The following is a 72,089-nucleotide window of genomic DNA, read 5'->3' on the forward strand; positions in this document are numbered from 1 at the left end:
ACTAGAGATCTGCCTCTGTTTGATTCCGAGCCGATCCCGTCCCAACTGCTTAAGGATGATGTTGCAAGAAGTAAATTAACGCTATAATCTTAATTTTACCTAGAGAAACCATTTTCTTTCCATGAGTTAATGTTTTCTACTGTTGCCTTCTCTCCAGGTTTTGTGGATTTAACGCTTTTAATAACTGATGAACCATTAGGCCCGTCTAAATGAGTGGTTTCATCACTACTGACTGAGCTTAGCTGAGGAGCTTCTTGTTGAATTAATTGTTCTTCGGATGTAGATAAGGAATCATGGGCTGATGACATAACGGCTTGATCAGAATTTAACTGGGTCTCTAAAACCATGGCATTTTCACCTTGGCCAGGATTTTCAGAACTGTTCTTAGCTTTAGAGAGATCAGATACAGGAAATCGTACAATCCTACAAAAAAACATAGCTAGTAAGCATATAGATGAACTTTCCGATGCCAAATAAGGTAACACCAAAGGTAAGTATACCTGCTGCAAATCTCATTACTGAAATTAAAGATCCTTACGATTTCCAGTGAATATGGTGTGGGTCCAAAATATGTATTGCACACATAACCAGAACCTGTTAAAAGTAAACCAAATTTCTTTTATTAACGGAAGTTTCTATCCACTTCCATCAGAAATCAAAAGAAAAATGTAAAACGAGAAAATAATACCTCCTAATCGTTCTGCCACAGAACCAGTAAGAAGACCTCCAACCATATCCACCACAAGGACATCAGAGTATGCCCTAACATTAGCAAGAGAAAGAAGAAGAGATAGAGTGTCCATCCTCAGGAACCTGATAGCAATTGGTTAGTTAAAAAGTTGTTACAGAACATAAGAACTTTATAAAGGTACACCTGTAAGAGGTGAGATCCTAATATAAGAACCAGTAAAATGATTATAAAGGAATTCAATAAGAAATAAAAGTTAAAAGCCTTACCCAATTCTTGCTGGATATTTTTTGAAGTATGCCTCTGAGATACTGCAAAACAGAAGGAAAGAAAAAGAAGAAGAATAAGAATAAGAATAAGAATAAGAGAGCGAGAAGAATTGTACTTCTCCTCAGAAGTAAAACATGACAAATTACATACTCTGCATGAAAATAGCTGAAGGCTAAAGATCACCTTCGAGCAAAAGGGCGTCTCAGAAGTACCCTAGGAGCATATTTCTTTTGTTTCTTGAGCTTATATTTCTCCTGCAGATATGCTGAACATTAGGAGATTTTTAAATAAAATAATCCTTCTACAATTTGAAACACCATGTGAACCAGCTCACTTGTGAAAACGCAGTTTTTGTCCCAAATGTCGAGCTATTGGCAATAAGAGCTTCAATTATTTGATCACCGGTTGCACCCTCTCTGCATAAAAGTAAGCGCTAATCATAAGCTTCCGAGCAACTTCTCTTTGGGAAAGATGTTTTAGGACTATTTAAGCCCATCTATGTCTAAATGCATGGACCCTAGCGGCTTTAAACTTTCGAGCATTATATAGTAGGGAATAGGGATGTCTGGTTACTAACCTCCGCATTACTTCTATATCTTTGCCAGAGAGATTTTGAGCAGTGTTATCATCAACTAATGCTCGATTGTCTTTGGTTTCATCTTTTTGATTAGAAACACTTTTCTCATGAGGTTGATCACCTACGCCAAAAACAAGAAAAATTCGTCGTATGCTTACGAAAAGAATCTAATATTGTGGCAGCAGATTTGCTAATAAAGAGTACTTAAACGTAATCAATCAATTTTGATCTCCATGATTCAGTTTTCATTATCCGGGTATACTTCTATAGCGATTTTTCTCTGCAGAACGTTTTAGACTATCTTCCTAAAAACGTAGTTTTATGATGCATACAGAATAGATACACCAAGGTGGTGCTTGTTTTTTCCTCAATGACTGAAACTCCGAATATTATTCGTTTGACTCATCTGACTCGTATGGACCAAAAATCATACCAAATCAGCCATTCAGACATAACAAGTCAGGCAAAAACAAATTGGAAATCTAACTCCAGTAAATTTGGATCCCGGGTCAGATTTCTAATTTGGCTTGTGAAAAAACAAATGTTACCTTACTCTCAGATTTTCGTTCTTTGGGAAACAAAGAATGTTTAGATACCCTAAACTTTTATCTAATAACATTGTTCTGCCTCCTACATGTTTACAAATATGTCCACAAGAAGGGATAGTTACTATTTACTAGTTACTACCCTCAATTGAAATTGAGCAAATGGGTATGTATATAAAAATATAGAGAAGAATGAATGAAAGTAATTAAAAAAAAGGTGATGAAAACCTGTGATAGAAGAAGCAAGAATGCGAGACAAATATGGTCCTTTGGTTCCAACCTCCACTTGAAACGAAGAACCAAATGGGCACCCAATCAAAGGTTGTAACGAGCATTTTTTATCCCCAATTTTCAGATTCCTTCAAGTCATAATTTTAACAAGTTACAGTCTGAAGTGAAGATTATTGAATGCAAACAAAAAGACATAAAAAGTAGGAACTTTTTTTATTGTGTTAGAAGAATTAATAAAGGAGGACTTACGAGGCAGCAGAGAGACGAGCAAATACAAGACGATCTCCATCGTTGATGTCAAGTAAGACGCTGCAACCTTCCCAGGTAACTCTATCGTTCGGACTTGAATCCACTTTATCCATGATTTTGAATTATGTTCACTGTATATAGATATAAAAAAAGATGTTAAAAGAAAGGTAAAAAGGGTTTTGCTGAGAATAGGTTTCTCTGTGACTGGAGAAGGAGTTCATTTGGAACTATGACTGTGTTCGAGTTAGGAATAAATGGCGGCATCTCTAGTTTAGGTTGTAATTTCAATTTTCAATCTTTATGGAAAGTAAAGCGGTCATGGGTTACCGTTGGACTAGCAAATTCATATCGCTTCGCAATGACAGCCATAGGTCTGGTTATGTGGGTTTCAAATATCGAATATAAAAGCAAAACAAAACTATTACCTCTTCGAGATCATCTAGACCTACCCATTTTTCGTCATTGATGCTTTCTTGAGCTATATTTGTACCCACGTTATCACTTTGATAAGAATTTTTATCTATGTTTGAGGGTTTCAAAGTCGTACAACCAAAATTATGTTCAACTAAATACACAGCTATGAACCTTGGGATATTTTATAAAGTTTATAACTTATGAACCTTGCCTTTCTCTGTCATGTGCATCAATGCATCATCACGCATGTCCAATCAATTGGATTAAACCTATTGAGCTTATATTTAAGATATACCATTATCTTCGTTTAAATATATAACATGGATCTATATATTCATAAGTGCACCACGAGCAAGGGCGGAGCTAGGATTTGTACACAAACCTGGCTAGCCTAAAATTACTATGCAATGTATATGTAATCACAAAATTGTAATTTAAACATCATAATGTATAACAAATAGACTTAATTATGCTAAATTGAAATTGAAAAAAGGGTTCACACATAAACATCAAAATCACCGAATTAATCAACCAGTTAAAGCAAGATTAGAGCCAAAAAGAAAACGAAAGGGGGGCCAATGAACACCATGAGTTTATTCTCTTCAAACCTACGACATTAAGTTTTGAAACTAATTTCAACCCAAACCAGTTTTAAGAAAGTTCAAACCCCCACAACCATAACCATATATGCTGGGAAGTTTTCCAAGCATAATAAATCCTAAGAAAAAAAAAAGGATTTTAGAAGTATTTGGACTTTTAATAAATAAATAAAAAAAAAGAAATCCTAAGATCAAAGTCAATAACCTAATTACTCAAAAAAATTGATATTGAAATATTAGAAGCTTTAGAAAGAATAAAAAAACAAGAGGGAAAACATATCACTTACCTAGATGGTAGATAACAAAGCTTTGTATTCCTTGATTAGTTGATTTTGTTTTTGTTTATTAGTGAGAAGATGAAGAACCCTAAATTTCACTTTGAATTTTAACTTTAAACCCTAGTGATTTTTAGAGAAGGTGATAAAGTAAGAGGGAAGAACGAGATGATAGAGAATTAGAGATTAGAGAGAGATGATGAACAGGCTTCGTCTTCGATCACGGCTCCTTCTCTCTCGGATAAACGAATTCCTCTCTCAAGGTCACCACCGCTCCTTCTCTCTCTCTCGTCTATTTTTCTTCCAAAGCTTTTTCCCTTTCAGTAAAAAAAAAATTGAACCCTTGGCTGAAAATACGAAATTAACCCTACCCTCTTGAAAATATAACGGAACTAACCCTGGCTATAGCCAGGGATAGTCTACTTGTAGTTCCGCCCTGGTCCACGAGTACAAACATAAAAAGCAAGACATTTCAAATTTGTACAGATGATCATAACAAAAAGGGATGCTCTCAACAAAATTTGAACAAATGAGCATTAGTAGTCTAGTACAAACATAGATTCTCTCTATCTATGTTCTATTAGGCGTGAGACGATGTGAGAGCGGAGCGCCTCACAAAAAGGCAGCAGCAGCATTGTATTTTAAAATCCTCTCCTTAGGTACTAGTGTTAGGTGCTGTTTGTTTTTCTATATTTTCAGATCTGAAATCTGAATTGGATCCCAATTCAGATTTCAGATGTTTGTTTTTTGGATTTAAGAAATTCTGAAATTCTGGCTGAATTTGGCCAAGGTCTGAATTGGCTGAATAAAGGCCCTTACATTTCAGACTTTAAACAAGTCTGAAAAGTGAACCAAGAATCTGAAAAATTACAAAAGACAGTATATACCCTTGAAAAACTTTAAATTACAGAATCATATACATCTTCTTCCCTTCTTCAGAAACACAACACCACCACCACCAGGAACAGACCACCGCCACCACTACCACCACACATTCACCACATACCACCACACATTCACCACATACCACCACACAACAGAACCACCACCACCATCAGATCAGAACACCTTACCAAACAGCAAATAACCACCACACAACAGAACCACCACCACCAGATCAGAACACCCTACCAAACAGCAAATAACCACCACACCATTTTTGTTGGAAGGAAAAGTGGGGAAATAAAGTGAATTAGAGATGAATTTCCATCCTCTGTAACTAGGGTTTGAGAAGAAGGTTGAGGAGGGATGGTTTTAGGGCCTTTATTGCTACCTTTTCTGGTATAAACTTTACTCTCATTCCATCTATTTTTCTCCCGAGATCCATCTTCACCTTCACCAACCGAAGGCCCAGAAGCCATACATAAAATTCAAGAACCCCTAAATCTCGATCTACTTCACGAACAAAACAAAAAAAGTGAACGAAACCCTAGAATTTTGCCAGTAGGGAAACTAATTGGTTTCAGACTAGGGTTTTTGCTGAAACCCTAAAAGAAAATCAGGAAGAATCGCTCGAATTCTGTAGTTTGAAGTGGTCGGCTGCAAGAATAATCAAAGTTTAACCCTAGAGAACATATCATGAAGTGAAAATGAGAAACACTGAAAATATCAACAAGGAAACACGATAAGTAAAGGGTATCACTAAGTTTCTTACCACTAGAGAAATTTAGTGAATAAATTTAGGGTATCAACAAGGAAATAAAGTGAGAAAGAGATGAAAGAAGGATCTGGGGTTAGAGGGTGACTGTTGAAAGAGAAAGAGATGAGGTAAGGATTTAGGGTTTTTTTATTTATTCAGATGAGAAAATAGAAATTAGGTTTTCTTTCTATTTTTGGTCAAAAATACCAACGAAGGGTATAAATGTCATTATCCTAATTCAGACCTCATGATTCAGATTCAAAAATCAAACATCAAACTTGTATTCAGATTCAGCTAAATTCAGATTCAGCAAATTCAGTTAAGCCAATTCAGATTCAGCAAATTCAGATTCAGACATTTATAAAAAAACAAACAGCACCTTAGTTAACTTAACTACCCTAATTTCACAAGTATTAGTTAACTTAAATATCCAATATAATCAATATTTATCAAAAGTCAATATTTCGCAATCAACCAACAAAAACAAGCAAGCAATGCAATATATATAAACAAGTACACATGTTCAAAATGTGTACTTTATAGTTTATAATTCATAAGTGCAAACCAATTCATATTTCATAAACAAAAAAATAAGTGGAAAGCCAACTCATAAACAAGAAGAATAAAAAAAATTTAAGAATTAAGAAGGGAGGCAAGAAGAAGAAAAATAGTGAGGTGCTCACTGTTCAGTTGAATTTACTCTTAAAGAAGGAAGAAAAAGAGTGAAGAAGTAAGAAGAAAAAAACATACTTGATGGAAGAAAACACAGACTAGACGAGAAGAAGTGAAGAAAAAGAAAGTGAAGATGAAGAAGAAAAAACTGAAAACGGGTTGAAGAAGAAGATTACTTGATGTATGATGATGAAAGAAGAAGAAGATAACCGTTGATTTGAAGAAGAAGAAGTGTTCTTCGGTTCCTCTCCGTCTACTGTTTTGATCGATTAGGGCTGAGGGAAGAGAGAGGGAAACTGATTTCATCCAACTCAAGTCGAGTGGCCATGCTTTCAAAACAGAAAAAAGTCCAGTGGGCTTGGATAGTTGGACACATAAATTCTTCTAGGTACCCTCCTGGCTTATGTATGGCATCTCACTTCTTCGCCTTGGCACTCCCAATTAGGGGTGGAATTCGGTCGGACTCGGGCTTAATAATGACGGATTCGGACGGATCGGACACCGAAATTTCGACCCACTACAAATAGCGGGGCGGATCGGGCCAGACAAATGTCCCTTATGGACTGCCCGTGCTCGCCAGCCCGAGTGGACTCCGGCGGTCACGGGTTGGAAGGGCTCGGGTTATTTCATTTTAAAAAACAAACAAACAAATAATTAATAAACCATTTCATATATTATTATACTTTTAACAAAAGTACACAATTACCAAAAGGTCCAAAACTAATAACAAAAAGTTACATCTCTCTCTTTCATTAATCAATTGATTCAACTTGAGATTGCTAGGAATCGTTTCAGGAATTCCCACTACAAAAATACGGAATTTTTGTGACGGGCAGAAGCTGTAAAAAAGAAAACGATAACCGTCACAAAGAGGTTATTGTGAGGGCTAGAGGCGTCACAATAAGAAATAAAACCGTCACAATAGCAATTGTCGCTAAAATAGTTTTTGAGGGCTATGGCCGTCATAAGTATCTGTTTATGATGGTCGGGATCCGTCATAAAGAAGATATGGTGGCGCAAGTATAGGTCTTGTTGTGACGACTTGTTTGGAATTAGTCCGTCACAGTTCTTTAGCGCCAATTAGTTGTGACGGCTTATTTGGTATTTGGCGTCACAATTTATTTTGTTTTTTTTAAATGGAGAAACGGAAATACCCAGCTGCAATTTGCAGCTTTTATTACTACATTTTTAGCTGTTGTTGTTCCTGCAAGTCATCCATTCATCAAAAACCATTACGAGAAATCACATACGATTATGGAATGAATTCATATAAACAATAAAATTCGTTGATAGACAACATAAGTTCATACAACATGTATTTCAGTTCTCATAACATGCATTAATATGAGTCCGGATCAATCAAAATCTTCGACCCTTGTCCTCAATAGCTTAGCACACTTTCCTTTATCGTCTGCAAAATATGAGAACATCTAGATATATTAAGTGAGAAGTCATAGTCTATCAATATACATACATATATATATATATATATATATATATATATATATATATGTATATATATATGTATATACTTTATATGTTATAATAGACAACGCCCTAACTTATGTCTTATTCCAATCTTAAGCTAAAGCAAGCGGGCAAACCGATAGAACAAAGCAAATTGTTAAAAAAAAAGTTTGGGTGGCTGCTGCTAGTTCTAATCTTAACACACCAAAAAGTACATGTCATAGTTTCGGGGCTGCATAAATCAAATTGAATAAACTTACCATCCATATGTCAAAAGAAGGTTTCTTTTTAATTCACCATTGCATAAAGAAGTTTTTATTACCGCCAGATCATCTTAGAGATCAAAACTGATGAGTTTTGCCGTGGAGATTATTTTAAAAAGAAAAACTTAAATACAATATGTGGTTCGAAAAGTTTCTTAGATTGATTGTTGCCTCAATATGTCCTGAATATATAGTAAAAACCCTTATCTTTTTTCACAATTTTTCAAAATCCATCACACAAACAATTCAATTATTCAAAGAATCAATAAGACCATACTCAAAATGGTCTCATTACTTCATCATCTTCTCCATCTATCTTCACCAAATATCTTTCTTGTTCTTGTTGTTATCTCTCTGTCATTAAATCAACAAACAAATCTTATTCATTTCGCCAACGCGTACAATTCCCATATGGAAGTACTCTGCAGTTATACAGAACAACCAGTTATTTGTTATGATTGTTTAAGATCAAACCCTGATAGCAAAACTGTACATGATAAAATATTCACTCTTATTGCTAATAATTGTACACAAGTTGATGCTGACAAACTACTGGTTGAAGCTCAAAACTACAGGCACGACGGGGGCGATAAGGAACTTATGAAGACTATAGCCGAGGGTTGTGTCCATAATTTTGAGAATATTAATTATAGTTTGGCAAATGTGGTTCAACCTTTTCTAGAAAATGAACGTTATGATTCTGCTTGGCAATTTATGACGTTTAATATGAAAGATACCTTGAACAAATGTATTGATTCTTTTAATCAAGTTCCAGATGCTCCATTACCACAAGGGATTTTGGCTGGAACTAATGCTTTATCGGATCTACTCGACGTGACTATGGGTATACTGTATTATCTTATCAGGCGCGCCTAGTTAGTTTTATGGGATATTTTATGATTAATTATGAATATGATCATATATTGGTACTGGTGTCTTTAGTACTTTTAATAAAATGATTGATTGGCTATATTTTATGTGTGTTCTGTCTATATCAAAAAAATTAGTTAATCGTTTTTTATTAGAGTTAATTCCTATTTGGCACCCTACTTTGTGACCAGCTTCAAATATGGCCCCCAAATTTCTGTAAATCCAAATATGGCTCCTTATTTTTAAGTTAATTCCCTAACTACCCTTCCTTTAAATCCTTTTTCAAAATTAAAAATAAAAATAAAATCTTAATTCCACCTCATTTCCCTCTCCACCACACATCTCTCTCCATGTCAACTCCTCTCTCTCTCTCCACATCACCTCTCTTTCCAACTCACCTCTCTCTCTCTCCAACTCACTCCTCTCTCTCTCCAATTCACCTTCATCTTCTCCGATTAAAGTCGCCGGACGGAAAATTTTCCGGCCGGCGACCTTCAAAAAAAAAAAACTTTTTTTCTCTCGTCTCTCGTCTCTCTAAAAACTCCGGCGAAGGGAATTCGCCGAAGTTTTTAGAGAGAGAGAGATGAGAGAAATTTTTTTTTTTTGAGGTCGCCGGCCGGAAGATTTAATCGGAGAAGATGAAGGTGAGTTGGAGAGAGAGAGGAGTGAGTTGGAGAGAGAGGTGAGTTGGAAAGAGAGGTGATGTGGAAAGAGAGAGTTGACATGGAGAGAGATGTGTGGTGGAGAGGGAAATGAGGTGGAATTAAGATTTTATTTGTAATTTTGAAAAAGGATTTAAAGGAAGGGTAGTTAGGACAATTACATCAAAAAAGGGGGTCATATTTGAATTTACAGAAATTTGGGGCCATATTTGAAGCTGGTCACAAAGTAGGGGGCCAAATAGGAATTAACTCTTTTTATTATAAATTGCAAGCTCACATTGCAAAACCATCTATAAATTAGATAATATAAATGATGAAAAATTCTTCACGAACAAATATCAATCCACTACAAAAGTGCAGATTTTGGGACGGATTAGTTTTAATGACATACATGAACGTTGTCGAAAAAAACACTATTACCGACGAAATTCTCACATTTCGTTGAAAATAGTATGCAAGGCTTCCTCCTTCACCATCGAGAAAAGTACATGGCTCCCTTAATTAAGTGTTTGCAGGGAATATACATCCCCCACGACATTGAAATCTGTCGGAGAAGTTTTATTTCTAACGACATATGTAGATAAACTGAAAATATAGTCTTTTTTGTCAGAAAGTATTTGTCGGAAAAAGTATTTCCTACCCCACTTTGTTTTGACAAATTTTCGACGGTTTTGTTGTCGGGAACACGTTTTAAACGAATTTTCCTATTTTCGACGGTTTTGTACTGTAAAAAGTAGTCATCATTTTTAAGTGACCTTTACAAATTTTTCTTATTAGATAAATATGAACATATCAATTATTTCTTTATCATATGGGTCGCAGTTGTTTTTCCTCATTAAATAATAAAGTCATCCCAAATGGAATCCATGGCCCTAAATAGAGTCGAAAACCTACTGTGAAACTAGTCATATGATGAAGTTTCGTTGCCAAATTTGAAGTAAAAAAAACAGCCGAAAATTGGGCCGAAGACCCAAATTAGACCCTCTTAACTAAAAAAGACAAGTCATATATTTTTTTTTGTTAAAAATCCAAAATTTCTTATTTTTTAGATAAAAACCCAAAATTTGTTTTTTTTTGTTAAAAATCCAAATATTTGTATTTTGTTTGGTTAAAAACTCGATATTTTTTGGGAAGTTGTTGCAAGATATTGCAAAGTTGTCGCAAAGTTTTGCAAAATAAAACGACTGAAGACTAAAAAATTTGAATTATTTCCGTGCATATATCCATAAAAAAATATCAGAGGTTTGGTTCGTAGAAATGAGATAAACAATAAAAATTGCCCAAACTATACTGACAGCCCCACCTTCACCCAGGGGCCATTTCTATTATCCAACGGTCAACAAATATCCAATAAATTTTTATACTATTACTCTATTAAACTCACCCAACAGATCTGACCACTCTCTTCGCAAAAGAAAAAAAGTTGTTGTTGTACTTTGTATAGGTGGGAAATGGTGGGACCCGTGAGCATAGAAAGGCAAGTGGGACTTTAATGCTCTCCTCTTTCCAAAATTCAAACGGTATCATTACTTTATTAAAAAAAAAAATGATACTATTGGTTAGACTTTGAGTAGGGAATTACAAGCCTATTAACTAGGCTTTTTAATTTTTTTTTAAGTTTGTTTCTCTAACTCTTTATCTCTCTGATCGGAATTAACATTATAAATAGTAATATATATTAATTTCTATTTCAGTCTCACACTTATTCTTCTTTTTACTTTCTTTCTAAATTATTATTTTTTCTCTCTTCTATGATACTACCCACTCACAATCTATATCAAATTTAAATTTACATAGTTCACTATAAAGAGAAACTAGAGGAAGCCAACACCATCTCCGAGATTTTCAACCTCTTTGTAATATTTTCTATTCATTTTGTTCTCCAATTTTATTAACAAAATTTCTTCTAAGTTCATGTTATTTATTATTCACTTATTTAAAATTATCTCAACTTCTTTTCACACAATAAACAACATATAATATGTTTTGTTGACAAACGAGTCCTAATTTAGTATATTTTATATATACAGTTAAGTCAAGATGGTACCAAAGAAACAAAAGTCAGGGTATTCCAAACGTCAAGCAAAAGCAAAAGATCAACAAATGATATAGTCACAAAGAGGAGCTCTTGATAGATTTGTTGTTAAAGGACAACCAAATTTAGTTGAAGAGTTAGTTACTGAACAAAATAATGAAGAACTACGTGAAGATTGTGCACAAAATGAAAATGATAGCAATGGTGATGAACACTTAAATGATGAAATTTTAGTTGATGGTGTTCCTGATGAATCTCATGAAAAAGAAAATGATCCAATATCTGAAAATATATATGATCCAAGACTTTGGGATACTTTAGATGCAAAACAAAGAGGCATGGTAATTGAAAAAGGTCCGTAAGAGATCTATCAATAACTGATGGTCCCAATGATGATACAAAAAGACACTTTTCTTCAGAATTCTACACTAGACACTTATCAAATAGAGAAAATCATGATCGAAATTGGCTTGTGTACTCAAAATATGCAGATAAAGTTTTTTGTTTTTGTTGTAAATTGTTTAAGAAAGGGCCTTTGAGAAATAAATTAGCAAATGAAGGATAGGGAGATTGGAGACATCTTAGAGTGAAGCTTAAAGAACATGAAATTAGCATTGAACACATTGCTAATATGGCTCTTTGCATTGAGACACAAATTCGAATAAAAACAAGCCAGAGAATAAACAAAGCTGTGCAAGATGCAATTAAAAAAGAGAAAGAACATTGGAGATTATTATTGCGAAGGTGAATTTCAATAATAAAATATCTTGCCAAGTATACTCTAGCATTTCATGGAAGAACGCTAAAAATTGGTGAAAAAGCAACGAAATTTTTATGGGTCTTGTTGAGATAATTGCAGAACATGACCCAATTATGGAGGAACATCTTCGTCGGATTAAGACTAATGAAATTCGATCTCATTATCTCAGTAATGTAATTCAAAATGAGTTAATACGAATGTTATCGTCTGAAGTCAGAAACACAATTCTTAAAAAGGTAAGAGCAGTTAAATACTTTTCAATTATTCTCGATTGTACTCCTGATAGTAATCATCAAGAGCAGATGACTTTGGTCATAAGAAGTGTGGATATGAGTGGTACTCCAGTAAAGGTACAAGAATATTTCTTAGAATTTTTTAATGTGAATGATACATCTGGAGTCAGATAATTTGAAGAGCTACAAACAGCCTTAAAGGCTTTTGATCTTGAGATAGATGATGTGAGAGGGCAGGGATATGATAATGGATCAAATATGAAAGGGTGCAAGCAAGGGGTACAAAAAAGACTCCTAGATATTAACCCTAGAGCATTTTATACTCCTTATGGTTATCATAGTCTCAACTTAACTCTTTCTGAAATTGTTATAGTAAAGCTAAGGATTTCTTCGGAGTTATTCAACGAATTTACGCGTTGTTTGCAAATTCTACAAAGCGTTGGTAAATTTTAAAGGATAATCTAGGAGTTACTCTAAATCATTGTCAACAACACGTTGGGAAAGTCGTGTTGAAAGTGTCAAAGCAATTATAACACAACCTCAACAAATCAAAAAAGCTTTATTCGAATTAGGAAGAAGTGACAATGAAGCTAAAACTTAAAGTGAAGCAAATTCTATTGCAATACATGAGCTCAGTAATTTTGAGTTTTTATGGGCACCACTATTTGGTACAGGATATTGGTTACAGTAAGTAAGGTCAGCAAAAGTTTGCAATCAGAAGATATACATATTAATGTTGTCATTGAAATGTTAAGAGGTTTAATTGCTACTAAGCAATACGGAGAAACTGGGTTTGAAGAGGCCATGGTCGATGCTAAGAAACTTGCAACTGAAATGGAAGTTGATGTTGTATTTCCCAAGAGGCGTGACATTCGTCGAAAAAGACATTTTGGCGAGATTGGTAATGGATCATCAGAACTAGTTTCACAATCAAGTGAGGAATATTTCAGAGTTCATTATTTTATTTACTTAGTAGATCAAGCTATTGTTTAATTAGAGAGAAGGTTCGACCAATACCAAAAATATGAGAAGATCTTCGGGGTTTTGTTGAGACCAGAAAAATTGAGTGGATATTGTGATGGTGAATTACATTTTGCGATAATCTTGCAAATGATTTGAGAAATGAGGAACATTCTGATGTTAAAGGAGATGAATTATTTATAGAGCTAAGACTCTTGCAAAATATTTTGCCTAGTGAAGTTAAGAAAGCTAGTTGCATATTGAATTTCTTGAACAAAATGAATTGTTTTAGTATTGTTTATAGGATTTTATTGACGATGCCGGTCGCAATTGCATCGGCAGAAAGGACTTTCTCAAAGTTAAAAATTTTGAAGTCATACTTGAGATCAACTATGTCACAGGATAGACTAAATGGATTTATAGCGCATGATGCTTCAAGACATAATGAGCGCATTGATGGAAAAAAATCACTACTTCTACTTAAAAGTTCATGACACATTTTGTTGCAGTTTCTTTTTGCTAAGATTTGTTTTGAATTTAATATTCGAATTTAAGTAAACCCTGCATTTATGTTGGTAAAGTCTTGTTTTTAATTATATTAGTCAAATTTGAAACAAAAATCGAAATGGGATGATACGGCTTTATGTTTTAGGACATAATTAGCGAAATCGTTGAAAAATATCACTTCTTTTGATTAAACGCTCATGACACATTTTGTTGCAGCTTCATTTTTATGAAATTTGGTTTTCAATTTTAGTAGTCAAATTTGAAGTAAAACCTCACAGGAATTATGTGGCATGATGCTTAAGACAAAATGAGTGCATTGAGAGGAAAAAATCACAACTTTTACTAAAAAGTTTATGGCAAAATTTGGTTTAAGATTTCTGTCGTTTCATTTTCAATTTTTAGTTGTCACCTTTGAAATAATAAATGAAACAGAAGACACGACTCTACATTTTAGGACATAAAATCACTTCTTTTGTGCCAAATTTTGTAACACATTTTGCTATAGTTTCTTTTTATTGAAGTTTTGTTTTCAATTTTAGTACTCGAATTTGAAGCAAGACCTCAAACGAATTACATAACATGATGTTTTAGGACATAATTATTGCATTGGTGAAAAATATCATAATTTTTACAAAACTAATTGTGACAAATTTTGGCGTGTCGATTCCAATTGCTAAAGTTTCATTTTAAATAGTCGAATTTGGAGTAATAAACAGATGATGTACCTTGATGTTTTAAGAAATAATGAAAGCATTTGTGAAAAAACTCACAACTGTTGCATACGTTCTGGACATATCTTGGTCCAGTTTCTTATTGCTGGAAATTCATTTTCATATTTTATCGTTACATTTGAAGTAAAAAAACAACACGAGTGATATGAATTGATGTTCTCTAAGACAATGAGTGCAATGGGTGAAAAAAATCACATCTTAGACAAAAAAGTTTTGGTGCAGCTTCCTATTTCTGAAACATTTTTTAGCTTTATTGTCAAATTTGAAGTTAAAAACGAAATGAATAATATGGGTTGGTGTTTAGGACATAAGGAGTGAAAAATATCACAACTTTGGCAAACACGTTCTTGACACATTTTGGTGCAGACTCTTATTGTTGAAGTTTCGTAATCAAATTTGAAGTAAAAAACCAACCGAAAATTGGGCCGAAGACCCCAATTAAACCCTTTTAAGTAAAAAAAAGACAAGTTTACATTTTTTCGGGTAAAAATCCAAAAATTTCTTATTTTTTGGTTAAAAACCCAAAATTTGTATTTTTTTTTTGTTAAAAATCTAAATATTTGTATTTTTTTGGTTAAAAACTCGATATTTTTTGGAAAGTTGTTGCAATGTTGTCGCAAGGTGTGGCAAAGCTGTCGCAAGGTTTTGCAAATTAAAAAGACTGAAGACTAAAAAAATTGAATTATTTCTGTGAAAATAATCCATAAATTTTTTTTCAAAGGTTTAGTCCGTAGAAATGAGATAGACAATAAAAATCACCCAAACTAAAGTGACAAAGGGTTACTCGAAGGATAACAACAATTTTTATGTATTTTGTTGCAAAGTTTTCGCAAGGTTTTGCAAATTAAAAAGACTAAAAAACTTGAACTATTTTCGTGAATATAATCCATTAAAAAATATCGAAGGTTTGGTCCGTAGAAATGAGATAGACAATAAAAATTGCCCAAACTATACTGACATGGTTATTTCAAGGCATAACACCAATTTTTATGTATTTAAAACAGGTCTTACAAAGGAGAACTTTCGTCAATGATCAAATCAAGTGAAGATCCGAGTATATCGGATGGAAGGGTAGCGCTAAAGGCGCCCTTCAATATTGCTATTGACGCCCCAACACAGGAAAACCGACTAAAAACATTTAGAAATAGGGTGCCACCCCTTCCCAAATGGAATTCATGGCCCTAAATAGAGTCCAAAACTAAGTGAAACTAGTCATATGATGATGTGGCATTTAGTATTAGGGTATATAAGAAGGGAAAAACTGATTTTTCCCCATCTCTCCCATTCGGAGGAATTTTTTTACCTCCATTAGTGTATGGAGAAGAAATAGTTCGGCGCAATGGTCGTCGAGCTCGCTCGTTTCCTCTTTCTAACCGAGAATCCAGTATTCCTTCTAAACTCTAAATCTTAATAATCCTAGATTATAATGGATTCTTATTATTAATGCTTACTTTATTAATCTTCTAATTGTTTTCTTCTAACAGATTTATCTTTGTATAGGATTCTATTCTTGATTGAATGCCTATTAACTGTCTAGATTATTTTTTCTACATGAGTACTTTGATTTTGATTGTTCGGCGATGGCTTCTATAACTGATGATTTAGTGAAATACTATCGGAGGTTAAACCTCTTCTTCGGCATCTTGGAACAAGCCTTCGAACGACTCCGTTGTTGAAATTGTTCCAGCAATGTGTGATGTATCTTGGCCAAGGCTTCACCAAAAATCTTTTATTTCAGCCAAGGCTTCGCCAAGATCTTCTTCCAATTCTCTAAAAGATATCTCTGATGATAACGGACCATGTTCATTTTTATATAGATCAGCTATTAGGTATAATTTTGTATACTTTTGTATAAATCAGAATTATGTCATTTTTAGGCTTGAAATTTGTGCACTCAACATTAATTTTTGTGCTCATAATCTGACAGTCTGATGATTTGTAATAACCATCTCTTCATTTTAAATAGAGCGATCTCGTGATAGCCAAAAGTTTTACTATTTTGGACTTCAATGGTTTGAAGAAGCTACAAAAACCAGATCTATCAAAAATCAAAACGAAAACATAACTAAAATCAAAATGAACCGGCTCCGGTTTTTTAGAAAAAATATACATAATGATAATCAATTAACTTAATTTTATGTATGAACATTAGTTTAAGCCATAAAATACAATAAATTTCATCCATGATTTCAAATTTCAATTTCAACCCATTCAAACCCAAACAAGAAGATTTCATAAATAAAAAGATGGAATCAAAATAACACAACCATTATTTCATAAAGAAGATAGAATAAAACCCAAAAGATCAACTTTTTAGTTCAGCAAAAAAAAAAAAAAAAAAGATCAACTTTTCTATGTTTACATTTGAGATTCAAATCGGAAATCTCTAGCAAAATCAAATTCTAAAACTAGTAATGTTCTTGGAATCTTCTTGATCTGGCAACGAGGAAGAATCCTTGCCTCTGGAATTTCTGTTTCAATGTTTCTAACTTAAACCCTAAATTTTCATCAGGAGGAAGCTTACCTCTGAAATTTCGACTCTCAATTAAAACAAAGATCAAAACTTTATCACGTAAGATCTAGGTTTCATCAAAAAGACAAGATGCAACTTCGCAACAGATTGATATCTTTCGATAGAGATTGGGAACAGAACAAGAACATAAAGAGGAGATGGGTTGATGAAGTGGGTGGAACGGAGATTCAGTGGAATTTAGGGTTAGGGTTAGAAAAGATGAGGAAAGGTGAAGGATGAAGAGGGGATGTGCCAGGAATTATCCCTTACGCAACTAAGTAAGCGGATGCAGTATGCGTTCCGGGAGTGTCCAATTCCCTTGAATCGTACTACCGGTTGTCCCACCGGGTGGGAGGTTCCGTATCGCCACATGTCCAATCTCATACGTAGTATCTGGATTTGTAATACCGAACCCAAAATATTAGCACGATGGCTCATGGGCTCATTGGAAGCGAACTCATTGTAAGCTAGAGGGTCGGGAAGGAGGGAGCGGGAATCAGAAAGATTCCTTGTAGTTTTAGCTTTTTATAGGTGAGGATCTCCCTTCGACCCCTTGAGCGAAATGCGGCAAAAGGAAGGAAAATCCATGGACCGACCCCCACTTACTCCATAGGGCCCCATCCCTTAAGAACTACGAGATCACCCCGAGAAAACTCCGTAACCATGGGTCACAGACCGACCGTTCCAAGTGTCACCGCTAGTTGAACAACGTCCAGTAGACTCCCTCTTCCGCTCATCCCCTTCGTCAGTAGTTTGATCGGGATACTATCACCTAAGTTCCTACGAGAAAGCCGACTTCACTCATAACGAGCAAGATCAAACTGGACGGGTAAGACGAATCCACAGGGTCCCGGGGCCATGACGAATCAATTGATTTAAATGTAGGCACCGCCATTTCCTTTGTCCTTCCCCCCAATTTCCTCTCAGCCGGTTTCAACTGGTCAAAAGTTCCATCAATCAATATTAAACGAAGCGTATCTACCAGCCAATCACGTACTGGCCTAAGGAGCGCCTCTCTCACACTCTTGGACATCGCAAACGGATCGACATGAGGGTCCAACTACATTGCATTAATAGAATCCATGTTTTATATTTGAAACAGGTTGACCTCCTTGCTGTTCAAACAACTATTCGGAGCTCCTAGAGCTCGTTGCAAGGCTTGTTGGAAAACCCAATGTCGGACTTGAGGGTTAATGAAGTTGCCTTGATCTTCTTTGATTTTCTGTAGAATAAATACTCTCTTTCATATACACCGTAACCTTAGAAACCTTAAATCTTATGGGAGAAAAAGCAGCTCAGTCGTTGGATTCTATAACCCTAAATCTAGCAGTCTAAAGGTGCGGGCTTATCGAGCGGGCTCAGCGAGCCGGACGTCTGGCAAAAGGCCCTGCCCGTGTCCCGACCACTAGAGGCCATCTAAACGGGCCGGGCAAGCCCGAAGCGGGCTTATTTCGGTCACCGAGTCCCAACGGTCCGGGCCGGATCTCGAGTTTCCGGACCGTTTTCCCAGCTTTAGACACAACTTAGAATCTAACTTAGGAAACATAGAGAGGACTATCTTTTTTTTTGTTGAAAGAGAGGACTCTATCTTGGGAAATTATACAATTAGAAAAGAATTAGACTGCTAATATATATGATTAGTATCAAGTTAACAACTAGTACACAGCTAACAAAGCCAATCGGAAGTTCATTGCTACCTTGGGCAACAGTGATCTATGTTGTACTAAATCAGTTCGGTGACTTCAAAGGAAGAGCGCAAGGGATATATTGAACAGAGTAAATAAAATCTGGGGCAAACATATATTACAGAAAATCCAAATTTGAATCTCCAGTTGTTCCTTATGAAGTATTTGGACTTCAATACCTAAACCTGAAAGAAAACCGTTGAATTAAATATTGTATACAAAACACAGATTGATAAACTACAATAGGATTACCTTTTGATGTCAAGATGCTATACTTGAGAAAATGATCTTGCAGTTTTGGTTCATGCAAATAGTCTAATACCAACAGAAATCAAAAGAAGTTGCAGCTTAAGGCCTAAGACTTAAATCACACTAGCAAATCGAATTCTCGAGCACAAGTGTCTCCTGCATTAAATAAAGACATGTAAGAACGGAACTCTAGTAAGACAATCTATTTGTTTATCAATACTCAAAAACTTCGGTACATTTCAGTGTCATACACAGATTAAAAAAGTGACCAGATGTTTTCTCAGTATCAAGACGATGTAGAAAACCAAAAATTGTAGCCTTAAACTCAAAATTCGATTCCTACAAAAAAGATATACAGTACTTCGATTCTGTTCCGCAAAATTACGATTTACAACCCCATGATAGCAAAAGAGAATGATCAACCTCAATGCCTTACACTCAAAATTTGATTCCTATAAAAAAGATATACACTACTTCGATTCTGTTCCGCAAAATTACGATTTACAACCCCACGATTGCAAAAGAGAATGATCAACCTCAATGCCATTCCGATTTGTTTTCCTCTTTCTTCATCTAAAAAGCTAGTGAATCTTAAAAGAAGTCAGGCTCCATCCAATTTGGTAATGTGGCGAGATGAAAAAATCTATCTCTAATCACTGTTTTTTTTTTTAACTTTAAACGAATCTTTATTGAAAAAGAATAAACGAAACAAGACTAGGAGACTATGTTATAGTATCATAGCTTTCCAACGGTTTAAAGTATCATTGTACGATTTAGATTTGGCCCATCCCGTTTTTCTATTCCAGTGAAATAATAAGCCTTTAATGTCTTCTGCCCCTAGGATACTATAGGGATTTGTGCCATATAATATTTATACATTTCTCTCCTTCCATAAGCACCAAATTACAGCCAGAAGGATTATGTTCTAGATCTTCTTCTTGCCCTTGGGGATTTTCAAACCACCCCATTGATGGATGGTTTGGTCTACTGACTCCGGTATACACCATTGAGATTTAGCCGTTTGGATGAAAGTCCCAGAGGGTAGTGGCTATTTTGCAGTGTAGAAACAGATGGTTTACTGATTCTTTCTTTTCTTTGCACACAACACATCTACTTGCCATGTGAAACCCCAGAGGGTAGCCGATTTGGTAATGTGGCTAGAGGCACGTTCCCATACCATGAAGCTCACCCTTGTAGGAATCTATCTTTAAGACTTATGTGTGTGTGTGGTACCATTTTTCGTGTCAGACTTAAATGGATCTTCCATCTCCAAGCCTTTATTTTGTTAATCTATTGAAGCGTTACATTCTGTTTTGGACCCCTCGTCACAACCCGCATCAATAAGGCCTGGACTAGCGGCTTGGATTGCCATATTATAATTGACTGGTCTCCACTGCTTAGGTTTGTCTGTAAGTTGCTGAAGAAATTAAGCGCCGCATTCTTAATGTCTGGTTCCTCAAACAGGGATGTTGTTCCGTTCTCCATAATCATGCTCACCCGGTTAGATCTCGCTCTACATCTGATGATGTGATGAAAATATATGAAGTTCCTGTCTCCAGCCTCGAGCCATTGCACCCTTGACTTCTGGCACAGGCTCATCTCTTCCAGGTTCAGCATCTTATGCAACTCTATTATCTTTTCTTTTCTAGACACAAAATCCTCCTGAGTTAGAGTACTTGTTTCTTCTTCCTTGTCCAAAGGTATGATTTTGTCTTGTAGTTTCCTCAGTTTATTGTTAAAAGCCGAAATTTCTGTCTCGACCACGGTTTCAGTTTGTCTTTCAAACACTGGGTCGAGCATCCACACCTCCTTCATTCTGAAGGAAGGGAGTTCGGGTTCTTCAATGTTGGTTTCAGTAAGGCGAGTGATCCAAAGTCACTTTGGGCAAAGAGATCAGCTCCACTTCAAGAAAGTAGTCTTTCCATTCTTTGTTCACCAGGTACCTCTCTAAAAGGCACATCACTGGATTTTCCTGGTATATTGGACCAAGAGAAGGCCATGCCATGCTTTGGGAGGTCTAGCAGACCGTTCCTAGTAATCCAGTCTTCGAACCCTCTCATACTCGACGTCAATTTCCTCCCATTCCTTTTCTCATGAAGCGAAATCTCCTCCCAACCACCAAAGGAGGTTCCACTTATAGGCTATTTCCTCCAGTTCCTTCCAAAACTGTACCCTTTTTCTTTGATACAAACAAGGAATGAACTTCCCGAACGTTTCTTAATTTATATTACGTGCACGAAATCACACTTACAACTATTTCCTGCATAGTTTCCACCAGCATGATGGAAATTTTGCCCGAAATTGTTGGAAATTTCGAGATTTCCACCAACATGATGGAAATTTCAACTGACATAAAGGAAATCTAGCAAAAAATCCGGAGAAACTAAAACTAAAAACATATTTATTCTTTCACCTTTTCCATCTTCATTTTCTTCTTCATTTCTCGTAGATATCTCTTGATTTTTATGTTATGCTCTGAATGTTTTTTAAAACTATTTGAATGATTTACCCCCTACTTAACTGCCCAAATCGATTTTAGCTTTGTAACACACCCCTGATATAATTGTGTAATAGATGATACCTTCTTAAGCTTACAAAGCTTGTTAACTATTATCAGTAAAAATGTTATCTTTTGAGTGATATTTTCAAGAAGTTACTCAATTTACTCTTGGACGTAACTGTGTAATTCTTAATACCCCTCAAACTAATAGATTTTGTTAATCCGTTATATATATCATTTTTATGCTTCATTATGGTTTGATAATATTGTTATATACAATTGCATCGTATTTCTATCATTTCCATGGATTTGTAAGATTTCCACACTAACCGAAATATTTCTAAGACACGTTTCTCGGGACTGACCGAAATTTCCACCAAAATTGAAATTTTATTCCTTGGATACAAGGGCCATAAATTCCTATGAAGAGTCAGGTAAAGTTGTCTGCCTTTTTCCTTCACTATCGAACATATAGAATATACACCGGTAAAAACGATTTACTAAAAAAATGAGTTCCAAACACATAGAATACCCTAAATGCCCCCATCGGGGGCAGCTTCCCAACCAATTTTGTATCTTAATTTTTCGTGAACACAAAAAAGAGATGCAAAAGTCCATTCGGAGGCTTCAACTCTTTGTAGAACTTGAGATTTCTTTTCTATTTAACCACCGACGCTAATGCCTCTGTTCCTTTTGTAGTGTTATTGTTAATCCTATCTTCTTCGGTTCCTCTTAATCGCTCTTCTGACCTTTTTCTTCCTCTTTTTTGCTTTGGTTGTTTAGTTTGCTTCTTTGGGCGAGGCAAGATCATTGCTAGGGGTTCCACCATATTCGGCTCCTCTTCCACCTTTTCCTGCTATGTTGCTTGCTTCCGATTGATACCATCCACTACCATAAGGTCAAGCACTTTTTCCTTTCCTTAGCCTTTAGTGAAGCCCAGTTCCTCTCCAGAATCTAAAACTCTTCCTCTCTTGCTTTAGGCTTCTCTTGTCGGGCTATCTCTGGGACCGTCCTAGTCTCTTTCGGCCCCTCGCTATCTGGGTTTAGAACTAATTCTTTTTCCAACGCCCATACAACTCTTGGGTCTGATGTCCTCTTCTTGACTAGCCTTCTTCTATGATATGTTTTTTGCTTGGTCCATTTGTTAATGTTATTGACCAGATTTGTAAATGCTTCCAGCAGATCTTCACTTATCTCAATCTCTGACATTTGAGGCTCTAATGCTAACTTTTCTCTGACCTCAATCTTTCCACAAGCTGAGGTTGATCTTGCACGCTTTTTTCTTTTATCGGATTGCGGGTCAATATCTGGAGAGTTCCTCACCTGTCTTCTCGACTACTATGGGTTAAGGGCATCTTGTCTTGCTACTTTTTTCTGCACTGGGTTGTTGAGACTGCTCTGGTAGCTTCTCTTGTATCAAACTATCCTTTCTTGGTTTCCGAGCTTGAATGTCATCTCCTTCTTCAAATTGAACTTCTGCTTCTTCCATATATTTTTCGAACATTCAGCTTGTTTCTCCACGTCCTGTATGTTTCCTACAATCCTATCGGCATCCTAGCCTTCACATGTTCCGGTGCATCTCCGATGGCCGGCAGTGGTGTCACTTCTGCGATACTACTTCCGTCTCCCCCATTGTTCTTGTTGATTCTTGAAGATGAGGTGCTTGATCTCATTGTTGTTATATTTAAAAGGCAGACCTGGTTTGAGAAATCCATATTTATTAGACCCGACCCTTGGGAAAAAACTAGACTTGAGGAAAATCTTCACCATGCATTGGTGGGGTCGCCGGGTGGCGGTTGAGTGTTCAAACTTCTTTCTGAACGATTATGATCCTTCTTCCAAGCAGTGGGTTGCTGCGTGTTTATCCCAGCCTATTGATTGTGTTGATTTCCAACACCTCCACCGGGCCAAGGTCTTCATGCATCCGCTGTTGGTACGTCCCGGCTACTAGATTGTCGACGATAGAACTCATTCGGGTCCAACCTTCCAACTTCCCGCTGGCAACCATACTGATTTCTTTCTGCTGTTTCCTACCTTGTGAACCGCATCCATGTTCTCCCCGGTCATTAACCACCTTTCCCATAGCCAACGGCTCGAACCTTCCCTTAATCTGCTCATCTTCTTCCCTTCTCTCTTTTGTTCCGGGTCGACGTCATCAGGAAAATGGAACTGGCTAAACTAGTTACTCCATCCGGGTAAAGGTTATCCAGTCTCTGCAATACCGTAACTCTGAGATGATAAAACTTCCTTCTTGGCTTTTGGCCAATTTGGAAACTTTTGTTCACCACCGACACATTCAAGCCATTCATGGTTAAGGACTAAAGATCATGGCCTCTGGTATGCTCAGCGGCTCTATAAACTGAGATAGCTCGGTTATAGCATTGTTTGAGGTCCCTGGAGTCCAGATACCGGCTTCCGCCAAGCCTGTTACACCCTCCCTGTAAGTTCTGCTCAGAAGTGCTACAACTGAGCTAGCTCAACAGTAGCGTTGCTTGAGGTCCCCATAGACACTCCGGTATGGTGTGAGTGGTCGCCAGATATGTAGTCGGATAGATGTTCGCTGGTAAAGTTATTTCAGGAGTTATCAGTGGTAGAGTTCCAATCATTGTTTCTCTTGTCTCTTCACCACAGATTTGGTATTAGCTAATTATGAGTTTGCTGTATTAGCTCAAAATTTCAGAATCACATTTTATTCACATATATTAGGAGCTGCAGCAGGAGAACCTACTACCACACAAACCTATCTAAATAATTCAGCAGGACATGAATTTCAGAAAATCATGGTGATTGTGAACAAAAATATCCGAAGGCAACTTCAGAATTTTAAGTTGTAGACTTGTAAAAGCAATAAGTGGAGCAACAAAATCGAAAGCAAACCTTGCACTTATCCATTTATTTGAAGATGACACTGGGAAAGGTATTCCTTGACGTCAGCCCAGGCTGCAAAAAGAAGGTGATGACAGTTTCAGGCCACTTATTTTACTTCATCAAACAACATTGATTTCTTACCTGGGATATTCTGAAAGTCTGGGTCTACTCCATTTCCATTGATGTCCAATTGCTTCGGTGTTACATACTTCCCGACAGTGACAACAATGCCAGACCCATCACGAAGCTCAAAGACAGATTGAATTAAACCCTGTAATAGTGAAGACCGTTAAGATAGAAGTATAACGAATAAAAATAAATAAACATGGCTTTTTGGTTCATCATCCTAACAACACAGTTGGTTCAACAAATGTCCAACATCTTGAATACAACATTTGCCCCAAAACAGAACAATTTAGAAACCAGCAAATGGGTGCTTTCTTTGTTTTCCACAAATTAGCTGAACTCTTTTAAATATTCTAGTTTAATCATTAATCTCTTGGTACAAGTAAAATTCAAAGACAAATCTAATTTTAGAAGATTCCAATGAGGTCGAATAGTTTAGAAGTTTGACTTAAAGTTGTTAGGAGTCTTATATAATGGACAGGGCAAATGGAGGATATTACTTAAGGATTTCTTACATTTTATATGATAATACGTATGCAAATTGCCAAAGGTACGAATTTGTCTAAAAGGTAAACTATCAATCTTAGGTTAAAGCTTCCCCACTCTACTAGTTGAGCTACTCTGTTCTAGATTAGTAGAGTCTAGTTTTCTGGATTCCGGTTAGAAAGAAAGAGTTTCAGAGATTCCTGAAAAGCATATGAGCAAACCACTAACAACGAAAAAATATGCTACTTGCCGACTTTATAGTGTGAGTAAACCATTGACCGACATTATGTGCGCGCTATTATTCATACTTTGCCATAGGTCCTCTCTCCCACAAGAACAGCTCTGCAGTTATCATGAAGTGCAGTTGCAACCTGAAAAAAGGTTCTGCTTTACTATTACAGTTCACTGATAAAACCAATCTAGCAACTAAAGATAAAATGTTAATGTGATGATACTCACAATCTCGCTTGCACTTGCAGTCTTGTTATTAACTAAGACCTACAATGGAAGTGATAACATTATTACAGCCAAACAAATCCGAGAAATTATATGAAACTCTATTAAGAGAGATGGAATAATATGAAATAACATCTTACCACTTCTGGTACTACATATATTCTAACACACAATCAAACCAGTTTTTCTTTGTTAAGAAAGTTTATAATCGATCAAGTAGATAAATTGCTTTATAAATATGTAAGAACACTAGAAAGTGCAGAAATATTGTAAAACTCTTAAGAGTGGACTTATTCATAAGAATAGATGCATCCTTGATACTTCACTATAGGACATTCTTTTTTACAAATCCACGACCTTGTTTAAATTGATATATTTTCTACTATCCCACGGAGACTTCTACGACCAAAAAAACACAGTACTATCCTTACAATGACTGGTGCCGTAAAGAGAGGTTTAGTTTCTGCAACAATACTTTTTTGGTACTCGGGGTCCCTTCCAGCAGTATAAATAACCTGTATGCATGATCATGTACCCGCTTTAATCTACTAGTTAATAAGAATTGTCAGTAAATATAAATTTGACAAAGCGCAGTTATCTCATTAGTATTATAGTAACAGGTATATCTGATCCTCTTTTTGCAAATATTCGACATTATAATAGGAAATAATAGAAGTCCAATAAACACAATTTTCAGTTCTGGATGGGTACTAATTCATTACCAACTCTACCAAGCAAATTATTGATATCCATTTTGAAATTTAAGGTACATGAGAAGGTTATTCTTGTTTGCTTTCCACGTTTCACTGTTTAGAGAATCACGAAAACATACTTCATTTCTCAACCGCAAAATGCATCTGACCAGACAACCATAAAAGTAGCGATAAGTGATGAACAAATGCTTCTTACTTGTTTGAGCTCTCAAATTTTTACCAATATTGTGTCAAAATTCGTAAGGCAATCGTTTTGTGTTCGATACAAAATCAACCGATGGCGTGAAAGATTTTTGTTTACATGTACGAGGATAATGAACTGTTCCAGAGATTAGTGAAAAGTATTACCCTGTTACAGATATGCGTGCCTGGTAATAACGGTTTCAAATAAATCCAGTCTGCCATGGTTTTGAGCTATGAACCTAAACTTTTAGTATTTGTTTGTTTTTTGGATCCTGACAGTTACTTCTTTACGTACAAAGCTACATAGCTTATGTATATCTGTGTATGTGCACGGTCATGTTAGGAGGTTGGACCATAAAATACGATTATAAAGTAATGTTTTCTGTGCTAATGCAAATAACCTTTGATCCAAAAGTGTATATATATATATATATATATATATATATATATATATATATGTCGTAAGAATCTATGTAAGAATGAATTAACCTAAGAACAGAAGTGTGAGAATAGCCCCACATGGGCAAAGGGTGATCTAGTAACCAATAACATAATGTCCATGTCCTCTCCACTCATTACCAATTGGTTTTGAGTTGGATGACCACATATTTACCACATGCCTCTCTCGAGAGAAAGATAAAAGACATGGGTTAGGCTGAAAAAATGTGACATGTTGAGGGGGCGTGTAAGAATAGTCCCACATGGCGAAGCGTGATCGAATAACCAATAAAATAATGTCTAGGTCCTTCCCACTCATTACCAATTGGGGTTTGTGTTGAATGACCACAAATTCAACAAGAAGATATACGAGCATTACTATATTCCCTGTACTGGCAATTTTCTAGTCATAGTATCGGAGACCTCATAAGTCGTACCGTTCGCGGATGTCGATACACGTACTCTTCCATAGGCATAGACAATTCATAATCTAAAACCCTAAGAGACCAATATGTGTGACTTGAACAACAAGAATCTATATTAGAGAGTCTAGATATCATATTCAAAATCAGAAACTTATCAAGAGGCACATCTGAAAAGTTACTACTATCAGGATTACACACCGGATCCCCTTGATTAAGAAAGAGCTTAGCAACTTCAATCCCAGCCTGAAATGGATAAATTAGATGTATGAGAGTAAGGAATTTACGATAGTGAACCAGAACAAATTCATATTAAGCTCTATGAGAGATTGTCACAGTATAACAATTAACAGGAATATAGATCTATGGCCACAGACCCACTTGCCAAGCTATAAACAGGTAGGAGAAAAGGAACGTGGAACTAAGATATCTCATGACAATAACTAAGAAATCAAAGTAATTAAATCATTCACTGAAATTACAGAGATAAAAATGAGTGGCACTGTTATGCTGATGCAAAGACATACTACTGAGCTTGCAAATTGACCTCATCACGTCAATGAGACACCTATTCAAGCATAACAATAGCATCTCAAACTTGACAAGAACCCATTGGCAGAACATAAAAAAAAAACTTCATGGCACTACTGGTTCCTATAATCCTGTTTCATGCTTCATAAATTTGCCAATATAAATTAAAATCTATCTCATATTCTCATGACTACTGCGATACATCACTTTGATTAGCTCCCTTTTAATAAAACTTGTTATATCAATGGAGCAGGAACGTTGGGTGGGCCAAGTATAAATCTTGTATCTAAGTAAGATGAGATAATGATGTAACACGTCCTAATATCTCATTGGAATCTTTCCTCATTGTACTATACCATAATTCTATTATTAATTCAAAAATTTTTTAAAAAAAAAACACATCCACAGGGACTAGTAACCCAACTGGGTCATTTGTAACTATGAGGAAACAGTCTCATGGTATAACCAAATAAAATGATGGCCATCAAATCTAACCAATGGCCAACGAATGGTGTAGTTTGCCATGATCGAGTTCAAGTAAACGAGTCGTCAGTACCATTTGTTCTGTTTGCTTATAGTCCTTCTGGTTCATTAATATATTTATATAATTAATTAGTAGAAGAGTACTAGCATGCAACATTTAGTGAGTCCTAAAGTCAATCAATGAGGTACATTAGTACGCCATTAGTTGTCCCTAATTGACAATAATTAGTTGTTAATTTTGATGAAACTCATTTAATTAATTATATTTTCAGGAAAATCCAAGAATATATCGAAGGTAATAACTACATGATGATTGGTGTGTAATTGGTGCTTGTAAATCGTAATGATTTAATTGGGTCAATTGGTAATTAAGATATGGTGTGTTTCACAAAAAGACGATTTGTAGGGGACTAATATAAAGATGGCAATTTCACTTGGGAAGAACCGACTATTTACAAGTATTAAGGGGCAAATCACATACAGTTAAACACATGTCCACATACCAACTTTGGGAGAAATTTTAGAGGGAAACATAAGAGATAAACTCGTTTTTTTTGGGTGTGAAGCTTTGGGAGAATACAGAGACAAGTTGTGGAAAAAGAAGAGGAAGTGTACAAGAACTACAGACTTCATCGATCTAATCCGATTTTATCTTTTTCTCTCTTCTCTCTTCTTTCTTCTCTCTTCTCTCTTCCTTTACTGGTTGATCATTAATTAAATCATGTATTTAATTATCATAGCTTTCTAACTCTTCCACCAGGGTAGAGAATGAACCCCTAACATGAATATTTGAGTTGCAATATCGTATTTGCTTTGTTATCTCTTTTAATGTGCTTTAATGTTTCAAATTAATCGTACAATGGTTAACCTAAGAAACTAACAACTTAGGATTCAAATTCCAAGTGAAGTGGGTTATGAGATATGTTGAAGGTTCTTTATTGTTTCATCTTCCGAAAATTGCGGATTGATTTCCACTAATTTTCGAGTTATCAAGGGATAATAATTTGAAATTGATACTAGATTCAAATATGATTGTTAGTGGTAAATTTCAATATCTTAGATTTGCAAAATTATAGTTTATCCTACATTTTTATTTTGTTTTCTAAGTTTTAATTCTTTTTAGTCTTCAAATATTTTCTCAAATTCAATTATTTTCTTTAGTTTAATAGTTTATTTCAGATTTAGATTTACTTCCGATCAAATCCTCCTGGATTGACCTTGAAATACGTGTCATATTTCACATACGGTTTGTATCCTTGCAACTTTTAATATTTGTTGGTTAGCCAATTATTTAGGTCGACCATATTCACATAATTAATTCCTAGACCCCTAATTAGGCCAGAATCTTGGTTGAACCCTACAGAGGTAATTTGGTTTGAGGTCAGAACCATCGCCTATACCACATACTTGGTCTTTCTAAGTCATTGCAAAGACAAAGAATAATCATGGTTGCCTACTATAATGTTTATTTACATTACTTTAGGATTTCATGTGCATATTTAGCTTAATTGATTGGTTTTGGTTTTTTACTTTCACTTTGCTTCATTATAAGTGACAAAATAGCACTTCTAGAAGAATCTAAAGAAAATATAATTGTGAAAACTTAGATTCCGAATGGACCTGCACTAGTCTAGCAAGAGTTCATGTGCACAGTTAGCTTAAATGATTTGATGTGCATCGTTAGCTTAAATGATTTGATGTGCATCGTTAGCTTAAATGATTGGTTTTGGTTTTTAGTTCCACTTTGCTTCGTCATAAGTGACAAAATAGCACTTTTAAGAGAATCAAAAGAAAATATAATTGTGAAAAAATTAGATACCATACGGACCTGCACTAGTCCACCAAGATTGTCTCGAAGATCCAGAACAAAATATGAAGCACCAGAGTCCTGAAGACGCTTCATTGCTGCAAATATCAGAGTTTTCTTAGTTTTGTAAAAGAAAAAAACCGGTCACTGTGCAGAAAGGAGAGGAAAACCGACTTGGCTGTAGAATCAGTTGCAGATCTTCGTGGGATCGACCCGTACTTGCCTAGGTCTACACTACATATGCGCTTGCAGTTATTTTATTTTTTATTTTTTGAAAATGAATGAATTATATAGTAATGAAAACAGATCACCCTCCTTTGTAACAATAGGCTATAGCACATTAAGGATAGTACACTGTGATGACACGCCGATAGATAGTTAATGGGAAGTTCGTAGCATGTACCAGTGATCAAATCTTTGGTTGCTAAAGCATTAAATTCTTTGATGCGTATATATCCGACGGAAGGTGCAGTCCCTTTTTGTTCTAAACGATAAAACACTGGAGTTCGGGCAACAAGTCGCCTTTGGACTTCCATGGATTGTACAGGCCCGCAATTGCCATGCTTAACCTACATGAATTATACTGAGGAAAACATTTTAACAAGTAGTATGTAAGTGCAGCATATGTTATAACTTTGTATAGTTTATAAATCATACCTCTATAGTGACAAATGTTTCATTTGGACCTTGTAATAAGGATGAAACTTCAACAGCGGACTTTCCTCTCACATCCACTCCATTAACAGATATGACTTCGTCCCCCTATCAAACAAGCAATCAAATGCAAGTAAAAAGAAAAGTAAATCCTACTAAAAGGGTATGGACTACCGAACATGCAAGTTAGGTGTGACTATATGCAATATGATGAAAATGCAATAGGATTAGATAATTTGTAAAAGGCGTGTTTATTTTGCTTGATTCACCAAATACAGAATCCCGGAAAGTATGAATTGAAACTAAGAATGGAACTAGAGGGTGATGAGCATTTCATATCTTGAGGATGCAGTATGGGACATCATATTTACCTGTCTTACACCAGCATCATGTGCTGGGCTGTCCAATATAAGCCCTAGCACTTTCAGTTTGATGTTCCCATTATCATCTGGAATTTCCCGGAGGTTTATCCCAATCCCAGTCATATCATATCGAGCCATCTTCGCAAACTATTTTCAAACATGAAAGATACAATAAGGTACAATATGATGCAAGAAAATCATATATGTATGTTATGTAAAGCGCATATTGATGTATAGTATCATATGACTATAAAGAAAGTATTCTTGAAGAATCAAACATATGTGTCATCATAAGAAGGTCTGATACATTTTTATAACAAATCTCAGTAAGAAAAAATAAGTGAAATAGGAAGCAAGAACATACTAACTTCACATGAGGAAGAGTTATCAGTAGAACCACAAAAGACTGTGCAAAGATTTATAGAGGGAAAAAGACGTCTAGTGTAACTGTAGTACTATACAAGCATTTCTGTAATACTGGTGATGTAGCAGCACAACATATGGATGAGAAAACATAGTTTATTTTAGTGAATAAATATATAGAACATTTTATGAACACTAGGAATTGAAGTACAAATACAATATATATGGCCCATTCGTACTTCATACCACTCAAGGATTTCAAAAAGCATAAACTTAGCATTAAAAGAAAAATTTAACAACATGACTTCTTCGGCTAATATGCTGCAACTTATGCACAGAAAAAAAAATCCAAGGTAATCAATTATTTTCCTTGGAAAAAGATCATCACAAAAGCATCTACTGAACTGTTGGTTTGCGATTCAAAATATTTTTTCCTCTTTCATGTACTGTTTAAATGCTTAGCAAGACAAAATGAGGTTTGAAGATGGATCTAGGGTTTTTTATGTTAAATAATTCAAATTGCCCCTACACTAACTGTTTTAATGCTGTTTACCACTAATCTAACTGTTTTAGGAGTTAGGACAATTACGGTTAAATAATTCAATTTAGCCTCCTGACCAAACTGTTATATTTCTATTTATTCTTTAAGGACGTCACACGTAAAGGCAAATCATATCGGTAAAATTTCCACACAGACCAAAACGTTTCCACGATATGTTTGTACTTTTGGACCGACCCAAAATTCCACCGAAACTTGAGAAGACACGTAGCTTAGAATGACATTCATCGTCCTAATCCCAAAGAAGACCAATACTGAATCAAAGAACTCCTAACCCATCAGTCTAGTGTAAACCCCTACAAAATATTAACAAGGATCTTTCTGGATATATTGGCAAAAACCCTTGATCAAATTATTTTTGCATTTCAAAGGGATCGCATGGGCAGAAGACAAATCTTTCATATTGTCCTCATAGCCAATCAATTAATCATTCCAGAATCAAAGAAGATCCTAAAAGTAAACGCTTATGATATTGGATCTTGTGGTTAAGACAGGCATTTTATATAAATGGATGAGCTGGGTTTATTGTTGCATAAGCTCGACTTCTTTTGCGTTGGGCTCCCACAACTACTTCCGACTGAAGGGGCTTAAGGCACGGTGACCCCATATCCTCGATGTTGTTCCTTATGGTCTCTACTCTCTAAGGTACTGAATTATTGACTTATGGTATGTGCAAAGGTGAAGAAATTAAGGTCGCCAAGAGGATTTAGGGCAACACGCAATGGGTTGTCGAGGACTCATCTCCACTTCGCAGATGATACCTTCTTCTTCATGGAAGATATGGCATATCAAATCGAGAAATTGAAACACATCTTGAATTGGTTCAAAATAGCATTTGATAAGAAATCAGTAATATCTGTTTGGAAGGCCACTAACCTGAACTATTTGGCTAAGGCTTCTCTACGTTTGTTGTTCATGTTGGAGTGTTGAGGACAATCAAAGCCAAAATGATGAACTTCCTGGGACGAGAATGAATACACAAAGATAGTTCATTGGGTGGCATTGGAGTCTACATCTTAAGACTTGGAGCAAGGCTGTTACGAGTTAAAAACCTTACGGTGATGAAAGATGCACTTATATCTGAATGACTATGGACATTCGGCATAGAGAAGCATGCGCTATGGAGAACTATCACTGAAGACAAATACGGAGTTCAGAGGGATGGTATGGAAACTGGCAAGGTAAAATAGCCTTACGGTTTTTGTGCTTGGAGAGGAATATCAAGCAGGAAAAGAAAGCTAGAAACCATATTGAAGTGGAAGGTTGGTAATGGAACATCCATTAACTTCTGGGAAAACCTCGGGCTCAGACGAGACCCTAAGAGCAAATTTTCGGGATATATTTTCTCTCTCAATTAAGAAAATAGGACCAATTAGCAGCTTCATACAAATAGAGATACCATCGGGGAGGCACTTGAATGACAACAAGATTCCACAACTTTTGGACCTCTTGGATTTACTTGAGAGGGCAAAGACTGAAGTACTGGAGGAGGACAACATGATTTGTGTCCATAATGAGGAGGAAGGACTTACAGTGAGACACAGGTACAAACATATTAAAACTGATGCAATGGAAGGTCAGACTTTCCCAGACAAACTTATTTGAGAAAGTCATCCCAACTACAGAGTCAATAGATGTGATTATGCAGAGAGGTAGAAGACAATACAACGCAATTACTCATTAATTACCAGTTTGCTTCTGCGATCTGGAATTTCTTTACATTTTTACAGATCCCATGGGTGTCTCCTGGTGTATGCCAAAAGAAGTGAACATTGCTTAAGCCAATGGGAGGTACTCCCTTTACCAAAACTCATTTCAGTGGCCATATTCTGAAATTTATGGAAGGAAATGAATGAGGGAATAGCTAAAGAGAAAAACATATCTGTAGAAGATGCAATTATCTCAATTGAAGGAATGCTCTGTCACTCTGGGAGAATACAAAGGAAGAAGATCCATGTTTTTTTCTCAGACTTTATATTCAATTGGGAGGCAGTAGTTAATAAATGTAATCTTGTTTTGTAAGTTCTATTCCCTTTCAAGGGCGGAAATTGTCTGTATTTTATTATTTATTAATATAAAATCTACTTTTTCAGAAAGAAAAATTACAGAAACGTTCAATCAATTACAGTCTAGAGGTGAGAATAAATAGACGAGTTCCGGGAAATTCAAAAGAGAGGAATAAAATTGTTTTTTGTTGAATACTAGATCTTCGATTTTAAATCCTTTTCATGGGGTTAGCAAAATTCTATTAATTTTGTCAAGAAGTAGAATATATAACTTATAGTGTTTCTTGTGAAAGCCTTATACATTATTAAACGAGTGTCTAACAAAATGTCAATAATATTAATTTTTACATGATAAAATTATAGTTAGAAGCGAAGGTATATTTCCTATGCTTATTTTATTATTTGATAACATTCTAATAATAGTTTTCATCATTCGATGAACTTACCTGAATTTGTGATTCACAGAAAGCAAAGTTCAATACATTGTATGCATGTTTCAGAGATTTTTTATGAAAACTATATGTTAAGAAATTTCCAGTGTAGATGATCAGGCAAAAGCCGGCCCTTTCAACAATAGCTTTTTATTTTTCATATAATCTTCATCGTTCTTGGCATACTTGGTTTTTGTGTAAATTAGTGTGGGGAGCTATATAATTCCCAACCATATCTATGAGGTACTCATATTTCGGTAAGATGAGAAAATAGATATTTGGTGAAAATAGTGAGCTTATTCCCGCATCGATTGCATGTGAGTTATTAGGAAAGTTCGTGATAGAGCTATTTCTATTCGAAAGCAATTTGATTTTGATAAAATTGAGTTAGCAGTATTCTACCTTCTTTATTTCTAGACCCAGGCCAAAGAAGTGGAGCCTTATGGTATTTTAGAGGGTTTTTACTATTAATTGGACGACTATGGTTGGAAAGTTGTAAAACTTGGCAGCTTTTTGTTTTGTTTCTCTTAGCATCATACTGGTGAAGTGGTGAACAAAGAGCTAGTGATATAAGTTTTGACAATGTATCAACAATATTTTGCTTCAATTGTGTACGACTGTAATGTATATGCTAGGGTAAAATTGTAACATGACCTAACTTCCGTTCCCCTTTATGCTAAAACTAGACACTGAGAAAGTAACTTCTGATGAATTATATTACTACTTTTGGTCGAAATAAGCATTAAAACAAGTAAATGTGATTCGTGCTACAATCAAATTCTGCATCAATGAAGGATAAGAGGGTTCGAAAGGAAATATACTCTCATGTGTTTTGTGGTTTGTTGCTGGTCAGGAAAAGTCACTTAGACCTAAAACCATGTTTTGTAATGTGAGACAAAAGTTTCAGGTTGAAGGAATTTATACCTCAATTGCTCATGGGAAGAGCTTCTAGATCATGGACCTAGCCACCTGGGTTACCACTCGAGACCTTATCTTACATAGAGCCTAGGCCTTTTGGTGTGTTTGGCACCTGTGATTAAGGGCAAGCAGTGGCAAGGAAATCCTTGTACCATGTGGAACTACGCTTTGGGGTTTTGGTAGTGCCTCAATCAAGGTTAATATGGCTGGTAGTTTTTTTAAAAAGGCAAGAACAATATGAAACCCCGAAGGCAGCTCCCTAAGCAAGGTGTACAACACCTCCATAGTTCATAACGTTATTGACATGTCTTATAGATACTTTGTGCATATACACTTCATAGTTCATAAGTATATCAGACTGTTGGAGAAATATCTACCTCTGGGGGAGAAAGAAACCGCGTATAAGGGTCATCCAAACTAGCTAACATTTTTCGGATAATATCATGAGCTTGAGATCTTGTCCGAATTGATCTACCAGTAATATTTTCCTTCTTTTGCTGGAAAGTGGAAACAACATCAATTTAACTAAAAAAGCGTCAGTTACTATCGATGAAAATAAATCGTACCAATAGAATTTTGTACTCCAAAGTATAACCAATTTGTTCTTCAACAATACCCAATTTGTAAGTCAAGATATAACTATAACCATTCCCATAAATGCCCCAGAGATCACTTAATAACAAGAACTTTATAATAAGGTGAATACTTTTGGACTTCCAACCGAAAATCTAAGTATTTCTTTTTCATGTTTTATGGCTAAAAAGAAGCAAACTACTATATGGTTAAGCATTCTGCATTGGCAGGTAAAGGAATCAAAGAACCTATTACTGCTATTATCTTCCGAAATAATATTTTCATTTAAGCTCGGCAACTGTTAAGTTTGTGGTCATCCAACTCAAAAACGATAGGCAATGAGTGGAGAGGACTTAGACATTACATTCTTGATTGCTAGATTGCCCTTCTCCCATGTGGGACTATTTTCAAACCAACATCCTCTAATAACAAAATACTTGTATCAAAAACAACAATACAATATGAAAATGAAATGTGAGGTTGTTAGTTCAGTATGAGTGATTACCATCCATTGATCTGGAGAAAAACGATGACGATCACTAGAATCAAGGAAGCTCTCATTAACAATCTCCCAAGCTTCTTCAACAATTTCTTCATTACTGACTAATTCAGGAGCAGTTTCTAGTTTTTGCTCTTCTTGAAGTTGTTCTTCTCTACAAATTTCAGTTGAAGGAGGTGAAGAGACAAGAAGTTCAGCAATTGAAGGAGGAGATGAAATGAGAAGATTGAAAGAAAAAGTTCCAGTTAGGGCATGAAGGAATAGTTTCTGGTGCCATTTTGTGGTTTTATTGGTATAGTAAGAGAAGCAGATGAGATTTGATTTTGGTTTTTGATTCTTCTGTTGTGGTTTGAGTGATGGTGGGTTTGATGATCCTATTGTGGCCATGAGTGAACAATGGTTATATAGAAACCTCATCTTCTATCTCTCTATGGGCGGAGGTGAGTAATTACTTATAATGAAGAGAATATACGTAGGAGTGAGACTCTGGTGGGTCATGTAAGCATGGTGGGAATTCTAGGTCATAGGTAACTTTTAAAGGCCACCGTGGTGAGAGGGAATAAAGAAAAATTTATGAGGCATAAACACTTAGTCAATCACGATTGACTTAAGAGATGTATTTATTGTTTAACTCAAAAATTCAATTGATTGAAATTTTCTCCCTAATTTTCATCTTCTATCACATTCACCATCACAGAAAAAAAAAACTTTTGGTTTCTCTCTACCACACTCTCTACTGGTCATTCTCTCTCTTTAAAACTTAACATACTTTCTCAACTAGAAGAATCAAACTCGTCATACCTAATTTTGAAACTCATCTTCTCAAGTATGATGGAGAGCAACGAAGCACCAACTTCATATCTTCTTACTTTTAGACATTTTCTGATAATCTACTGCTTCGGATAAAAACTTCGTTGCTTTCAAATGATCCTCGAAATGCCTAGAATAAGGATGTCCTTTTAGAACTAATCTTCAGTACTTTTGCCAATTCGACTTCTCCATGAAAAGACTGGATTTGAAAAGAACCCATTTTGTTTCAGTGGGTTTGATTTCAATTAACTTAACGACTATTGAGATTGCTTCTTCGATTTTTCCTAATTCGATTTTAAGTTCCATAACTGCTTTGAGGGATTTGACATAGTCGGTGGGGGAACTCAAATACTCATCCACGGTTTCTTTCTCTTCTTCATCAGTAGAAGATAAAGATTCTTCTTTTGGGCGTTGTTCTTGAGTTGATTGAGGAATAGGAGAAGCGGATGAAAAAGAGGGTAGTATCAGCTATGGTTAAAGAGGTGGTTTTGAGGAAAGATGAAAGTGGGGTTAGGGTTTCTTGTAGTGGTGGTGGTGGTTATTTTTATTAGGGTTTTGTGATGGTTAATAAAATGATGCTCTGATAAGAGTGAGTTTGAAAAATGATTGAAAGGAGATAGTGGCGATGAAAATAAGTTTTGAAAATAGAGAAAGATTAATTTGGGAAGGTTGAAAGAGAAATAGAGAAACAATGACTGAGAGAGATCATGAGAGAGAGAGCTGAGCAACAGAGAATGGCACGAAAGAAAGAAAGACGAGCATAAGAGAGAGGAAAAAGAACAGTGGTGGTGGGAAATGGCGGCGGTGGTGAAGTTGATGGGAAGATGAAGTTTAGAGGCAAAGCTCAATCAAGCGAATTTTTGGACTAAACATAAATGTTGTCTTCTCAGTCAATCTTCATTAAGCTAAGTCTTTATGCCTTAAAGATTTTTCTTTATTCCCCAAAAGTCGCGGCCTTTTTAAACTCTTAATGTTCAAAATATGTCCAAATCCGTCAAATTTTTCAGATTTATCTGGCACGGGGCAGTTAGAATTCAAATTTTAACTATATTTAGAGAGGTCATTTTTACGATGTAGTAAAGAGAGGACACTTCTAGATGTTGTATCTTAAATATATATTAGATTTCTGTCGCGTCCGTAGGGGATGCCGTTTTTACGATCTAGTCAAGAGATGACACCTCCAGATGTTGTATCTGAAATATATACTAAGTTTTCACCGCGTCCGTAGGAGATGTCGTATTTACGATCTAGTCAAAAGAGGGCATATCCAAATTTCTCTTGGCTTACGCCGGTAGATCACATTTAGTTCTAATGCACATTTAAATCCAAATCTATAAAAAGATACATTTGTAAATGGAAAAACGAAGAAAGTAAACATCTTTCGATATACATAATCTTCTCAAATCTAGGTTATTAATGAGATTCACCCAATTACTTTAAAAAGAATAAAGAAAAATTTGGTCAAAACTCCCTATAAAGTTTTTGTTTTGGTGAAAAGGATCAGTCAATTTTTAAGTCTGCAGCTTATTAGGTACTTTTCTTAATTTGTAAAAGCTTTGCAACACCTTGCGACAACTTTGCAACATCTTGCGACAACTTTGCAACACCTTGCGACAACTTTGCGATAACTTTGCAACAGGTTTGCAACACCTTGCACGACTTTGCAACACCCTACAACAACTTTATAAAAATATTGGGTTTCTAACCAAATAAAATACAAATCTTTGGGGTTTAAAAAAAAATACAAATTTTAGGTTTTTAACAAAAAAATAATAGGGTTATTTCCCAAATGTCCCCCAACTTTGTGACCAGCTTCCTGCATGGCCCCCTACTTTAGCAAAAAATACCCATATGGCTCCTTTTTTTCGTTATCTTTAACTTTCCGTTACTCTCTCTCCTCCATCTCATTTTCTCTCTCTGCCACATCATCATCTTCTCCGCCAGGGGTCGCCGGTCGGCCAAATTTCCGGCCGGCAACCTTCAAAATATTTTTTTTATTCTCTCTCTCTCTAATTTTTTTTTTAACTCTCTCTCTCTACAGATCTAGAGAGACCAGACCCAATGGAGGTCTGTGAACAGACCTTTAATGGGTCTGCTCTCTCTAGATCTGTAGAGAGAGAGAGTTTAAAAAAAAATATATTAGAGCGAGAAAATAAAAAATAAAAATTTGAAGGTCGCCGGCTAAAAATTTTGCAGGTCGGCGACCTCTGCCAGAGAAGATGATGATGTGGCGAGCTCAAATGATGTGGCAGAGGGAGAAAATGAGATGGAGGACAAAGAGTAACAGAAAGTTAAAGATAACGAAAAAGGGGGTCATATGGGTATTTTTGCTAAAGTAGGGGCCAGGGAGGAAGCTGGTCACAAAGTTGGTGGCCATTTGGGAAATAACCCAAAATAATATAACTTGTCTTTTTTACTTTAAAAAGTTTAAAATTGGGTCTTCAGACCAATTTCCTGATAAATAAACTGAATGAGTAATAAAGAAGATGCCACAGTATAAAATTAAAAGATTGAAGAGAGATTTGGAAAAGAAAATAAATAGATTAAGGGAGAAGAAATAAGGTTGTCCCTAGCTAAAACTGAATTATGTGAATAGAAATAAGGAAACAAATATTAACCAACTAATGTAAATTGACAATATCCCTATAACCATAAGATAATAGTGGAGAGAGCGTGAGACGAATGTAAATCGTGATAGAGAAAGTAGGGACAAAAGATACATCCGGTAGTAGTTACATATTCTAAGGACATCCTAAAGCAATTTTGGTGTTTAAAAAAGAAATGAACTATTGACACTACTGCTCTTATATTTAAATCGATTACATTAAGAGGATTTTATATCAGTAGTTGGATGTGATCTATATCAAACTCTCAACAAAATCAGACAAGCAGACTTATCCTTTGGATAACCAATTGAGTAGTTTGATTACATTAAGAGGATTTTATATCAGCAGTTCGATGTGATCTTTATCAAACTCCCAACAAAATCAGACGGTCAGACTTATCTTTTGGATAACCGACTCAGTAGTTTTATTAAAATAGATATATATTAACAAAAACATAATATTAATGTACATATGCTCTTATTTCTTTAAGAAGGAGATGTATGTTAGAAGCGACTCGAATATGGATTGGTATCGAACCTGGTTAAACCTACCGAAGCTTGGACCCATTAGCGGAGCTGATTACTGAGACAGAGCTGGTATGCGAAGCAGTGCTCTGAGGCAAAGCTGGAGTCCGAGATAGAGCGGGAATGCGAAGATAGGCTTATGTCGTTGATTGGTGTTTATTCGTGTATAATGTCGGTTGTAGAGAGAGAGTCGGTGAGGCGGTGGGGTTAGGGTTAGGGTTTAGTGGCTATATAAACTAAACCCTAAGGAGATATCAGTAAGACACAATCTCACGAATCTCTTGTGTAAACTTGTTTGCTTATCATAGTGAAAATCATCGCGTCGTTGTCGCCGTGGAGTAGGTCTCACAAACCGAACCACGTAAATCTCTGCGTTCTGTTCTTGATTGTTCTTTACTATTCCTATTGCTTGTCTTGGATTACTCGTATTGTTCACATTAACCCCGATTGTTATAACAAACTGGTATCAGAGCTGAGGTTTTGAGGTTTCTGTGATGGCGAAATACGAGATAGAGAAGTTCGATGGAAGTAACAATTTTAATCTTTAGAAGGTTAAGATGCGAGCAGTATTAGTTCAACAGGGTCTGCTGAAGACGTTGAATGGGAAGGCTGCACTCGCTGAATCACTTTCAGAAGCAGAGAAGGAAGATCTCATGGAGAGAGCTCATGGTCAGATTCTACTCTGTTTGAGCAATGAAGTCTTGCGGGAAGTAGCGACGGAAACTATTGCCGATGGGCTATGGAGTAAGATGGAGACAAGGTATATGACGAAATCTCTAACTAGTCGTTCGTATCTAAAGAAGAAATTATTTAGTTTACAGATGTTAGAAGGGGAATCGTTGAAAGACCATATGGATGAACTCAACCGAGTATTCTTAGATTTGGCAAATATAGATGTCAAATTCGAAGAAGAAGATAAGGCAGTACTATTGCTTGCATCCTGCCACCATCATATGAAAGCTTTGTTGATTCTTTTATGTCTGGAAAAACAACTACAACCTTTGAGGATGTTAAAGCAGCATTGAACTCGAAGGAGTTGAGACGGAGGTCAATGGAAGAAAGCAATTCAGGTGATGGTTTGGTGGTAAGAGGAAGGTCGCAACATGTGATCGATGGGAAGGGTCGTTCACGGTCTAAATCGAAACTTGTAAGAAGGAGGGGCAATTCAAAAGGAATTGTCCCGAGCTTAGGAAGAAGCCAGCAGAGGCAGCAGTCATCGAAGAAGATGATGGTAGTGTCTTGGCAATCATTGAAGAATGTGATGAAGCTATGGTTCTGGCGATCAATGCCTACTTCGCTGAAGATAGGTGGATTTTGGATACTGGTTGTACATTCCATGTATGCCCTCATAAGGAATGGTTTTCCAGTTACACAGTCATTAATGGCGGTAAGGTGTTAATGGGAAACGACGCTCCTTGTAAGGTGGTTGAAATTGGTACTATTCAGATCAAGATGCACGATGGTGTTGTGAGGACTGTAACATACATCAGACATGTTCCAGATTTGAAGAGGAATTTAATCTCTTTGGGAACTCTGGATGATAATGGTTGCAAATATGTTGGTGAAGGTGGTGTTCTTCAGGTTTCTAAGGGGAGTCTTACAGTTATGAAGGGGTTGAAAAATAATGGTCTATATGTGCTACAGGGTAACACAGTTACTGGATCTGTAGCGGTCATCATCAGACAAGGAATTTGAGACTACCAAGCTATGGCATATGCGGTTAGGGCATATGAGTGAAAGGGGGATGGCTATACTGAGCAAGCAAGGTTTACTCTGTGGGCAGAAGGTTGGAAAACTGGAATTCTGTGAACATTGTGTCTTCGGGAAGCAATGTCGGGTAAAGTTCAGTACGGCGGTTCATAATACCAAAGGAACTTTGTATTACATCTATTCAGATCTTTGGGGTCCCTCTCGGGTTAGCTCATATAGTGGGGGTAGATACATGTTAACCTTGATAGATGATTTTTCTAGGAAAGTATGGGTCTACATACTGAAACGCAAAGATGAGGCATTCGTCAAGTTCAAGCAGTGGAAGACCTTGATCGAGAAGCAGACTGGAAAATCGATCAAACGCTTGAGGACTGACAATGGCATGGAATTTTACGGAAACGAGTTTAATAGGTTCTGTGTAGACGAAGGGATAGTGAGACACCATATGGTCAGAAAGACCCCACAACAGAATGGGGTGGCGAAACGTATGAACAGAACTCTATTGGAACGAGCTCGTTGTATGCTTTCGAATGCAGGGTTGTCGGAGGTGTTCAAGGCTGAAGTAGTGAACACGGCAGCGTATCTGGTAAATATTTCACCATGTACATCTATTGAGTGTAAAACTCTTAATGAGGTGTGGTCTGGTTATCCTGGTAATTATGAGAACTTGAGGATCTTTGGTTGTTCGGCTTATGCACATGTTAAAGAAGGTAAACTTGATCCGAGGGCTAAGAAATGTATATTTCTTGGGTATGAGCCTGGAGTTAAGGGTTATCGGTTGTGGAATCCGAATGGAAAATCGAAGAAGTTTCTCATAAGTAGAGATGTTACTTTTGATGAGTTAGCCATGCTAACTCAGAAGGTAACGCCTGTAGATGCTCGGGAGGATGTTGGTAAACAGGTGGAGCAGGAAGATCACAGAGAGCAGGTGGAGCTTGAGATAGACACTCTGGAAGAGGTTCGACCTCAGGTAGATGAACAAGCTGAGGAAGATGAACCAGAGTTAGTTCATTACATTGTTGCGAGGAACAGGGGAAGGAGAGACATCCGGGCACCGAAAAGGTATGGGATGGCAGATATGGTTGCATTTGCACTTAGTGTGGGAGAAAGCATTGATGGAGGTGAGCCATGCACCTACAAAGAAGCTATGAGGAGTGATGATTCACGGCAGTGATCTCTTGCCATGAATGAAGATATTGAGTCTCTTCGGAAGAACCAGGTCTGGGAATTAGCCGACCTGCCTAAGGGTCAGAAGATTGTTGGTAGCAAATGGGTTTTCAAGAAGTAGGAAGGAATCCCAGGGGTGGAAGATGCACGTTACAAAGCACGGTTAGTAGCTAAGGGGTTTGCACAACGAGAAGGGATAGACTTCAATGAGGTATTTTCTCCTGTTGTTAAACATAGCTCTATTAGAGTGATACTTGCTACGGTTGCTTTGTATGATATGGAATTGGAGAAGCTAGATGTTAAGACTGCGTTCTTACATAGAGAGTTGGAGGAACAAATCTATATGCGCCAGCCAGAGGGGTTTGAGATTCTCGGGAAAGAAGACCAGGTCTGTTTGCTGAAGAAGTCTTTGTATGGACTGAAACAGTGTCCTAGGCCAGTATAAGCGTTTTGACACGTCTATGGTTAAAAACGGCTATGACAGAAGCAGGTATGATAGTTGTGTGTACCACAGGAAACTGTCGATGGTTCTTATGTGTATCTACCCCTGTATGTGAGTGACATGCTGATAGCTTGCAAGGATATACCCGAAATCCACATGTTAAAGGATCAGTTAAAGGGTGAGTTTGAGATGAAAGACTTGGGTGCCTCAAGGAAAATATTGGGTATGGAGATACGGAGAGATAGATCTGCTGGGAAACTGTTCTTGTCTCAGAAAACGTACATCGAGAAGGTGTTGGAACGTTTTGGTATGACTGAGGCAAAACCTATCAGTACTCCATTGGCAGCACACTTCAAGCTTTCGGGCGAACTGTCACCAACAACTGATGACGAGACAGTGTACATGTCTCGGGTGCCTTATGCAAATGCAGTAGGTAGCATTATGTATGCTATGGTGTGCACAAGGCCTGATATTTCACATGTTGTTAGTGTAGTAAGCAGTTACATGAGCAGACCTGGGAAAGGTCATTGGCAGGCTGTGAAATGGATACTGCGGTATCTGGGAGGAACTGCGGAGCTTGGTTTGGTTTACGACAGAAGGGCTGACACTTCTGGTTCGGTAGTTGGATTTGTGATTCGGATTTTTCGGGGGATCTTGATAGGAAGAGGTCGCTGACTCTGCGGGAGTGCCATTAGTTGGAGAGCAATGTTGCAGTCGGTGGTAGCGCTGTCTACAACGGAAGTAGAGTACATGCCAGCAACATAGGCGGTGAAGGAGGCAATATGACTGAGTGGTTTAGTTCAGGATTTGGGCCTAAAGCAGGAGGTGACAGAGGTCTACTGCGACAACAAGAGTGCTATTCATTTGACCAAAAATCAAATGTATCACGAGAAAACTAAACACATTGACGTCAGGTATCACTTTATCAAGGACGTGATTGAACAAGGGAAGATCACGATGAAGAAGGTTTCTACGGCAGAGAATCTAGTGGATATGCTAACCAAGGCAGTTACAACCTTCAAGTTTAAGCATTGCTTAGACTTGATTGGGATTTCCAGATGTTAGCACTAGCAGGGCTGGAGCGACGATGGCTCAGAGGCGCTGAGCTGTGATGGTGCCAGATCTAAGTCAAGAGGAGCATATTCAAGTCAAGGTGGAGAATTGTTAGAAGTGACTCGAATATGGATTGGTATCGAACCCGGTTAAACCTACCGAAGCTTGGACCCATTAGCGGAGCTGATTACTGAGACAGAGCTGGTATGCGAAGCAGTGCTCTGAGGCAAAGCTGGACTCCGAGACAGAGCTGGAATGCGAAGCTAGGCTTATGTCGGTTATTAATGTTTATTCGTGTATAATGTCGGTTGTAGAGAGAGAGAGTCGGTGAGGCGGTGGGGTTAGGGATTAGTGGCTATATAAACTAAACCCTAAGGGGATATCAGTAAAAAACAATCTCACGAATCTCTTGTGTAAACTTGTTTGCTTATCATAGTGGAAATCATCGCGCCGTTGTCGCCGTGGAGTAGGTCTCACCAACCGAACCACGTAAATCTCTGTGTTCTGTTCTTGATTGTTCTTTACTATTCCTATTGTTTGTCTTGGATTACTCGTATTGTTCACATTAACCCCGATTGCTATAACAATGTAGATGGTTGGTGTGTGATCTGGTGAGGTAAGTTGTTTGATATTCCCTGCGATCCGGCCAGGGGTCCTTTATCCCCGATTACCGGCACTGAGTGCGAGTGATCAAGATCCAAAATCCTTTTGTGCTATCTTTATATGACCTTCCTTAGTGTTTGTTGAATCTTCTTAGTTTATATCTCCTATTAATCTCAACAAAAAAATATTCATCTTATATGTTATCACATAGCTTTATTCGACTACTAATTTTAAAACCTGCAAGTGAAATCTCATATATCTAATATCTAACATTAAGTTGTCTTGATGGCATGCCAAAACTAATACTAATGAACCAAAAGTTATAGAATGACCTTAATTCATTTTTCCCTCAGACTTATATGATTGCTTTCTCCCGGAGATCTAGAGCTCCACTTGTTTGGTTTATATATTTGAGACACCCGAGCAGTCGATTCGAATGTTCGCACTTTACGTTAGCTAGAACCGGATCTAGACTATTCATGATCCCTTTGATGGGGAATAACCTAGTGTATCTCATACACCTAATTGTCTATTAGTGTTGGTAGCGGAATCTCAAACATCATATGTTTAACACTAATTCCAGGATCTATACATGAACATACCAATGAACTAGATTGGAAAGAAGATTACCTCTTAATCGCTTTCCCACGAACTAAATTCCGATCAGTATTCGGAAGATAAGAGCTCCAAGTGTAGCTCCTCTACTTGAGACACCGAATAATGACTTGAACTCCCTCCTTTCAGTCAGCTAGGACCTTCTTGAAGGTTGAGATGAAGAACTCCTTCTTCTTGACTAGATACTTGAGAAAACTCCTTTTCTCTCTCTCTCTCTGAGATGTATATTCTGAAACTCTTTCAGACTCTTGGAAATTTCTCTTATGAAATTGCCTCTCTCTTTAGGTTGTATAATTAGGTATATATAGAATTCCCTAGAAGAGGTATTAGACTCAAACTAGGATTCCATAAACCTAATTATTAGGCAACACCCAAAATACCCTCCATTGGGTCACTTAAGTGTGGCCGGCCAACATAGCCCTTTATTGGCTTCCTTGGCCGGCCCACTTAGGGCCTAGCCGGCCATCACATGGCCGGCCCTATTGCCTTGGCCGGCCATCACATGGCCGGCTCCCCTAAAGCCATTCCGGGCCTCCCTCTTGGGCCCAGACATGTTTAACTCTTTCGGACTTCTCCGAATCTTTCTGGACTTACCAATAACGGATCCAATCCACTTATTTGCCATTATCCATCTAGTCAATTCTCTCCGTTCAAATCATTATTCTGTTGTGTAACCCTTGTAGGATCCGGTCTATGTTAGCCGCGAATCAACTCTTGATTCGACGATCGTAGTTGGCTTCTAGCTAAGCATTACGACCCCTAATTGGACCGGACTAATGATCTTCCGAATAAGGTCATTAAGATCCTAATAGCCAAATTGCACGCATTGCATCCTTGGTCGAAGGACACTCCTTCGGAAGGATACCATTCCTTCAGACTTTAGGCACCATATCCTTCACCCTTTTAGCGGTGAAGATGAGAACTCTTTCTCTTTGACTAGATTGACAACTTGAGAATTGATTCTCTTTTTTGTTGTCTTTTGATAATGGAGCTAAAAAGTCACAACTTTCGAGATTTTTTACACTACTTTTTAATCCATGTCCTTTTATATAGACTTTTAAAGTCATAATTCTATTCGGAATTGGATTCCTAAAAACACCAGAAATAAGATTTATCTAATGGATAGAATTTTATCAAAGTTATACTATGATAGAAATTTGCACATAAATAGGGCGCCCCTTTAATGGTGTGGTTGGCCACCATTCTCAATGGGACTAGGCTGGTCCTCCATGCGCTCAACCAAGTGCCCAAGTATCGGCTCCCAACCGACCTATTTTGGACTAATTCTTGTTGTTGTCTCATTCCCTATAGTCAATCCTTCTGATCGAGTTGACACTCTTTTGCGTAACTAATGTAGCATCTGGTTGTCGTAAGTCATTGTTGATCCGAATAAGCTGCAGATCGTAGTTGGTTTCTATCTGAACATTACGATCTCTGAAATGACCAGACTTGATGATCTTCATCATTTGTCCTGTCGATAAATTGACCGCATTGTCATCTTGATCGAAGGACATCTAGTTCAATCTCCCACATGTCTTGATTGAAGGACTTGATGATCTTCATCATTTGTCCACCACATATATCACCACCACCAAATGGTTGTTCCCACCACAATTTTTGTTCTCCCCCATGCATGTAAAGTTCATAGTTTATAGTGACAAAATTTCCCTTATGTTGTTTGCTCGTTGTAAACTATTTTTTTCTTTGTACAAAGTGTTGTTTGTGTTTCTACAAATCATTCTCTATTCTAGAAAATTAGATATATTCTGAGTTATAATGATGTTTTTTTATCTGCTTTTATATATATTTGGTTTGATATTTTTTTTAACTTGGTTGTGATGTTATGTAAATCAGCTTTGTTGTCCAACCATCTGATTGTTTGGTACAAACTGTTGATTTCTCATTGCAAATTGTTATTTGCAAGATGTAAAACTAGTATTTGCTTTCTACAACTTGTTGTTTGTTTTATGCATATTGTTGTTTGTTTTCTACAAAATGTTGTTTGTTATAAGCAATCAGTTATATTTTGAATTATGATGATATTTTTATCTACTTTGATCTTGTTTGATGATTTTTCTGTAATCTATTTTGACATATTATATATACTAGGCATAACCCGTGCCTCCGACGCGACTACTTCCTTTCAAAATTTTACGCGGTTACATAATGTATTTCTAGGGGTGTTCGTTGGTTCAATATCCGGTAATTTGGAGTCATCCGTTACCAAACCCCTCATGGTTTGGTTAGTGATTTCTAAAACCGTTACCAAACCACTCATAGTTTGGTTTGGTACTATTTTTATTTTTTGAGATGGCGTAAGCTAACAAAATGTTCATTTATAAGTTATGTAGGATTAAGAAGTTGGAAGCAACATTAGATACACACAACTATACCGAACCAAACCATTCTTTTGGAGTTTTTTCAGCAGACTTTTTGAGATGCCGTAAGCCATTTGAGTAGAACCACCTCCGAAATCAACTACTCCAATTGTATTGGAGTAATTATGTCCCACTGTCTCGATAAGTAGTTTATGACGACCTATGATAAGGAGATTACACTAACTTAAAATTGTACACCAAAATGTTCATGTATAGAATTATTAAAGACTTCCATCAAAATGTTCATTTATAGATTCTGGAAAACATAACAAAGAGGTTATGTTCTCGTATAATGTTTTAAGAAAACAAAGAGGACTATTAAATTACAAGTAACATGTAGATTAAAACTCTGAAAGACTTCCATTAAAATGTTCAATTATAGATTCTAGAAGACATAACAAAGAGGTTATGTTCTCATATAAGTTTTTAAGAAACCAAAGAGGACTAATAAATTACAGATAACTTGTAGAATAAAAAATATTCTTAGATATTAATGGATTAGGATGGTCAAAATGCACCACTATGTATATTTTTTAGCCCCATTACGGGTGAAAATGGAGTTAGAAATATAATAGTTACCTGACAACCAGGAAACAACAATAAGCATGGTACTCAATTTCAATATATAGAATTGAGACCCAAGGGATATTCATGTATGATTTCATTAATAACCTCACTGTTAGCAAATTTGTCTTGCAATAATATCCATTCTCCAAAGAAATTAACTATTTTTTATTTTCAAATGAAAGTATGTAAAAGAATACATACAAATAGTAGAAATGGTGGTCACAGTGTCTCCCAACTTGAATTTCCATAATATAATTGTCTTACTGCATCCGACCCACCAATACACCACAAGAATACACATCTCTTTATTGGCAACAAACCGAGTGAAAAACATCCCGAAAGACAACGTCATCTTTGTTCCATAGGATCAAGAAGTCGGAAGTGACATTTGACAGTTCACTTCGAAATCTTTGAAAGTTCAAACTAAAGCTTGCAAATTTTAATCTTCAATAATTCTTATGAATATATAAAATCCAACATTACGTTACAAAATAAAGAAGTAATATTCAAGTAAATAGTACACACTTGCCAAAAAACTTATAAACCCCATTATAATTGTCATTCATCCAAAACAAACAAGTGCCCTAAGACTTTCTTCATGGTACAATTCATAAGAAAAAACGGAAGATGCAAATAAATTTGTGTAAAATATATCAAATAACCTAACTAAAATCAGACACCAAAACTATATTTCTAACAAAAATTCAACGAATTGTTTTTTTTATGGAAATGATCTATTATGTAAGAGATAATTGTCTTTTTACATATGGTTCATTTTTCTAATAAAAAAGGGTAAAGAGAGTTAGAGAGAGAGAAAAAAACATGGAAGATGGAGAATTCTGGAAGAAAGATCCGGTGTTATCTTTACCCTTAGAAAAAATTCTCTATTAAAGAGTGATCAACTGCTCCTAATGAAAAGGAATTTCAAGGGACGAGTCAGTTTGGGAATTCAAAAAATAATTATTAAATTTGAGATTCATTGGAGAATTCCAAGAGATGAGTTGTTTCGGTATTCAAAGAATCATTGTATTAAATTTGATATTCATTAGCGATTCCAAGGGATGAGTTGTTTGATATATCTACGTGGTAGTCCAGTCAATATCTAGGTGCATTTATTTTGTCCTAGTCAACAAAACATGTTCGGTTTTGTTATATAGACTAGGCATAACCCGTGCCGGAGCTATATAAGAAGAATGAGAAAAATTAGAGCTCAAGCCCTTGATTTTATTTATGATTTATGTAGATGATTAAGTGATAAACCTGTGCTACCCGTGCACCTTCATGCTTAGCCGAATGCAAAACAGAATCACAAATTTCATATGGACTTCATGGCAACGTAATAAGATATCAAGTTTTTTCTGTCAAACCAAGCCTGAACAAAACTACCCCATATAGTTTCCTTTTTCTAACAATTATTTTTGTGAAATTTTTTCTAACAATTTATCCAACTATGTTGTCCATCCAACAAATGCAATTCATAAAAAGAATGATTTCAAACGAATAAATTAAAAAAGAATCTCTGTTATCAAGATGAAGAACTGTAAAATCGAAATTTTCAAGACCCACATCGAACCATTCTAACCTTTAAATACATAAGTTTGTCTTTGAAGATTCAAATTTTCTATGTTGTGCTATAAAGAACATTTTCGTTCTATCTTCTTCTCGTTTTTGTTTTCCGATCTTTATTTTCACTGATATGCTAAACAAGTTACTGACACCATAATCTTATTTTTCTTATACTTCATGTCCGATGTACAAGTATCTTAATCTCTAAGTGGGAAACCTCAAAGAATAAGACAACGACCATTTGAGTAAAAATAAGGAACTACAACTCCTTTGAAGCTGCATCCTTCGTGGGGCTAACCAAGTCATCCTGAGTTTGAAAAACGTTGATACAAAAAGCATTTAGGTGATACATAGAGTACTCACTACAAAATACTTCAAGTGAAATAGTTTAACAAACATGATTGACATAATATCGACATACATAAAACTAAGACATTGGATCACAAATAATCAAATTTCGGATAAGTACTAGCAATTTGAGATGTTTAAAACTTCTTACTAATCATAATAATCTAATCGCAAACTTCATAAAAAACAACGATTAATTAATTTGTAACCTAGGCAAATTACAGTATTATGAAAATCAATATTAGGTGAGTGAATTTTCTGAATTCTATCCACCAACAAATTGCACATTATGGGATCTAGATCGAATGAGTTTTTAAAGTTAACAAATCAAACCCAAATATATTCAAGCATGAAATAGAAGAATTAAGTTGATCAAAACTTCATAAGTTGTTGATTCGAGTTTTTAGTTCCAATCCATTTGGGGAAAACACTTGCATAGGTAAGTTCATCAAGTTTTACTAATAAAGAAAAAAAAAGTTAAATTTACGGACACCAACTTGTTTCTTTTTTTGCTCATACTCTTGCATGGTCTCCTTCTTACCTTCAACCAATTGCAACTTCTTGATGGGTAAACTCCTGGATAAAATCTACATCTCAAATTATTTAATTATCAATAACAAAAATTTCATTCCAGACTACAGCAGGAGATGAATATTGGATTAATAAAGCTAATTTACAAAATAAAAGTGGAAACAGTAACAGAGATTAGCAAAACCCTTCTAAAGAAAGTACATGTGATAAATGACAAAACCAACTTAATTTTCTATACGTGTTACTAAAAACTCCTAAGACGGAGTTCTTAGGAAATAGATAACATTTTCGACGCAAATAAGAAAGGTTACCACCTGACATGGTAACAATAAATTTGATAACCAACGTACATAATACTCAAGAGGTGAAACTTTGAAGATTTGCTTAGTTAGTTCTTTCCGATGTCTTCTCTAACTGAAGGCAACAAATTAAAATTGAAGAACCTCTAAACCTTTGTTGCCCAAATTTGTAGCATTCTTGTTTCCCGTATATTACGTCGCAAACCATTTATACAGTTTAGTCAAATAAGCACATCTTATAGCTGCATTGAAAAATGTGTTCTAACGGTTTCGACTTTCATCAGTAGTTCATTTACTAAACAATTGTTCATCTCACATAATACAGATCTACAAAATATATAACTTCACTAAAAAAACTCAATTACCCTTTATATAACTCTTTTTTATTACAAGCCCTTTATATAACTCTATAATGTCATTATCAAAAGTCGGGTATGGTTTCGCTTGTATATGAATAACCATTCATTAAGCTAAGTTTTTGAAAATCTTCAATAACAAAAATGAACATCTAATTAAATATGTTCCACAGTTTAACCCTTTCCGGTGACGTCATGTTTATTTTGAACTAACTTCCACTGCCACTCGTAGTGGAAGACAAAAAGGTTTACATGGTAGTCATCCAAGTCTTATAGGGCGAAATTTGATTATAGTCGAAATGATTGTATAGGCAACTAAGAACAATATGTGTTAACGGTTTAAATATCAGCCTACTTAATTATATTATATGTTTCAAATTATATCACAATATATAACTTATATCACAATATATAACTTGTAGTCGGGTCATTCATGTAAGAGTGGAACAACATTTAGAGACAGTAATCAAATAGCTTCAAATAGCAGAAGGAGACAACAAACAATGGTAATACGAAGTATGGATTAGAGGAACTCACCTAACTTCAAGCAGGTTGGGTCCGTTACAAACTGCAACCACCTGTCCAGGACATGAAACGAAATTATCACCAAGAACATGCAATAAAATGTAAGAATCAACCAGAAGTACTATTAAAGAAGTATATGTCACTATAGAAGAGCGTATAGTTATTATATGGCTTGCCCAATGGAGCAAACTGAACCAGTGAATATGAAAGTTACTCATTTGAGTCGTAAGCGCGAAAAGCGACATTCTATAAGCAAGACAGCTTATAAAATAGTTCAAAATTATTTCACCTGGACATTTTATCAAACAATTTGTGAGCACTGAACCACTTTGTGTAATAGAGAAACTCATCTAAATAAGCAACTAAGATTAGAGTTAAAAGGGAAAAAAAGGGATAGTATTTAACCTTGGAGAAGTAAATCTGAATATCACACACGAAACCAACAACGCAGAATTATCGAAACAATCAGCAGGCAGAGCGAGGGAATTGAGTTGACTACTGCCTCTTGTGTTGAAACATTACCTCTTGAACTAGTCGTCTCGCCTGCCTCCATGGGAAGAAGATCAGATGCTAGAACTTCAATCCGATCGATCCCGATTGACGTCAGCAATTCGCGAAGGTAATTATAGCCATTGGATTGGAAGAAAAATGAAAGTGAATGACTCGTTCGTTAGGGACCTAGAGATTGACTGTTGAAGAAGAAGTGAAGAACTAGGAAGCTAGACACCAAATTATATAGGCCTTGATGAACAAGATTGAAACAATAACTAATCATCATTTTCTGTAACAGTAGTCATTACTGATGTAAATGATGGGTAATTATAGATTCTAACAAACTAAATTGAATTTCATATTAAAGAGATGAAAATGTTTTGAAGAAGATAAATGAGTTACTGAAGAGGAAAATTGATACAATAGAATGTTAAAAGGATTTAATTGTAAGTGAATGCCATGGAATAGTAATAGTTTTTTAAAACTACACATACCTACAGTTAAAAGATTAATGGAGAATGAAGGTAGGAGAATGAACGAATGGAAATGGGAACGGCAGAATAAAAGGAGATGTGCTTAAAGCATCCGTTTGATATTATTACTCTTAACTCATTAATTTTAATTAATATCACCCCTAAGTGATCTTATCTCTTTTAAATGATAGTTAAATGTAGGATCGTGGGGACCATTGGATGCCACATGACATGGTTGTAGAAGTCAATAACAACATTCAAAGAGAAGAAGAAGAGAGAAAAACTCTAATGAATGCTTATTCAATAGTTCAACTAGGTTTACAAGATAGCAAAAATATAGTAAGGATAAAAGACTAAAAGGCCCTTCAAGGGCAAATTACTAAACAACCTCTAGCTATAATATATTATTTTAACACCCTCCCTCAAACTCACGGTGCGGTGTTGAAAAGCATCGAGAGTTTGCTAGCTAAGAAACGAAAGCACGGAACCGAGTGTGACTTAGTGAACAAGTCAGCAATCTGCATAGTGGACGAAACAAACGGTAAACTGATGGTGCCTTGAGTGAAATGATGCCGAGTAAAGTGACAATCAATCTCAATGTGTTTGGTGCGTTCGTGAAAGACTGAATTACGAGCAATATGGATAACACTTTGATTGTCACAATACATAGGAGTAGGCTCTGGATGGAAACACCCATGTCTGCAAGTAACTCACGTAACCAAACTATCTCAGCTGTAGTAGACGCCATAGCACGGTACTCAACTTCAGTGGATGATCTAGATACAACAATCTGTTTCTTGCTCCTCCAAGAAATAAAACAATCACCCAAGAATACACAATAACCTGTAATAGACTTACGATTTGTGTGATTGCTTGCCCAGTCTACATCTGAATATGCTCGCAAAGTCAAAGAAGAAGTCGATGAAAGAAGTAAACTTTGAAAGCAAGTACCTCGAAAATATCTCAGAATACCAAGAACAACTGCCCAATGAATTGTAGTAGGTGAACCCACAAACTGGCTAACAACATGCACAAAATATGCAATATCTGGACGAGTAATACTGAGATAAACCAAACTGCCAACAATACTACGATATAGTGTAGGATCTGCTAAAGGAGTACCATTTGTAAAAGAATAACTAGCATTAGACTCGATAGGAGAGTTGGTTGTTCGAGTATCACTGATACGAGCACGCTCAAGAATATCCGCAGTGTATTTGGACTGGGAGAGAAGATAACCTTGTGGGGTAGAGGCTACTTCAATCCCCAAAAAATAACGGAGAGTGCCTAGATCCTTCATTTCAAATTGGTTAGCTAACTGCAACTTCAAAGATGCAATACCATCAACATCATCACCAGTAATAATCATGTCATCAACATACAACGACAAAAGAATGCGACCTGCAGCACTACATTTGACAAAAAAAGCCGAATCATGATTGGTAAAAGCAAAACCAAGAGATGTAACTACATTTGAGAACTTCTCAAACCAAGTTCAGGGTGCCTGTTTGAGACCATATAATGCTTTCTTAAACTTACAAACTTCTCCAGGTTTATGTGGAACACCAGGAGGAGGAGTCATATAAACTTCTTCCTGAAGATCTCCATTTAAGAAAGCATTTTTAACATCCATTGGAGAGATATGTCATTGACGAACCGAGGCAACTGCAATAAGCATACGAACAATAATCATTTTTGCAACTGGAGCAAAAGTCTCCTCATAATCCATCCCAATATCCCATACTCCTGCGAAAACCCCTTAGCAACTTGTCTAGCTTTATATCGCTTAATAGACCCATCAGACTTTGTTTTAATTTTGTATACCCAACGAGAACCAATGGTACGTTCACCAGAGGGCAAAGGTACCAAATCCCATGTATCAGTCTTATGCAAAGCAGAGAGTTCTTCAACCACTGCCTTTTGCCAAAGAGGATCAACGACAACCTCCTTACAGGAAGAAGGCTCAGAGTGACAATGAAGATGTTAAGAAAGAAGTAAAAGAAGGAGAAAAAGTAAAATAAACAAAATCTGGTAACTGAGTGGACTTACGAATACGATGAGGATAACGGGATGGTGGATGTGCAATCTCATTAGGAGGTTGGTGAGCCGTAGGGATTGGAGGGACATCACAAGTGAGAGGAACATCAGCAACATCAGGGGCAACAGGTTCAACATGAGCAATAGAAGTGTCACAAACATCAGAAAATGGACCAATATGGATTAAGCTAGAGGGAGTCACATCATGAACATTAGCAGGAATAGAAAAATAAGGTATATGCTCTAAGAATACAACATGACGAGAGACATAAAATTTATGAGTAACTGGATCATAACACCGATAACCCTTTTGACCTTCACCATAACCAAGAAACACACACACATGGCAGAACGAGGACATAACTTGCTACGCTCAACACGAAGAAGAAGAACAAAACAAATACACCCAAAGACTCTTAAGGACAAGTAGTCAGGGACATGTCCTGTCAATTTTTGAAATGGAGACAAAACTGAACAATGGGAAGTTGGAATTCTATTAACTAAATTTACCGCAGTGAGAACAACTTCACCCCAATATTCACTAGGAACAGAGGCAGACAATAGCAAGGAATGAGCAGTTTCAACGATGTGTCGATGTTTCCTTTCAGCAACACCATTTTGCTCAGCAGTATCTATACACAAAGATTGATGAACAGTTCCATCCATAGCAAGCAATGCACGAAACCTATTTGAAGTATATTCCCCACCTAAATCACATCTAAAACACTTAATGATCGAGGAATATTGTGTTTTACAAAGGCTCGAAACTGTTGATAAACATCATAAAATTCAGAACGATGTTTCATAAGAAAAAACCCAACAAAAACGAGTGCAATCATCAATAAAGGAAACATAGTATCGAGAACCTGCTTTTGTGGGAATAGGAGAAGGACCCCATACATCAGAACGAACTAAATCAAAAGGTTTAAATGAAACAGACAGACTCCGAGTAAAAGGTAAAGCGGAAAAGTTTGCAAGTTTGCAACCACTACAATCAGAAATGTTCTTAACTTGCAAATCTCCTAATGCACCAGTAGACAATAAATATTTTAGCCTAGATGCTGAAACATTACCAAGACGTGAATGCCATAAGTAAAAACTAGAAGATGGATGACTCAAACGGAAGGATGACAAGTCAGGAGTGGAAGCTGCAAAATCAGGTACTTGCAACTTCTTTACAAAATATAATGCCCCATGCCTACGACATGTTCCAATCAGCTTCTGAGATTGTACATCTTGCATATAACAAACAGTGGAAGAAAATAAAACCAAACATCCAGAATCACACAACTGACTAATGGAAGCAAGATTAAAGTAAGATTGGGAACATGAAGAACATTCTGAAGAGATAGATTAGGCATGACAACAGAACCAATACCACCTAATGACATTGGTGTGCCATCAGCGGTTCGGTCTAAAAGATCAGATATATTTTTTAAAACAAAAGATGATTAGTCAAGAGACATATGACGATAAGCTCCAGAATCTAAAATCCAAGTTGAAGAAGGCATACCCGAGGAAGAAGAAATAGGAGAAAACAAACCTTTAGAAGAGGACAAGGCATGGGGTTGCATGGCTAAGAATCTCTGAAACTGATATGAGAGTGAGGCTAATGTAGTACTAGAAGACTTAGAAGCTAAAGGGCCTTGCGGAGCAGAGGTGGACATAGCATGTGGCTGCATAGCAGAAATTTCAGATCTGCAACGAGAAAATAATTTCCTGTGAAAGCCAAACGGTCCCTTGAAAAAAAAATTATTATCCAGCTAACAAAACAAACTACAAACACACCCTTCTTCTCCAAGAGTAAAACCACCAAACCAATACCGCCAAAGCAAAACCGCCAACACTAAAAACCCCCAATAGTAAAACTACCAATACCAACATCACCCTTTTTTAATTCCAAAACCACCTCTCAAAATCTCTAAAACCACCCTTTTTAATTCCAAATCTCTAAAACCACCAATCCAAAATATTGAATTACTAATTTTATTTTATTTTTGTAGGATTTGGTATTAATAAGTACTATTTATGTTTATGAACAAAATTTAATTTTAGATAAATTTCTATTTAGGTTTACGAGCAAAATTTTATTTTAGATAAACTTTTATTAAGATATTTATTTATTATCTTTAAATTCTAACCCTTGGATCTATCGTGTTATTATTTCATATCTACGAATTTGAAAAAATAATACTGATTTTAATATATTACAAAGTTTATGTGTATATTTTATGCTTAAAAAAAAAGTTTATGTGTATTTTATGTAGTTTAAGTAAGGGTGAAAGTGAACTTTTACAAATATTTACATTCTTATTCCTATACGAACCAAACACTTAATTGGAATATGTCAGGAATCAAATTCCCATTCCTGGTCAAACCAAACATCAAACTACAGTAATCTGATTCCCTGGAATCACGTTACGGGCATTCCCGCGCGCCAAACATGGCCTAAAAGCCAATACTAATTCCCCCTAAATCTTCTTTTTTTTAATCCCAAAATCAACCAAATCCAATCTAAAACTGCCAATACCAATTTAGAACTCAAACCGCCAATACCAATCCAAGAAAAACCACCAATACCAATTTAAAACCCGCCAATACCAATTCAAGAAAAACCGCTAATACCAATTCAAAAACCGCCAATTATATCTCCCCGTCTAAATCGAAGCCGCCATTACGAATTCAAAAACCCCCGATAATATATACAAGCCTAAATCAAAACCGCCCATACCAATTCCCTCTAAAACCACAATAATTAAGATCACATTCTTTTAAATCTCCAAAACCACCTCCTCTCTAATACTCACTAATGGAGATGAAGTTTTTCTTCTTTTAAGATCTTAATGGCTCTGATACCATGTAGAAATCAATAACAACATTCAAAGAGAAGAAGAAGAGAGAAAAACTCTAATGGAGGCTTATTCAATCTTTCAACTAGGTTTACAAGATAGCAAAAATATAGTAAGGATAAAAGACTAAAAGGCCCTTCAAGGGAAAATTACTAAACAACCCCTAGTTATAATATATTATTCTAACAATGGTGATTAAGAGACTAATTTTGTCCATGTAAACATAGAGCTTGTCCTGATAAGCATGAGAATGGATTATTTTGATCCAATCAGCTGCATTTATTTTGTCCCAATCATCCCTAAGAAATCATGTTTTGTTTTATATATATATGTATAATTAATTTAGTGTTTTTTTTTAAATACATTTGTTATTTTTTGTGATGTTTTTTGTTTGTTTAGCTCATTGCAAACTGTAGTTTGCTAAACGCAAATTGTTGTCTATTCTAGAAAATCAATACTTTTTGAGTTATGAAGATGTTTTTATCTGTTTTGATTTTGTTTGAGGAATTTTTTATCTGTGTTGATTTGGTCTCATATATAATATATATATAGATAATTAATTAATTTATTGTATTTTAAATATGTTTGTATGTTTTGTAATGTTTTTTATTTGTTTTGCTTTATGTAGTTTGCTAGATGTAAAATGTTGTTTACTTGATGCAATTTCTGATCTAGCAACAGTTTGTTTAGGACATACATCAGTTTTTTCAAGACAAATTAGCATTTTTTTAAAGACAAATTCAATCATACAACAACTGCACATGTATTTAGGACATTAGTGAAAACAAACAATAAGTTGTCAGTTGGAATTACAATATAAAAAGAGAAAATCGATGGGTTAAAGAGTGTTGAGGACGAAGCAACTAGGATATATAAACAAGACTTACAAATTAGTTTTAATTTTTTTTTATCTCCTTCTACATATATAATTTTTGTCTGAGTAATTTTGTTTTTCGCTGTTATGATATTTTGGTGGTTTTTTCTTCAACTGCTAATTTTTTTTGGTCCAGCATTGGCCTTTTCCGTTGTCTAAATTTTTTGACCAGCGCTTTGGAGAAATAAGAAAAAATTAGAAATTTTAAAGGAAAAATGTAAATTTTGACAAATCTCCCTGGTATACAATTTTGACGGGAAATAAAATACTTCTTCTTCCTCATCTCCTGCCACCACCACAAAATCCGACACCACTAACACTACCATTATTTTTTCCCACATTTTTTTGTTATCTCCGCCCACCACTACCTCCACGTATCTTTTTCTCCCTATTATTCATTCTCTTATTTTCTCTCTTTGTTCAGTCTTCTATCCCTCTTTGAATAATCTGGCGAAGGGATGATCCCTGTTGGGTTATGGTGGTGTCTACTAATGTCGTATAAGCGGAATCTCAGACATCTCATGTCTTGACATTAGTACGCCCCAAGATCATCATGCATAAACTAATAGTTAAACTAATAAGAAAATAGATGATTACCTTAATCGCTATTTTCCCTCGAACCTTTCCAATCGATTAAGAAGACCAAGAACTTCAATTGTCGCTCCTCTACTTGAGACACCGAACGGTGTACTTAATCTCCCTCCTTAAAAACTCGCTAGCACTCCAATGGTGGTTTGACAAGAAGAACACCTTATTCTTGTTTGACTAGTTGATAGCTTGGGAATTAACTCACTTTCTCCTCTCTACTTGATGTGGTAGAGTAAGAAAGCTCTAAGAGAAATTCCACACCTTATTCTCTGCCCTAAGAATCTCTATATAGAACCCTAATAAGATCCATCTCCAATTAGGTTTCCTAAAAGACCCTTTAAAATAAGATTTAAGGAAATTGCCGAAAATACCAACTAGTTGATATTTTCTCAATTCCTTGAGGAGGTGACGTCCAAACCCAGCCAAAATTGGCAGATTTAATGTTCCTTATCTCAGGAACCGACCCTCCAAAAATCAACTGATGAGACATGAAAATGTTGTGGGGTTTTACACCCTTCTACTAGTGTTTATAGCGGAATTAAGACATCTAATGTCTACACTAGTATTCCCAGGATCACATGCATAAACCTATGATAATCATTAATTAAAACTAGAAAGATAAATACCTTATTCGCTAGTTTTCCCTCGAACCTTTCCAATTGCTTATGAGAAGATCAAGAGCTTCAAGTGTAGCTCCTCTACTTGGGACACGAGCAAACAATTTGATCTCCCACCTTGTTGTATAGCTTGCACACCAATGGTGGTTGGAAAGAAGAACTCCTTTCTTCTTGACTAGATAGTTAGTTAATGGGAATTAGCTCACTTTCTCCTCTCTACTTGATGTGGTAGAGTAAGAAAGCTTAGAGAGAAATTCCACACCTTATTCTCTGCCCTAAGAGTGTTTATATAGAACCCTAATAAGAATCCACCTCCTTTTAGGTTTCCTAAAACACCCTTTAGAATAAGATTTAGGGAAATAGTCGAAAATAGCAACTATTGGTATTTTCTCAATTCCCTAAGGAGGAGGTGCCCAACCACCACGAAAATTGGCAGATATAATTTTTATTATATCAGAAACTAACTCTCCAAAATTCAGCCCAATCCGAGTCCTAGAAGTACCCGAACCGGTCTAGGCCCAAAAACCCTGTTTTTGGCCTTTTTGTACTATCTTTGCCTAATTCCTTTAGGCCTATGAGATATGTTTATGGGACACTCCCATGATTATATCTCACTCCCACTAGTCATATCCTAGATCAATTTGTCACTCTTATGTGTAACCCGTTGTAGGATCCGATCGAAGTTAGCCGCGAATTACTTCGTAATTCGACGATCGTAGTTGGTCTCTAGCTACAACTCTACGATCCCTAAATCAATCGGACTTGATGATCTTCCACATCAATTGTCCTATCCGACAAATTGTTCGCATTGTCACCTTGGTCGAAGGACATCTCCTTCAACTCCTTCAGACTCCCACTTGGACTTAGAACAAGTACAATGCTCGATTCCCATGTCACTTAGTATCCCATCTGATACGTCACGTCATTCAGACTTTCTTGATCTCGAGTACAACTGTCAAAACAAATGATTAACTTTTAATCCATTTGAGCACGACCATGCATTTTCAGTTGTTGCTCGTCAAGTGGCCCGAGGACACTGTACCCTAACATGGTTAGGTGGACATAATCCATTCTTGCGCTCCCACTCAACTTCATGTCTATCCTGTCCTTCCCAGTATCCGCCTTTATAACCTCCTTTTACGGCGCGGCGTTTAACGGAACCAAAGTCAGACATTCCTTACATAAGATGAGCTGAGCACTCATGTTTTGAGGAATCTCTTCAATCTTGTCTTTGTGAGAAGTTTGACGATTTCATCATTCTTTGGATGAACTTCTCACGTTGAGGGTTATTCCAGCGTATAATCCCTATTATGCACTCACGTAGTCGAATCGAATACACTATTCCTGTAGCCCATGAAACTGCGCTATCCCGTCGACTCCCGTACTAGTCTTCGTGAGTCATTATTGTCCATGCAATGACCTGGACTAGGGAATTGATAATGAATCACTCCAAGTTCACTTAGTAGGGTTTCATTCATCAGATCACGTATCTGACAAGCCTACTCGGAGCGTTTTCTTTATCGTGTGGACTGTCTCTTAAAATACCAAACCAAATTTTAAGGACAAAATAAAATTTCTTTTATTTTATTTATCGAATGTAAGTAATTAGGCACATAAACTCTATTATGAATCCAAATTACATTTGTTGCCATTCCCCAATGCGCTTTATACCAATGTCCCTCATGTGTGAATCATGTTTGGGCTGAGGTAACGGTTTGGTTAACGGATCTGCAACGTTATCATCCGTATGAACCTTGTAAATTACCACATCTTTTCTTTCTATGATTTCTCTAATCAAGTGGTACTTCCTTTGGATATGTTTGGATTTTTGGTGCGCTCTTGGTTCCTTGGCTTGGGCTATAGCTCCGTTGTTGTCACAATAGAGAGTCACGCCCTCTTCCATGCCAGGTACGACACCAAGTTCTATCAGGAACTTCTTGATCCAAACTCCTTCCTTTGCAGCTTCCGAGGCCGCTAGGTATTCTGCTTCAGTGGTAGAGTCTGCAACTGTGCTCTGCTTGGAACTTTTCCAACATACCGCTCCTCCATTCAGACAGTAGACGAACCCAGATTGTGATTTGAAGTCGTCTCTATCCGTTTGAAAGCTTGCATCTACATGGCCTACAACTTTTAGTGTATCTTCCCCGCCATATACCAGGAAATGATCCTTAGTTCTTTTCAGGTACTTTAGGATATTCTTGGCGGCGTGCCAGTGCACTTGGCCTGGATTTGATTGGTAACGGCTACACATGCTCAAAGCATATGAGACGTCTGGGCGAGTGCAGATCATGGCGTACATGATTGATCCTATTGCCGAAGCATAGGGTACTTTCATCATGTGTGCTAGCTCATCAGGACTCTTAGGACACTGATCTTTGCTAAGCACCATACCATGTGACATGGGAAGGAATCCTCTTTTGGAGTTTGTCATCTCGAACCGTTGAAGAATCTTATCTATATAAGTTTCTTGACTAAGTCCGATCATCCTCCTTGATCTATCTCTATAGATCTTGATTCCCAATATGTATTCTGCTTCCCCTAAGTCCTTCATAGAGAAGCATTTCCGAAGCCAGTCTTTAACTGATTCCAACATCGGAATATTGTTTCCTATGATTAATATGTCATCGACATAAAGGACTAAGAAAACTAGGTCGCTCCCACTAACCTTCTTGTAAACACAAGATTCTTCTGCATTCTTGAGAAATCCAAATTCTTTGATTTTCTCGTCGAATCGAAGATTCCAACTCCGGCTTGCTTGCTTGAGTCCATAAATGGATTTCTTAAGCTTGCAAACTTTTCCAGCATTTTTGGAATCTACAAAACCTTCGGGTTGTGTCATGTACACATCCTCTTCCAAGTGTCCGTTCAGGAAGGCGGTTTTGACATCCATTTGCCAAATCTCATAATCATAATGAGCTGCAATTGCTAGAATGATCCGAATGGATTTAAGCATTGCGACAGGTGAAAAGGTTACATCATAGTCTATGCCATGAATCTGTTTGTATCCTTTTGCCACGAGTCTAGCTTTGAAAACGCTAACGTTTCCATCCTTGTCAGTTTTTACTTTGAAAACCCATTTGCATCCGATTGGTTTTGCTCCATCGGGCAAATCGATCAAGTTCCATATTTGATTTTCTGACATGGAATCCATTTCCGATCTCATGGCTTTTAGCCATTTTTCGGAGTCGGGGCTCGTCATAGCTTGGTTGTAGGTACTCGGCTCATTATCTTCTAACAGTAGGATATCTGTTTTCTGAGATAATTCCTGGAGCCTTTGAGATCTACGAGGGGCCTGAGCAACTTTTGGAGTGTTCTCAATTAGTTGAGATGTCTCCTGCGAATTTGATTCGACTTGAGCGGGAGGTACTCTCTCGACCTCATTTTCCTCTTCCATACTTTGTGTATAGATAGGAACCGCTAAACCTCTTGATATTTCTATATCTGTGTTTATTTGTTGCTCATATCGAATTTCATCGATATCTACATTTCTCCCACTTGTCTGTTTGGAAAGGAATTCCTTTTCAAGGAAGACACCATCTCGAGCAACAAACACTTTGTTCTCAGATTCGTGGTAGAAGTAGTAACCCCTTGTCTCTTTTGGATAGCCCACAAAGAGACATTTGTCTGATTTAGGTGCGAGTTTGTCTCCTTGTAAGCGTTTTACATAAACTTCGCATCCCCAGACTTTGAGAAAAGACAGCTTTGGAATCTTTCCAAACCATAACTCATATGGCGTCTTTTCTACAGCTTTTGACGGAGCTCGGTTAAGTGTGAAAGCAGCCGTTTCTAGAGCATACCCCCAGAACGTGTTTGGAAGATTTGCTAAGCTCATCATAGATCGAACCATGTCTAACAAGGTGCGATTTCTCCTTTCAGAAACACCATTCATCTGGGGTGTTCCTGGCGGAGTGAGTTGAGATACTATACCACAACTCCTAAGATGATCGTCAAATTCTTGACTCAAATATTCACCACCTCGATCGGATCGAATGGCTTTTATTTTCTTGCCAAGTTGATTCTCTACTTCGTTCTGAAATTGTTTGAACATGTCAAACGATTCGGACTTATGCCTCATCAAGTATATGTAACCATAACGAGTGAAGTCATCCGTGAACGTGATGAAGTAGCCATAGTTACCTCTCGCCGGAGTACTCATTGGTCCGCATACATCCGTATGTATGAGTTCCAAGGGTTCTTTGGCTCGGTCTCATTTTCCTTTAAAAGAAGACCTCGTCATTTTACCCATTAAACATGATTCGCATGTGTCACATGATTCTAAATTATACGAACCTAGAAGTCCATGTTCATGGAGCTTCTTCATGCGTGTCATGTTAATGTGACCCAAACGACAATGCCAAAGGTAACTTGGATTTGAATCATCTGACCGTAGCCTATTGGTTTCTATGTTGAAGACTTCGTTCTCAATATTCGTAATATAGAGACCGTTGTATAGCTTAGCACTGGTATAAAACATTTCACCTTTGTATAAAGAACAACGCTGGTTTTTTATTAAATAGGTGATATCCCTCTTTGTCCAATTCTGAGACTGAGATAATGTTTCTAGAAATAGAGGGTACATAATAGCAATTATGAAGTTCTAAAACTAGACCAGTTTCCAAAGGTAGACTGAAAGTTCCTACAGCTTTCGCAGCAACCGTTGCTCTATTTGCTACTCGTAGGACAAGCTCCCTTCCAGATAAATACTTGATTCCCTTAAGGCCCTGCACATCATAAATGATATGAGCACCACATCCGGTATCGAATACCCAGGATTGAGAATCAAATGTATTTGCTAAGTTAACTTCGATAACATAGATACCTTGGTCGGAATCGTGAGTTCCTTCCTTTTTCCTTTTGTTCGTCTGAATCAGTTGAAGTTCTTTCTTTGATTCAGACATTCCAATGCCTCTCGGGATTGCCTTAGAAGTTCCGTACTTCCTCAACCGTGATTTGTTTCGGGACATGTCCCTTAATCGACGGATGATTGTGTGCGCATCCATTTTCCTGAATCCTCCCTACACACTTGGCTCTGATACCATTCTTTACAGGATCATGGAAGAAAGAAAGATTGGAGAAATAGGAAGGATGGGTGATAATGAAATCTGGGAAGTGGAAAGAAGAAAATAATGGTAGAGAAGGAGAATATTATTTAAAACTCTTGTCTTACAAGATTACAAGGTAAATTTCAAGGTACTCTTACAAATGAACTAAGTCTCCTTATATAGATGGAGCACTTACAAAACAACAAAACAAAATACCTAAGCAATGACGTATTACAATTGCTCTTTATTAAAGTAAAGTAAAGGAATCATTAATGCTGAAATATCTCTTCCGCCGACGCATCACGACAAGTAATAGTAACCCCGGGTGCTCGATGGGCCCCATCGCCAGGTCCTAATTACTGCTAATGCACGTTTCAAAGATAACTGACATTTTATGCTGACACCTTAAAGTGCGAATAATTGGTGTGAATATAATAATATTCTTCTTTAGACAAAATGCTTCACTTTAATAAAAGCGATCATGATTGAGATTTAGACTCTTATGCAAATGGGTCCTGAGAATCTTGCATAGAGTCATCGTCTTCAGTTTCTTCATCTTCATCAGATGAGTTGTTTAGAATTTCTTTCAACTGCTTCTTTAGGTCTGACTTTGATGATGAAGCGAGCAGTTCTTTAAGAAGATCCGAGACATCCTTTTTAGGAGCCTTTGGTGGAGGCGCTGGTTCAAATGAAATAATTCCCTTTGCCGAAAATATTGAATCCTTAAAGAATTCAAATTTATCCCACCATTTGATAAGAATTCTTCTTCCCAAATAAGGGACATGAGAGACCGTTATTTCAAATTTTTTGATAGGACAATTTGCAATAATAACGTCCCATTTAACTATCCACGGCACCTGATAATGAGCTGCAAAGATAAGCTCTGGATTTTTTAGTGATGGGTTGGATTTAATAAAATCATCAAATATACTCCTGACTTTGTCAGGGAAAATTATGGGGTGAGATCCCCAAGTGTAAAACCACTTGATAAACCACTGTGGAAGATTAGTGGTGTTGAAATCACGAAATTGGAGGAACCAACTGTGTTTCTTTAATCTGTTCTCATAACAGAAGGCCCCTTCCCAGGCTTTTATATAATCAAAGTAGTTAAACCAATATTTGTCCAACTCTCTTCTCCCAGCTCTGGGTATTTCATGATATTTAAATAAATCACCCTGCCAAATTTCAGGGGTAACAACTTTCTTGATAAAGGCTTTAGAATAAGCCCATTCTGCGCCTGACCTTATGACAGAATCAAATTCCACTGATTGAGTCACTTGCAGGATTGCGCAGTAAAAATTGTATTCCTTAGGATAAAGGAATGGGTCCGCTGATTCCCTAAGATAAAAGGATGATGCTTCAGCTGGAGAAAGATGAGCGTATTTTAGCTCAATAGGTGCTATCCATATGGTAGAGTAAGGAATGTATGGATAGATATATTCGTTAGTCTGATTAGACTGAATTGCTGCTAAATAAGCATCTTCTCTTAATTTTAACTCCTTAGGAGTCGCCTTTAAGGCTTCAGCTTTAAGCTGTTCCGTTGTTTTAACAATCATAGTCTTATAAGACCGAGAACTTGCGCTTGAGGGAGAAACTGCAAATTTAGCTTTCCCTTTGCCATCATCAGGCTTTTTACTCATGATTCTGCAAAAATTCACGAGTTAAGAAATCAGGTAGTGAATTACTACTTCCTTTGATAAATTCAATGTCGAAATCAAACACAGACAATATGCCTTGCCATCTTGCAAAAATTTGTTTTGATGCTATATTTTTAACATCTTTTTCTAAAACATCTTTGGCTGATTTACAATCAACCCTGACCAAAAATTTTTGGTTTAGTAAATCACTTTCGAATTTCTGTATACACAAAACTATAGAAAGGATTTCCTTTTTAATTGTGGAATAATTTTTCCTTGGCCCTTGCCATATCCCAGAAGTAAATCTTACTAGGGTTTCTTTGTTATTAATCCTTTGTTTAAGGATTCCACCATAGCCTAATTCAGAAGCATCAGTTTCAACAATTTTAAAAGCCTCTGGATTAGCAATGGCAAGACAAGGAATTTCCTTAATCTTTAATTTTATCTTCTGGACTGCTTCTGTATGAACATTAGTCCAATCAGGAGGATTTTTCTTAAGCCTGTCAAATAAAGGCTTAGCATCAATTGCTAAGTTTTTATAAAAGTCAGAAATATAATTAAGACTTCCTAAAAACCTTTGCAATTGAGTTTTTTCTTTGATTTCATCTGGAAATTTATCCGCAAAAATAATAGCTCTATCAATGGGGAAAATAGTCCCTTCTTTGATGGTATGGCCAAGAAATCTTATTTCTGTTTGAAATAATTTGATCTTTTTTTCTGACACAACTAAACCAGCATGTTTGACAGCATTAATAAATGCTTGAAGATGTTTAAAGTGTTTATCTATATTTTCAGAAAATACTAGAACATCATCGATATAAACAATACAGAATGACGTATAAGGACTAAAAATGTCATTCATTATATTTTGAAATTCTGAAGGGGCATTCTTAAGCCCAAAAGGCATCACATTCCACTCATAGTGGCCAAAAGGAACTGTGAATGCAGTTTTGTATCTATCCTTTTCATCGATCTGAATTTGCCAAAACCCAGATTTCATATCAAATTTGGACATAACTTTGGCTGAAAACAGCCGATTTAATAAGTCCCTTTTATTAGGGATTGGATACCTTATCCATCTAAGAGCTTTGTTCAAAGGTTTGTAATTAATTACAAGCCTAGGAACACCTCTTTCAAGTTCAGCAGCATTTTCAACATAAAATGCAGGACAACTCCAAGGGCTGTATGATTTTCTAATTAAACCTTTGAGTAATAACTCATCAATCTCTTTTTTGCAAATTTCCAAATGGCGAGGCCCCATAGCAATAGGTCTAGCCTTAGTGGGAATTTGCCTTTCATTGAAGTCTGGCTCATAAGGCAGACTAACAATATGTTTCTTTCTTTCCCAGAAGGCATTGGGGATATCAGAACATATTGTTTTGACAATAAGATCATAAAGATCATTTATTTTCCTTTGAATTAAAGGATGCTTGATTTTTTCAGTAATTTTCATGCAACTGATCTCCTGAGATAAGGAGTTAAGAAAACTTTCTTTTCTCTGAATTTTCTTTTGTATTAAATCAATCTCGTGATAACGAGGTTTAGTAACGAAATTAAATGTAATTTCTTGAGAATTAATAGAACTTGTTATACCTTTCTCACTAATGCTTTTAATGGGATATAACATGTGAAGAAAAGGATTTCCCAAAATAACATCATGAGAAAGATTCTTTACCATTATAAATGGCATCTCTAAACAAATTCCATTATTGCAAACTGCAGTATTTTGTAGCTTGTAATTTACAAGCATTTTTCTACCATCTGCAGCATTTAAAATTTCAGTAGTTTTTGAAAAATATCTGGAGGGTATCAATCCTTCATTGATACAGTTTAAATCTGCTCCAGAGTCTACCATGGCAATTGCAGAAAGAGTATATTCTTTATGAACAATGATTTTAATTTTAATATGCCATTTATGGGTAATAACCCTGTCTAACATATTAACATATGTTAAAGATTCATCCTTCAAAGATCCTTCGTCTTTTGAAGATTTATCTTTAACAGATGATAAAGTATTTAATTTTTCCTTTAAGGAATTCCATTCTTCTTCATCTGACTCATGATCAGAACCAGACTCAGAAAGAATAGATTTATCCTTTTTAATTTCAAGAGAAGTTACTCTAGATTTAAGAGTATTAATTTCTCTTTTGAGAACTTTGACTTCATGCAGTAATTCATTAATGCGAGAAGATTCTCCAGGAGTTTCTTCTTTTGATGTTGAAGCCTTAGCTCTTTGTAAAATTTCTTTTAGACTATAAGTCTCTGGCTCTTCAAATTTCAACCTTTTGTCACCTTTCTTTCCATTGTAATCTTCCAAATACTTTTGAAGCATTTGTCTTTTAACAATGGGATCAGAAAGTTGATCAATAAGGTCAAGGATGAAATTATCCTCTTTTGTTAAAGGAAATAGACCATTTGCCTGACATAAGGCTTTGTAGTAATCACAATTTCCTTCGCAAGAGTCATCCTCAGATTCTTCTATTTGATCATCAGATCCCTCTGAAGATGATTCTTCCTCAGGATTGTCTTCCGCAATAGCGGCTACTTTAAAATTTTTTCCTTCTTCATTAAGAAGTAATTTTTCAAGTGACCTCTTAAGGCCTTCATCAATATTCAGACTATTGATTTTCTTTTTCATTCTACACTTATTAGCGTAGTGGCCAGGTTTCTGGCATTTCCAGCAGACAGGGATAGTCTTTTGTCGAGGATTGTTCTCAGGTTCAGACTTCCTTTTCTTTCCTTTAAAAAATTTTTTCCTTTTCTGCTTAGGAAAATACTTCTGCTTGGCATAGACCTTATTAGTCCTTTTCCCTCTATTTTCGATAGAGGTTCCAATAGGTGGTAAGCCAATTTGCTCACAAAAGTCCCCTATAATTCTTTTTCCAAGGACCTTTTCCTTTTGGATTTGTCTATGTAATTTTATTTCATTGCATAAATTAATGCCTTCAGCAACCACTTCTGAGGCTAAATCCCCATAAGTGTATTCGGAATAAGGAATAATTCCATTGTGTCTTTGCTTAATACGATTGCGTATTTTTTCCGCAAAGAAATGGGGTAGTCCTGATAAGAACTTCTCTTTCCAAAAATCATTTTGACTATCATGCCTGGTGAAGACTTTTGAAAAGAATACGTCTTTATACCATTTGAACTGAGATAAGTTCTGACATTTTAAATTCATCAGTTGCTCTTGAGATCTATCAATAAGCAACGATGTAGTGCCAATAAAATGTTTTGCTATTGTATACAGAAGTGTATTGACACAATCTGTAACTTGTACAGCCTCATTGCCTCTGACTTCTGTTTTAATAGCCTGTGAAATATGTATTTTGGCTTCTTCAGGAAGGTAGAAATCCCACCATCCTTTCAATTGACCAGTAAAGCCTTGAGTTAAGGCTTTGGCAATATTTTGATCAGAATTTCCATGTGTTTTACAAGCAGTTGCATACATAGTCATGTAGTGCAATACCGTTTGTATTTGGTATTCTGACATGCCATCTATATTCCATTCATTAATGGATTTTCCATCAAATTGAACAGTCATGAATTCATCATGTTGTTCTAATTGAAGATCTACAGGTGTAGGCCTATGATAATAGGGCTTAGCAGGAATATTATAAGCCATTTTCTTCTTGTAGGAAGATGCAAGCTTATTTACTTGAAATTCATTATTTTTTTGTTCTGATAAGAACATATTCTCCAGAAGATTGATTTTATCTTCTGTCTTTGAAGAATTTTTTGCTTCATCATAAGAAGCATCAGAATTATAATCTGACTCATGTGTCTCTAGAGGAGCACATTCATTGTCTTTAATTCCAAGATTTTTTAATCTTTTCATAATCTCATCAACCATTTCGGAATTCTGAGGATCCATCTTGAAATCAAAGTTTTCAGAACTCATTGGTTTGAATAAAACCTTTTCTTCAAAAGTAGTTTCTGAAATTTTAGAAACATTTGAAGCCTTTTCTTGTTTTTCAAAATCAATATTTTTCTCAATTCTATTTAATTGATCTCCCATTGTTCTGAGAGTTAAATTTGTAAAATTGTTTTGTTCAACAACAGCCTCAATGTTGTCGCTTTTCCTGTAAGGAGTTGCTACAACTTCTTCGTTGTTGATTCTTATTGCTAATTGGGTTTCCGGAGGATGAACACTTCTAAAAACTTTTCCATTTTTAGCAATAAAATTCTTATAAGAAGCTTCAAGAGAAAATATGAAATCTTGATCCTCGAAGTCAGGAAATTTTTCATAAGCACGTTCCATAAAATTGAAGAAATCAATAACTTCTCCATTTTTTATTAAAAATTTTTTATAGCGAGAAAACCATTTTTCATGACTCTTAGAGTCTTTAGCAAGGGAAAACCATTTTCTCTTCAATTTGTTTTCTTTGGAATAAAATAATTCCTTTGGAAGTCCCCTAAAAGGAAATTTAAATTTGAATTTTTCTTCTTCATGGATCGTTATAGGCGAAAGGCTATAATAACCCATATCAGAAGGAGTGGGGGATGTTCTTTCGCTATTAATTTCAGAAGTGGGTAAATTAACCCTATATTCAGGTTGGTTTACTCCGTCAGAGGTAAATTTTGTTCCAGAAATTTTTTCAAAATTAGTTGTTGGAACTGACGAAGTAGAACTTCTACCTGGAATAACTTTGTTGTTTAGGCTTTCTAATTTTAGCCTTGCAATTCTCTGATTAGAGAAGACAATTTCAACATCACCGTCAGGGAACTCTTTGATTTCTTCGAGTTCACGGTTATCTTTTTTAACAGGCTCATTAGCCTTTTCAAGTATCCAATTTTCAGGTAAATTAACCTGATCCCATGTGATCGTTTTTGGGACTTTTAAATTACTTTTTTCTAAATTGGTTATAAACAAAGTAGTAGACCCCTTTTGATCTTGTAAAATATTTTTCAT

The 72,089-nt window shown here is 36.2% G+C and overlaps 2 protein-coding genes across 8 annotated transcripts in view; both read right to left on the reverse strand.

The window, feature by feature from the left end:
• The window catches only part of LOC147549378 (uncharacterized), a 3,821-nt gene extending 1,054 nt beyond the window's left edge, over nt 1-2,767 (reverse strand). For all 3 annotated transcript variants that reach the window (XM_086671601.1, XM_086671602.1, XM_086671603.1), the window contains exons 1-9: nt 2,561-2,767; nt 2,309-2,439; nt 1,536-1,656; nt 1,293-1,374; nt 1,142-1,212; nt 958-999; nt 689-813; nt 501-594; nt 100-423 (exon numbers count right to left, since the gene is read on the reverse strand). In XM_086671601.1, coding sequence (XP_086527727.1) covers nt 100-423; nt 501-594; nt 689-813; nt 958-999; nt 1,142-1,212; nt 1,293-1,374; nt 1,536-1,656; nt 2,309-2,439; nt 2,561-2,673 — 1,103 coding nt within the window. In that variant the 5' untranslated portion in view covers nt 2,674-2,767. The remainder of the gene's footprint in view (nt 1-99; nt 424-500; nt 595-688; nt 814-957; nt 1,000-1,141; nt 1,213-1,292; nt 1,375-1,535; nt 1,657-2,308; nt 2,440-2,560) is intronic.
• Nucleotides 2,768-18,764: 15,997 nt separating this feature from the next.
• LOC147549379 (Peptidase S41 family protein) lies at nt 18,765-36,969 on the reverse strand. 5 transcript variants are annotated; one of them, XR_015237032.1, is made up of 16 exons: nt 36,478-36,969; nt 35,777-35,896; nt 31,132-31,269; nt 30,764-30,868; nt 30,510-30,675; nt 30,128-30,204; nt 27,487-27,531; nt 25,961-26,044; nt 25,533-25,571; nt 25,382-25,444; nt 24,603-24,732; nt 24,471-24,533; nt 19,530-19,545; nt 19,363-19,417; nt 19,097-19,249; nt 18,765-19,029 (listed from the first exon to the last, which is right to left on the reverse strand). XR_015237032.1 is itself a non-coding variant. In XM_086666553.1 (12 exons), the coding sequence occupies exons 1-12, from the start codon at nt 36,886-36,888 to the stop codon at nt 24,478-24,480; spliced, it is 1,434 nt and encodes a 477-aa protein (XP_086522679.1). In that variant the 5' UTR covers nt 36,889-36,969; the 3' UTR covers nt 20,800-24,477. The 5 variants fall into 5 exon arrangements, 1 of the variants encoding a protein (XP_086522679.1); XR_015237031.1 differs by lacking the exons at nt 19,363-19,417; nt 19,530-19,545; XR_015237033.1 differs by lacking the exons at nt 19,363-19,417; nt 19,530-19,545 and having other exon boundaries at nt 25,324-25,444.
• Nucleotides 36,970-72,089: the final 35,120 nt, after the last annotated feature.

Source organism: Eschscholzia californica, unplaced genomic scaffold (genome assembly GCF_041429995.1).
Source record: "Eschscholzia californica isolate CP2 unplaced genomic scaffold, dmEscCali1.0.p SCAF_3, whole genome shotgun sequence".
Lineage (NCBI taxonomy): Eukaryota > Viridiplantae > Streptophyta > Magnoliopsida > Ranunculales > Papaveraceae > Eschscholzia > Eschscholzia californica.

Excerpts from the sequence above, each read along its gene's own strand:
- LOC147549379 (XM_086666553.1), bottom strand. The coding sequence starts at position 36,888 with ATGAGGTTTCTATATAACCATTGTTCACTCATGGCCACAATAGGATCA. Across the intron at positions 25,572-25,960 it reads TCTTTACGGCACCAGTCATT|GTCTTAGTTAATAACAAGAC; the intron begins GTAAGGATAGTA and ends CTTCCATTGTAG. Across the intron at positions 24,733-25,381 it reads GAGAGAGGACCTATGGCAAA|GGTTTAATTCAATCTGTCTT; the intron begins GTATGAATAATA and ends TCACTATTACAG.